General features: G+C 44.1%; 1 protein-coding gene across 1 annotated transcript; it reads right to left on the bottom strand.

Annotated features, from left to right (window-relative positions):
- Window positions 1-15,917: 15,917 nt before the first annotated feature.
- On the bottom strand, window positions 15,918-63,748 carry GABPB1 (GA binding protein transcription factor subunit beta 1). The gene is made up of 9 exons (XM_065411534.1): window positions 63,644-63,748; window positions 51,503-51,610; window positions 50,513-50,680; window positions 49,772-49,966; window positions 48,686-48,797; window positions 48,217-48,330; window positions 32,170-32,355; window positions 30,518-30,633; window positions 15,918-17,666 (listed from the first exon to the last, which is right to left on the bottom strand). The coding sequence occupies exons 2-9, from the start codon at window positions 51,608-51,610 to the stop codon at window positions 17,514-17,516; spliced, it is 1,152 nt and encodes a 383-aa protein (XP_065267606.1). The 5' UTR covers window positions 63,644-63,748; the 3' UTR covers window positions 15,918-17,513.
- Between the last annotated feature and the right edge of the window lie 352 nt (window positions 63,749-64,100).

Genomic DNA, 64,100 nt, shown 5'->3' with positions numbered 1-64,100 from the left:
GCCAGCAGCTTTGCTGGCAGACCCAGCACAGTGGCCAGGGATGGTGTGGTCCTTGGAGATCCAACTGCTCTTCCTACCTTCTCCTGCCTAGAGCTAGTCTCTCCAGAACAGGGCTGAGGCACATTGGCAGGGTGGAGTGGCAGGAAGCTCATACAGCTGCTGTCAGGTCTGCCATTTCTACAGACCAATAGAAGACTCTGGTCTCCAGGGCTATCAACCCTGCACTTTCCACCAACCCTGAAGATCACTCATAAAAGATATCAGAGAGTGGAAGCACAGAATAAAATAAGAAATCCACACATTGTCATGCGAATGGTTAAAGGATTTTGAAACCCTGACTTTATAGTGATAGACGCAAGGAGCGCAATCTATTTAATTTAACAAGGAGAAGATTAAGTGGTGACTTGCTTACAGTCTGTTAGAACCTACCAGGGGGAACAAATATTTAATAATGGGCTCTTCAGTCCAGCTGAGAAAGGTACAACATGATCTAATGGCTGGAAGTTGAAGCTAGCCAAAATCAGACAGGAACTAAGCTCTGTTTTGGACTGTGTTCCTGTCGTCTAATAAACCTTCTGTTTTCCTGGCTGGCTGAGAGTCACGGTGAATCGCAGGGAGTGGGGGGGTGCAGGGATGTGACTCCCCAACACTCTGTGACAACTGGTGGCACCTCCCGCTTCCTGCGATTTACCATGACTCTCAGCCAGCCAGTAAAACAGAAGGTTTATTAGACAACAGGAACACAGTCCAAAACAGAGCCTGTAGGTACAGAAACCAGGACCCCTCAGTCAGGTCCATCTTGGGGGGTAGGGAGCCCAGACCCCAGTTCTGGGCCTCCCTCCTTTTCCCCAGCCAGCTCCAAACTGAAAACCCCTCCAGCAGTCTCACCCAGCCACACACCCCAGCTCCTCCTCCAGCCTTTGTCCAGTTTCCTGCGCAGAAGGTGTCACCTGGCCCCAACCCCCTCCTGGGCTCAGGTTACGTGCTCAGGTATCATCCCTCAAGTGAAGTCACACCCTGATATCCCACCACCATCCAGCACCAATGCAGACAGTACCAGTAAAACTCCCACGCAACATTCCCAGGTCAAAACTCCCCACGCCCTACTCCATCACATAAGGCATAAAATTTTAACAGGGAGAATAATTAACCACTGGAACAGTTTACCAGGGGTCATGGTGGATGCTCCATTACTGACAATTTTTAAATGAAGAGCCAGACTGGATGATCACAGTGGTTCCTTCTGGCTTTGGAATCTATGAATCTGTGAAGCTTCTTGCTATTCCCTGCCATTGCACAGTTATAGCCTTAGCACAGTCTGACTCAGACTTGAACACTATTTTCTGAGACAACATTGGAAAGGATGAATAAGGATGGCGCTTACATGGATCTCACTTTGTCTACAGGGACTTTGATTCTGATACTCTATCCCCTGTGGAGATCCCTGCACTGAGCCCAGTCACTCTGGTTTAGGAGCAAATCTCACCCTATATGCAAGCAATCTGCCTTCTGCTGTTGCAGGGAAAGGAGATATAAGTGATTGTTTCAAATTCTACAGTTACATCGATGCTGTACAGTGATGATGCCCTTCCTGGATAATCTACTCTTCCAAATGATAGCTAGGTTGTATTTCATTCTCATGCCCATCCCATGGACCAGACAGTCCCTAGAGAGATGAGCTGGGACAGGGCATGTTGGGAGCATGCTGTATGTCTGTTCTTGCCTTCCCAGGTGTGATGTGCTTGAGCACTTTTGCTTGGCCTAGTGGCCCCAGCATCCCATCAAGCACACCTCTGCCTTAATTTGGCCCTCAACATGGAACCATAATCAGCCCATGAGATTGGTCTCAAAGGACTCACCCCTTCCCACTTTATGGCTCAAAACACTTCCTCGTCTGCCTTTGCCGCTAGTGCATTTCACATTATATTTTAATGTTGACTGCAAAGTCTTTTCTCTCCGTGAGTGCTTGCTGTTCCACACTATCACTAAGCAGTCCTGGACTGTACCTAGAATCTTACTTAAAATTGTATTTGTCAAAAGGGAATAGTCCCACGGTGAAAGACGAAAAAGGCTAAGGGCTGGGTTTCAAAGAAGCTTGCCTTACATGCCTGCATAGTGGATGTGCTATAAGGCAGGCTGGACACTTTGGAATAAAGAGACGTTTTAAGTTAGTTTCCCTTCAAGCAGCCTACAGCAGAGGCGATCCGTGGCCCGCCAGTGATCCACGAGCTCCATTCAGGTGGTCCGCGGATAGTTCCCTCCAAGGTGCATGCCTGGGTGGCCACATATGACAGGATGAAGGGCCACCCACCTAGTTAGTGGAGCTGCACAGGCATGGCTCCATTAATTAGGTGCCTGGACCCTGGAAAAGATGCACCTGTAAGGTGAGGTGGTGCCTTGGGGGGAATAGGGAGTAGGTGGGAGGGGGCAGTGGGGTGAGAAGAGGGGGTGGGGGGAATTTGGGACATGCAGGGTTGCGGTGGCCAGAGGAAGAGGTGACTTTCCCCAGCTCCAGGGCTGCGGCTGCCAGGGAAAGACAGCCCTCCTTCCCAGCCTCAGCTCTGTGGTTGCTGTGGCAGGGGAGAGACCCCCCGCCTGGGGGCTGCCATGGCAGGGGAGAGAGGGCACATCCGTTGAATTAGAAAGGTAAGACTACTGATATTAAATATGAGTTGTGTGCTTTTATTTGTAGAACAAAAAAAGTTTATTATAATAAAGTGGTTTTTTTTATATAGCACTTTTATCCAAAGTGCTTTACAATAGTTAGCTAATGGTACAAACAACATTTGGAAAGATCATTAAGTGGTCCGCCGAGACCCTCAGCAATTTTCAAGTGGTCCGCAAAAAAAAAAATTTGAGAACCACTGGCCTACAGTATAACAACTCTGGGTATCTCTCGGAGCCTCTGCTTCCAGTAGATATTTGATAAAGAACAGCAGTTCTGGAGATATGACAAAGTTGCTCTGAGAAATAATGATACAATCAAGGTATTGATATAGTGAAGGAAGGAACATTGATACAAAGGCATTCGCACCAGAAGCGTGAAAGCACTATATAAAAATATGCCAGAAATGTATTTATCTGCTATTAGCTCATGAAAGAGCCTTTAGCAAAAGAACAAACACAAACTCACACAACTAGAATTTGGGGAATGCTACAAAAACTTCATTTCTCTTTGCTCTGGCCAGCACAGCCTGAGTAGTAGGGAATTATAATGCAGATTAATCAGGCTCCGAGAATAGCCCAAGATTATTTGGATTGCATGCATGGGAATAACCCAGGTAATTGACAAGGAAACACATTGAGTTTCTTCTCACAGAGATTCCTCCAAATTGTCCCCTTGGAATATAGGCTGGGAACTTGCCCTTCAGCAGAATGAACAGAGGAGACAGCCCACAAAATCCACAGATCCTGTGGAACTGCTGGAGGAAAGGGTCACTCCAATTCTATGGAGTCTCTGTGACTTTGTACTGCCTCCTAGTGACCCCCTCTATGGTAGCACAGCTCCATTGATTCTGTGCTGCAAGGGCAACCACCACTTGCTGGCTGGCCCCAGAATTTCCCTCAGAGGATCCTGACTCAGTATTTACGTAAGGAATGTCCACATCTTTAATGGAATTCCCAGAGAATTCCCAGCCCACCACTTCTCTCGGCCCTAACCTAGCCTGTTTCACACCAGATCTAACCTGAGGTATTTCTGTGATAGCTACAACCTCTGCAACTGCTTTGCTGGTGAGCAGAGCAGATAATCCTGCTCTGACCCCACCTAGGCATGCCTCCTCTGGGGCACTAAGTGCTGCTGGTAGTGCTAGCAGGCACCCCAATGCACTCAGCATCTCCAATAGCTGCTTCCTCACCATGAATCTCGAGGAGAGCAAGGGGTTACCTGAGCCCATAACACACCCATGCTTAAAGCGTCTGGCTCTAAAAGGATTTATTCCTTATTTCCAGTATTTACTACTGAAAACTAATGACAAAGGGGTATATGTTTGTACAGTTCCTAGCACAAGGGGTCCCTGATCCCTGATTGGGGCCTCAGGAGTCTACTGTAACAAACGAATATTAGTCATTTCACTTACACAATTGAATTATGGGCCCATTTCCAAGTGTCTGTATGTATTCCTGTATTTGTAATACAGACAGCAAGATGGTCCAATAGTTGTGGCAATAATCTAAGACCTGGGAGATCCGGGTTCAATTCCTTGCTCTCCCACAGACTTCCTGTAGGCATGTCACTTAGCAGCCTCCCTGTGCCTCAGTTTCCCATCTGTAAAATGGGGAGACTAATATTTCCCCACCTCCCTGGGGTGTTGTGAGGCTAAAAACATTAAATAGCATGAGGTGCTTTGAGACCTACCAATGAAAAAACACTTTACAAGAGCTAGGTATTACTATAAGAACCTATTCAGAGCCACACACTTATAAAACCTTTTTAAAAGGTTTTAAAACCATGTAAAAGGCAGTGTGTTAATTTTATGTGATTCCAGATCTTATAAGCCTCCAACACGTTTCTTTAATAAAGTGGGCTGCTGATTACATTTATGATTTCAACGTGGAACAACAAACACAGAGCAATATTTTACTCCAACATGTTTTCAGACCTAAGCTACACGTAATAAATATTTCTCATGACATTTATCTTACGTCTCTCACTCCAAAATGACACAGTGTGAGCGAGCGTTTTTCATTCAGTGTAGGAAAGAACAAATAGTAGGGCTTGTTCAGGACGGGTATAAGTTAGATAGATGATAATGAAATGCACACATGGCAAATATTACCTGAAGTAAACAACAATTCTCTGTTATAGCTACCCTGCACTCAAACTGATTTGGTTATAGACCAAGCAGGATGGAATATTTGCTCACAGGAAGCAGTGTGAATAGAAAAGCTTTTTTTTTTGTTATTTGCTAAATAGGTCTGTGTTGCCAAAGCCTTGGGAAACCCTCCATATGGACACGAATGTTTCCACTATCACTTTACAGGCTAGAGCTGAATTTGTTATCATTTCTAGGCGTTTACAATGATTAAACTGTTGCAAGATGCAAGGACATGGACATTATTTTGATTGTGAAACAGTTCAATTGGAGCAGTGCCTAATCAACAGGTAACATTTCACTCTATTGCTGGGTTTCTATATTCTTTACTGATACTGTATCAGCTACAAATTCCAAAGAGACATGAAAATGTCACGTACTCTCCAATTTCATGTTACAAATAGATTTTACCCAGTGCACAAGCTCTACACACGATCCTATATGTCAATTAAGCACCAATTAAAGTTCAGTACTGCTCTCGAAAATAATTCTCGTAAAATAGCATCATGGTAATCCGTGTTTACTGTCTCCGGATGATTTCCAGGTCAAAGTTGCTGAGTTTACAACATTCTTTTTCTGACAGCTCTACAAACTCAAACAAGGATCTGAAGAGGAAGCTGGGTGCCTCTTTTTTATACAACATCATGAAGAACAAAGATTCCACAGTGTCATTTCCCTCCCTTTCTCATACTTGTGTAATCTTTCTGTTGAAGACCGTTAGAGTCACCAGACCCGGTCTGCACTGTTGCAACTAATTTGGCCTTAGTCTTCTCTCCCTTGCTCAGCTGAAATTCAGGACTAATTCCACCAAGGTCATGGAGTGGGTAAAATATTGGAATTTTTAAAAACAATATTTAAAAGGAAAATATAAGCTGTCCATCAGCACATAGAGCAGCTCTGACTGGCCAGTGAAACTGATGGTGGGATGGAACAAGATGAAGTCAGGCTCAGAAAAAGTGACAGTATGGCATATAAGCACATACAAGCTGTTTCTGAGTCCTGACCAGGAAGAGAGAAGACCAATATAACTAAAGTAATCTGTGCTGAAGCCAAGTCTATAATCAAATTGACAAAGGTCAAGTAGATCAGAGGAATCTAGATATTGAGCATTTTCTTCCACATCCATTTCAGCAATCTTACTCAAAAATAGAACATGCAATAAAGGGTGAGAAATAGAAGTTACTTGTAACTGGAGTTCTTCAAGGTGGACTCCGATACTCATGGGATGCGCTGGCCAGTGCAGTTTAGATTGTCGAACCGTCTTGTTAGAGTGCTCACATGCCCCTCCTATCCCTTTCTTCCAAGTTCTCAGTTATTTCCACTGCTTCCTCAGAGGATTTTAAAGACCTGCGAAGAAGAGGGAAAGGTAAGCAGGGAGTGTGTTTACGCAGAGTCCACTTTGAAGAACTGCGGTTCTTCTTTAATAGTCCTCAGCATATTCCTACTCAGGATAGTTTGGCAAGCAGTATTCCATGAACAGATGGTGGGACTTGGAGTCCTAATTTAATAGGGATGGGAGTCTTGGGAATAGTGTTTTGTAAAAGTATGAATAGAGCTCCATGTGGAAGTCTTACATCTCTCAACAATCAGAACATGTTTAAGGCACACAAAAGAAGTAGTCAATGCTCTAGTCGAGTGTGTTAGATGCAATCCTATATCCCTCTTCTATACATTGTCTAACCCACTTAGATCGTGACTGTGAAGAAATAGCATGACTTTTGTACTTGTCAGTGTACCAAAAAAAATTTTAAGGGACTTTCAAAATTCTTTAGTCTTATTAAGATAAGCTAAAGCGCTCTTTCAATGAGTCTTCAAGAAATCAATCATCTTGATATGAGTGAACAAAATTTCAATGTGGTCTAAAATACTCTGCTGTGGGCATTAGAAGGGAAACGATCTTGCCCCACTGTGACATTGCAAATATCTCTATGATACAATCTCATAGAAATATGCATCCTTTAGATTGAGAGCTGCAAACAAATCTAGGGTTGAAAGGCAGGCAATTACTAAATGCTAACATCAACGTATGGGAACAGAACTTTGTGATATAAGCTTGCTCTAATCCAATATTGTACAAAAACCTCAATCTTTCTTTGGTATCAGAAAATATCTGGAATAAAAGCTGTAATTCATGAACTCCCATAATACCTCTGCCATTGATCCTAACTGTAACAGAGACTGATGAATTTCTGATCTTAAAATGCTTTCATAACAGAGGTCCCGGAATAGGAGAGGGGTTGAGAGAAGGAAGGATTTTGAACTGAATGGGATTGCCTTTTTCTATCATTTCTAGAATCCATTAGTCCAATGCGATAAATTCCGTGGGCTGATGAAACAGGAAAGCCAGTTTCCAAAAGGTGGGGAGGAAAGTTCGTTGCCGATTAGTCTGAAGGTCTTGATCTTATTTCAAACTTGAGGCCTGACATTTAGAAGAGAAGCTGAAGCTGAATAATACTTTGCTTTCACTTGAGGCTGAGGTTGAAAGGAGGAAGGTGATTGCTGTTGTGGATGTTTTTTCTGGGGATAGTAAGACAATGAAGATGGAAGATAAAACTCGGTATGGTAGCTAAAAAATGATCCAGGGATTCCTCTTTCATAAGGTTGAAAGAGACCCAAAGATCTTGCTCTGGATCATGTTTAATCTTTCATCCACCTTCAATATTTCATCCACCTTCTTACTAAACAGCCCATTGACTTTCAACAGGAAGATTCTCTATTTTATATTTCATTTCAGGAGGAAGAGTAGAAGACTTCAGTGATGCATGTCTATAGAGTAGCATAACAGATGTGTTGCCCTCGCTGCCAAATCTGAAACAATGAAGGAAGCTCTGAGTGCACATTTTGACATTATCTGGCTTTCAGTTATTAAAGTGTTCACCAGCTTATGTTGGTCCTCTGAACAAGGTAAGCTTGTGAGATAAATCCCACTCCAAAACTTTAGTCTTTGGTTTAGGATTCATTAGTCTTTGCTCCTCTTCTGACAGATCCAAGGAGTCTCCCAATTATGATTTAATTTCGGCAATCAGAGCCATTTTGTCCTGTAATATGTTCTTCTTCAGAACTGAGAGAGTCAGACCCAATGACTTCTATCATGGTTTGGCTCTTACATCAGAGGCTGACACTGGCTTCGATGGTAAGTGCTTAAAAGTCTGATCCAATGACTTGGGAATGGATCCTGGAGCTGAGACTCATACCTTTTGCAATACATTCTTTTTCTTAGACCCAGAAGTGTCTGAAGCCAATACTGGCCTTTCTTCGTTAAGATCAGATCCTTTAGCGGTGCTGGACCCAGGAAGCTTTGCACACCAAGCTTCTAGAAGGAATAAAGATTGTAGCCTGTTCTGCTATTCCTTGTGTGCTTGCAAGGCGAAGGTGCTGCAGACAGAGCATCTCAAAGGAGAGTGGCTCTCACCAAGACAAACTAGGCATCCAGGATGAGCATTCAATGCCAGGAGGACCTCTGGACAAGGTGCACACCTTTTAAAACCAAGTCTCTTCAACTTTGGATCCACCATGGAACTGGTAAATGAAACTAATGATCTCTCAGTAACTTTTCTAAACTACTAAGCTAACATATCCTAAGGCTAAAATAAATTATAAACCGTAACTATACTAAGCTAAGATACTACTAAGCAAGGGATCCAGAGAGGTTTGGGTCCATCTGCTGCTATGGTTGGAAGGAACGGAACTGAGTCAGCAAAGAGCACCATGTCCCCTGTTCTAGCCTCGCCCTCAGAACATTTGAAACAGTGAAGAGAGGGGTAGGAAGGGCGTGTGAGCGCTCTAAAGGGGAATGCTATGAGAAAGTTCCACTGTCTAAGATGGTGCATCCCATGAGTGAGAATATGCAGAAGACATTCAAAGAAGAATTAGCCAGATTCTTCACGTCAAGTGATGATTTCTTGAGCAGAGGCTTTACTAAGACTTCCTTCAAAACAAAAGGGAATCCTGCCCTCTCTAAGAAAGATGTTGACAATCTCCACCAGCACAACACCAAGTTACTTCCCCACTAGCCTTCACAATACAGGAAGTAGGTGAGGAGCAAAAAATTGTCTCAACACCTCCAGTATTTCTATGAGCACCGCTAATTGAAATTCTAGCCGGGAAGATAAGGCCCTTATCTCCCCAAGACCTTGCTCTGGCACCACAGCAGCAGTCAACTCATTCTTAGTCTGATCAATTTTATCCACAAAAAATATAAGGAATTTCCTCACAACAGGAGTGGTTGAGCCTGGATTACCAGATTATCTACAACCCAGATAATGCCTTCTGTCTGAGTTTGTGGATACTATGTTGGAGAAAACAACTTTTTCTTCACCTCACACACCGCCACAACATATTTTTTTAAATCTACATGTTGCAACCTGTCAGCCTCAGCCCAGATCTCAGTGGTCTTCCCTCTTGCTTCATTTTAGATCACCCATAAACCAGGGTGAGCTGTGAGAATGAAGAAAGAAAAGAGGGTGCCTAGAAGCCACCTCATCAATGGTGGAGGGTAAAGACTATTATGAAGTCCTATCAAACCACCAAGAGAGTGGTCTGTCAGGGAACAACATTCTCCTGAGCTCTCTGGAACCTCCAGTGGTGGACCAAACAGGCTCCAAGCAATTACTCTGCTGATCGCCTTCTTGATTCATTATAAAGCAACAGAGGGTCCTGTGGCACCTTTAAGACTAACAGAAGTATTGGGAGCATAAGCTTTCGTGGGTAAGAACCTCACTTCTTCAGATGCCCTTGCATCTGAAGAAGTGAGGTTCTTACCCACGAAAGCTTATGCTCCCAATACTTCTGTTAGTCTTAAAGGTGCCACAGGACCCTCTGTTGCTTTTTACAGATTCAGACTAACACGGCTACCCCTCTGATACTTGATTCATTATGTACTGAATCTGATGACAACTGTGCTAAAACTGGCCCAGCAGCAGCCAACCAGATTTCAGTGATACATTCAAAGTTGGGAGTCTCATCCTTATTAAGTTACATAGCATACATAGAAGATTAATGAACAGTCTGGTCCCTTTAAAAGTCTACCTTTCCTGCAAGAAAGGAGAAGTGGTTTTGTTTTTGTTTTGTTATAGGCTGTTGTTTTTTTAATAGGAGCTCATTGGTATTTGATGGAATTCACCCAGGAGAATAAATGAGATTTGGAAGACCAGGATTGTGTTCTGACATAATCTGATAATCTTTATTTGTCTTTCCAACAAGAAATGGAAATGTATGTTAAAACACAGCAAATACATAGTACAAAAATGAATCTCCATATTGATAGAACAGTATTGAAATGGTGCTGTCATGGGGCCTACTGTACCCCCATTGGAATTGTGGGAGTTTAACCTCTCCTCCCACAATTCTCCTAGCCTGCTAGCGGTATCTACAATCCTGATCAACAAGTACAAAGACTGTAACATGACAGGGAACAGAGCCAGGAAGGAAAGGTAACTCACCTTGTGCAGTAACTGGAATTCTTTGAGGTGGGTGTCCCTATGGGTGCTCCACTTCAGAATTTTCACTTCAGGTGTGCTTACACTCCATGAGCCTTTGATCAGAGATTATTGGTAGTAGTGCCCCTTTGGCTCGTGCATGCACCCTACACATCCTTATGCCCAGCATTAAGGCACATATAGTTTCTTCTCCACTGCAAAGTCCCATAGAAGAAACTATAGAGCACCCATAGGGGGACACCTCTTGAAGGACTCCAGTTACTGTACAAGGTGAGCAAACTCTCCTTCTTCGAGTAGTGTTCCTATGTGTGCCTCACTTCAGGTGACTTCTGAACAATATCCTCAACAGGAGGAGGGAGCTTTAAGGTCGAGTCCAATACTGAAGATAAAACTGCTTTTCCAAGAACGGCATCTGTTCTAGAAGAATGAACCACCATGTAGTACTGGGAGAATGTATGCATCGAAGACCAAGTTGCAGCCTTGCAGACTTCAGCAATGGGAACATTTGAGTAAAGCTGTAGAGGAAGAGAGAGACACCATGGATTGTTCAGGCTGTGTTTGTTCACAGTATAAACCATCCTGAACCAGTCCTGGAAACATCAAAGACATAACTTGGCATGTTGCATCACAAAGGTACAAGCTGCAATGTGTCTGAGTAGCTGAAGGAAATTTCTTGTTGATGTCTGTGGACTGATCTGAATTTTTGAGATGAGGTTTGTTAATGTCATGAGGGCTGTGCATGGGAAGGTAAGCTCTGGTGGATACTGCATCTAAGCAGGCCCCTAGGAACTCTATCCTTTGCAGCGGGCTCAAAGTGGATTTCTTGATGTTGATCTGCAGACCTAGCCTGCAGAACAGAACCTTTGCTGAATTTATTGTGGAGAGAACATTGTTTTAAAACCAGCCCTTGAATAGCCAGTTGTCAAAGTAAAACAATTATCCCCAGATGTCAAAGATAAGCAGCAAACGCTGCTAGTACTTTGGAGAACACATGCATGGCAAAGAAAGGCCAAAAGGAAGCACCTGATACTGGAAGTGAACTTGACTGACTAGAAACCAAAGGAATCTCTTGTGCATAGGGCAATGGTTCCCAAACTGGGGTTCGTGAACCCCTGGGGGTTCGCAAAATGTTACAGGGGGTTCTCGGGGAAAAATTCCCTAATGGCGGACAGAGCTGTCCCTAGGGACCCCGGGCAGCACGGGGCCAGCAGCCCAGAGCTCCTGGACTTTCAAGAGCTAAGCAGATCAAAGCAAGCATCTCTATCACACTGAGGAGATTTAAACTTCAAGACTCCTTATAAGAAATGGAAAGGGAGGTGGATATTTTTTGCTGTTTTTAAAATTAAATAGGCAGCTAGTATTGTTTTTAAAATTATTATGAAGAACAAGTTTAAGCTTTGTTGTAATGTGCATTGTTTGCCTGGACTGCTCAAGACCTGAATGCTTGTGTAGGAGGAACGCTGAGTTGGCTTCTTAAATACCTTCCTGCTGTTTCACATCTGATACTCCTTGATGAAACCTAGGAGCCTTGTCTTATAACATGCCTATTCAAAGTGACACAAGCTACGAAAGTGAGAGCTTGGAATTGTGTTGCCGTTTTCATAATGTAATAAAAATAGTCACGATAAATGATAATTAATAATAAATAGTGTGTAATAAGCATGTCATAAAACAAATTTTATGTTTCCAAGATCACTGCTTTTATAATTTATACTCAGGTCAAGGAGAATATCCCTAGAAATATTAATTTTTAGGAGGGGGTTTGCGAGACTTGACATTTTAGTGAAAGGGATTCACAGGTTGTTAAAGTTTGGGAACCACTGGCATAGGGTGAACCATGACATGAAAATATGCATCCTGAAGGCTGAGAATCAATCCTTTGGTTCCAATGATGGAATTATAGCTACAAGAATCACCATCCTGAATTTTTGTGTTTACATGAAGTTGTTTAGTAGTCTTAGATCTAGAATCGGTCTCCACTCCCGCATTTTTGGAGGACCTGAAAATACTTGGAGTAAAAGCCCTGCCCCTGTGTTGAGATGAAACTGGTTTTGTGCCTCCTAAGTTTAAAAGGGAGTCCATTTCCTGTTTCAGCAAGTGCTTGTGAGAGGGTCCCTGAAAAGGGATGGGGAAGAGAGGCGGGTCGGGGGGGGGGCAGGGAGGTAAAATTGATGGAGCCATTCAATCGTATAACTACATTGGACAAATGAGTGTTGGAAAACTGCTATCATGCGGATTGAGAGCGGGAAAGAGGACCTCCAAAGATGTGGGGGGGGGGAAGGCACGTAGAATTGTATAGTGCAGCTCCGTGGTGTGGGGTTGTTCCAGACTCTTGACCTGTCCATCAAAACTGTTGTTTTGATTATGATGATGAAGGCTGAGTGATGTATGCAGAGGAAGAGGGTGTTCTATTTCTTTGAAACCTTGGCTTCTTTCTGGGCAGTGATGTGGGTCTCTGAAATACTGAAAATGGAGCAGGATGGGATCTCTGTGCCAGATGTGATCTGCTAAACTTTCATTTGCTTGCTTGTGGGGATCTCCAAGGGGCCCTGGAATTCCTGCAAGGATTTGTCGGTGCTTTCCACAAAAAGTTTTAGTCCATCAAAGGGGAGGACCTTGACCTTGTTTTGGACCTCTCTTGGGAACTCAGACAGCTGGAGTAAGGATGTTCTATGCATGACCACTGCTGTAGAAATGGAGTGAGACACAGTATCAACTGTGGCTAAAGGGCCCTTGGTGAGGTCCTAGTTAACAGTTGGCCCTTGTTAATAATAGACTGACGTTGCTCGTGATGTTCTGTCAGCAGATGCTCAATAAAGGTGGTAGAATAATGTGTATGGTTATGTTTTGCTCTAAAAGTCTGGTAATTTGTGATCCTAAACTGAAGTGTCAGACAAGTAGTTCTTACAGCCAAATAGGTCAAGATATTTTTGTTCCTTAGCATCAGGTGTAGATTTTACATGGTGCTGCTTGCCATGTTCATTCACTGCTTCCATAACCAGAAAGTTAGGTGCAGGATAGGAAAATAAAAGTTCAGAGTCCTTAGCCAGGCCATAATATTTTTTATTGGCACTCTTGCAGGTCGGTGGTATTGTTGCTGGGCTCTGCCAGATGATCTTGGCAGGGTCCAACAGGGCCTCATTAATTGGCAAGGCAACTCAAGCAGAGGAAGTCCACTGAAGAATGTTCAGGAGCTTATGCTACGACTCTCTAACCTCCTCTAAGGGGATCTGTAAAGAGTCTGCATACATTTCATTCAGTCCTGAAATTGTCTGAAATCATCAGCCAGAAAAGCTGGAGGAGGCATTACCATCTCATCCGGAGATGATGGGGAGATATTTGCAGAAAAGCTTCCTTATCTGCTTTGGCCTCTTGCTCTTCAAAGGATTCCTGCACTTGAGGTAATGGAGGAGGGATAGATGGGGTAGGAGAATGTCTCCTTATGTGGTTGCCACATGAAAGACAAGGGACTTGTGAAAATTGGTGTTGACATGCAGCCTAAGGATCCCAATATGGCCAGAGAGAGAGTTCATAAGGCATGGGAGTGGCACCCAATGATGATTGAACCAGTGCGAAAGGATGTGGGTTAGTCCTGGGTATAACTCCTCTCTTTCCCCAAAAGTGTCAGGAGGGAGGTCCTTTTGGTGAATATGGGAACCCTGCACTGAGATTTGGAAGTCAGAAGAGAACTCCTCATCTGAAGGAGGAACTCTACCACTCTCAGAGGGTTGGAGAATCGAATGGTACTGAGGAAAGGTCCAGTCTTGGTGACTGTGTCACTCACGTACCAATAGATATTCAGTAACCACTAGCAGGGGAGACTCCAGCTCATCTAATATGAGTAAGTCCCTGGAGTATCTGAATTCCTGTGGTACTGGGCTTGTTGGCACATGGCAAGTTTCCACAGTTGGTACCACAGGCATAGACTGCTCTGATAAGTCTCATACGATGGAAGTAGCTGGCTCTGACGAAGATGGCTTAGGAGGATTTGTGACAGTATGAGAAGTGTGACATATGCCCAGTACTGAGGATGTCTTGGTGGCTGGCTTAGTTATGGAGGCTACTGAGGGAGCTGTAGGTATCACCCTTTTAGAAGTAGAGGGCTTAAACTCCTTTGCTGCAGTGTCCTGCTTCTGCAATATGATGCAAGATATCGATACTGAGGCATGTTTGGTGCATTTAGCCTTAGAAAAGCTTGGAGCTCCATGCACAGGGTCAACACTGACAGAGCCTGGGGCCTCAGTAGTACCTAGAGCAGGACTTGAGGTCTCCAACATGGTCTTACTTTGAGAAGACTGAGGCTTTCTCAAAGCAGACTCTTTAAAAATGAGAATGAGTCCTCCCAAGGATCTCTCCTGAGTAAGTCTGGGTGAGTGCAGATGTTGACAGGGCACTATGGTCTCTCAGAGGCTGATGCCTGGATCCAAGGCCAGATGGAGATAAAACTACATCATTAAGAGCTTAAGTTTTACTTCTCAATTCTTCCTGGCTCTGCTTTTAAAAGCTGAACAGATAGTACACTTCTGAGGGATATAAGTTTCCCCCAAACTATAGATACACCAGGAGTGCCAGTCACTGATCAGGACAGCTTCCTGGCAAGTCAAGCAACAACTGAAACTCAGGACAGTGGATCTCAAAAGAAAAAGCCCCCCTAGAGGTGAAGGGATTATAGAACAAATCCCTCTACAAAATGAAATAAGCATAAAATTAAATTAAAGGAAAAGAAAGAAAATAATTAGACTAAGGACAAGCTTTGAATAGTAAAGTGGACACATTAGCACTCTCTCTCTGACTGTGAAGGTAGGTTTGCCCAGGCAACCCTATATGTCCTCAGTGCAGGGCATGAGGATGTGTAGGACACAATGGGCACTACCACCAAGTTTCCAATCAAGGCGTAAGCACACCTGAACTGGAGCACTCATAGGGACACTACTTGAAGAACAACTCTGGGACATGTATCAAGACAGCAATGCAGCACTAACAATCTATTGATATTACACAATAGACTTTTCTAACATGGACAGGGCCTTAGTACTTATATAGCACCAATCCTTGTCATATCTAGGTGCTGGTAGCCAAGCTCTGGGACAATGGAAGGTTTGGATGTGTTTACAGGTACAAGGAGTTATTCTTTTGCATACATTGCAAGACACAGGTTAAGTCGTGCAGTCCTTAATCACGAGTTGTCTAACTGAAGTCTGTAGGGCTGCTTTTTCTAGCTCTAGCCTCCATGCTGTGTACTTAGAAATATTGCACAACACATTTCTGTCAAGCCCCGTGCAGGAGTATATTGAAGGCACTTTTCTTAGTGAAATCTAAGTAACTATTATTCACAGTAGCCACTAAATACTTAAAGTGTTTCCAAAGAGCAGCTAAATTGCCTTATATATATTCTTCTTAAGCCCTTTTGCTATATTAAAACTCTTGCAAAATACCAGTTAGAGCTTTTTCTCATGATAAATGAATGGATTACAGAATTTACATTTTGCCAATTCAATTCTCTCCTCACTCTTCCCACACACCTCACCCCACCCCAAAGGACATTCTTAACACCTAGTGTGTAACAGAGTGTTTTCATATTGTTCAGAACCATGATAAAAATTCAGATCTTTTAATGTACATATAAAACAATTTAAATGTATTGGATTCTACACCGTGAATATGTGGAAAAGATATTTAATTGTAAAATAGAAAAAGTAGGCCAGAGTACAGTTTTAAGGGCAATGCCTTTGAATACAGTATAGGTAAACTAGACTTTAAGTTTATATAAACAATATCATAAAAGCAGTGAAACATGGAAAGACAAAGCAAAGCACAAATAAAAGACAAGTTATGTTTTACAAAAAAGGAATCCGCACAATAGTTCAAAGTTGAATGTAACACGGCATCGAACAGTCTTAAGGCAGCGTGACCTAAGGACGGGAGTAGGAGCCAGGAACTCCTGAGTTCTATTCCCGGGTCTGCCACTGACTTATGTGGCCTTGGGCAAATCACTTAACCTCTCTGTGTCACGCTTACATCAGTTGTAAAATGGGGACAATAATGTCCATACCATAGGGGACATAGTGATGATTAATTCTTTACTGATTATACAACACTTTGAAGATGTAAAGCACTATATAAATGCTAAGTATTCGTACAGATCACTGCACAGACAGACACATTTATCACAGTGAAGCACAATGATGGTAGATAACAAGAGCACCAAAACAACATCAAACTTTCAGGTCCAGGTGCATAATTTAAATGCAAAAGTCTGTTTATAAAATGTGTCCTTGAGATAATCTGAAGATTATTGGGGAAACAGCTTAATAAGAATATTTTAAAGGAATTGCTATGTGGGTTCCTGTGGAGACAGTCTTTCATACTTCTGTACTTTAAAAATGTTTACACATGAAATTTATAAGACACACAGAAAAGTGAAGTTTCAATGCCCCCCACTGTCAGCATTTTCAAATAATGTCTGTATTACGTAAATTAAGGTTTTTTTTATTTTTACAAATTACATTCTTCCAAGAAATATACCATTCACAATAAAACTGGCTGCTAGCTTACTTCAAATGACATTTAGGCTAAACATTTTTTCCTCTCAATTTCCCTCATCTTTGCTGAAAAATATCTATGCAAGATGTGAGTAGAAATTATAAAAACATGCAGCATATGTACAAACTGAAAAGTTTAAAAAATATTAGCTTCATATACATGTAAATCTACTTGGATATATTGGAAATTAAATATAAAATTTTCACTTTCTAAAACAAGGGTTTTCAGAAAATCTAAGACAACTACTTAAAGTTGTACAAAGATTTCCATCGGGTCTAAGTTGTTCCTTATAGGAATAACTATTAATTCATTTTGTCACATAATTCATTTTCAAACTGTCAATCTTAATCAGCAACATCACCCTTAAAACTGTTCTGTTTTTCAGAAATTAGATTTATACTAAAATCCAAAATTTCACAAAAACATTGGCTTCTTGTGTTTCTGGATCCCTTCAAAAAGATTTATCAACTCACTTTGGAACTGTAAAAAAAACAACTATTTACAGTATTTCATTTTAAATACTTTTCACAATTTCTAAATTCAGCTTTTATGTTACAAGAAATTCATCAGAGCTCATGGCTTAAGTCCAGTTATCAACCTGTAGCATCTTTGCTATTGTGTAATCCCATTTCTGTACCTATACAGTGTACAGTTCAAGATTGTACTGCAGTTTTCTTGACTGAAAGTAACAAACTTTGCAATATGTCCATTTCAATATTTAAACAGCTTCTTTATTAGTCTGGAGACGGGTCATTGCCTCTAATTTCTGCCGATAGGCCTCTGCTTCTTGCTCTTTCTTTAGAAGCTGCTGTCGATACTTTTGTGCTTCTCGATTTGCCTCATCCAGCTGTTTCTGTAGAGTTTCTCTCTCCTATTAAAAACAAAACAGCAATGTTTTGTCAAATGCATGTTAAGTGCAAGATAAAATGGCAGTTTTTGGACAGCCAAGGTATAAGGCATCATACACAGAATCAGAAGCTAGGAGGTCCAGTCCTGCAGTTTACTCAGGCAAAACTCTCACTTAAATACTTGTGTAAGTAAACAATGAAAGATTGGGCCAGACAATTGCTCACAAGATTTAAAGTGCAAATATACCAAAAAATACTCTCTCTTTAAGAGTATGCTCTTATGACATTTTCTCAGGGAAAAAAGCAATCTTTGGAAAATATGTTGAATATTTAGGCACAGTTGTCCAACTCAGTTTCCAGAATCTGAATTATTTTTTAAAAAGTTCAAACTTCTTTAAAAAAAATCAATACACAGTTCATATCCAAGCAAGTTTCCCACTACGAGCGTGTATAGAATTAGAAATGGACAAGTCAGCATAGAAATAGAACTTCCAGGGACCAATTCTCCTACATCATGATAAAAGTAACTTTTGCCATTAGACTGACAACCTATTCTTTCCCCCAGTGAGGTGAAATAGGGGGTTTCCACCTTACAATAGATACATCTCTAACTGGAGGGAGAAAAAGTTTGCTCATCAATGAAATTCTTAACTAAGGGCCCATCATGCATTTGCATCCATGCAGGCACAGGGGTTTGCCCACACAGATGCAGCTGTAGGACAGAGGCTAAGTTCCAGTTGCAGAATCTTTATTTCTGGCAACAATGCAGAAACCAGAAGGGACACAGCTTGACTTTCAGATCCACAGCTAATGGGAAAAACCTATTTTACTTGTAAAGTGAGCAATCTGATTTAGAAATTAATGAGATACAACAAACATGGAAATTCACAAGATTACTTCGAGTCATATTTCAGACTACAATAGGTGATCAAATAAAAGAGTGTGCTGGCTGTGTGTGTACACTGAACAACTAATGAACACTGCATTCTAATGAGGTAACTGTTTTTCATCCCATCAGAAGTACATTTTTAATCTACTAAATAATTTAAAAGGGACTCGGACACCTTAAATCTTGTTTGAATATTTTTTTAAACCTAGTATTGTTACAAGGAAATTTTGCCTAGAATTATCCCTTAAGATTACTGTAACTAAAAGGAATTAGAGAAAAATATTTTTTTCTTCCCTCCCCCCTGCCCTGCCAGCGTGTGCATTTGACAGCGCTTACTATATACAGTTAGTTTGATCAGAATTTAATGTCATCAGCTAACAGTAGCTTGCTGCTCCTCACTATAAATGACAACCAGGCTTTTATGGAAAATAAACTTGGGAGACAAAAGCAGAAGCATGCCAATCAAATACTATTATAATACAACAAAGCTCCATTACAATTACATTGAGTGTGATCTGCTTCCCATTGATGACAAAATTCTTACTGACTTCAATGGGAGTAAGACCATGCTCTTTATTTCTATTCAGCCAATTGGATAGTGTAATTTTAACATTTTAACTAATGGCTCTCCATGCTGTAAAGTGATGGCTGCTCACAATACAATTATCCAACTTCTATATTCTCATTCGTTTCAGTCACTGACTATAAGAATATTTTGGATTTTTTTCCAAAAGGACACTGTACTTTTATGAATTAACAAGTGTTTGGCTAGATTTATTTTTTAAAATTTGTGTAAAGTGAATTATAGTTGGCCATCCTACAAACCAATTGTCTGGCATACCTTGCATCTGCTATATTTAAATATGATGTCACAGAATGGTTTCAAGGCAAAGTGAGACACTTCATTTCAAAGCAGGAGACATTTCCTGTGTCCTAGGAAACATAGCTGAATGTATTTCTATTGTACTCAGCTATTAATGATGTAGACGCTGCCATGTTGTTTGATGCAGAAGAGCCACCGTGACAAACTGCATCCTATTGAAAAATGACTGCCTTGGAAAATAGCTTTGTTTTGATCTTCACTCAAGCAGAAGCCATCTTATTAAAATAAGTGCACCATACTTTTATGGATAAGCCAATTTCTGATTCAATCACTCTTTTCACTTTAATCACGAAGTAGTAGTTGTGGAAGCAAGACTCTCAGAAAATGAAGCTGCCAAGCTATCCCTCAGGAAAATTTTGGTCTATCAAATAAGACAAAGACATTATCACCATACTCCCTCATGCTTTCTCCTTCACTCTAGCAGCTCAAAACCGTATTACCATTTCAGACCTCAAGCAGGTCTGAAATACTTTTCTATAATACTTAATAATATACTTTTCTTTCTCAGCTCAGTAACCCTACTCCTCACCGGTTTGCATGATTAGTACCTAAAAATGTTAAATAAATATAATACACATAGTATGCCTTCCGCTTCCTCCTGTCCCCAATGCTAGAGCTACCTTAGCTGTCACATGTGGTGCTGAATATGTCAGAGTATAATGACAAAGGTAACTGATCAGTGCTAATGTTAGCATCTGTGTAGCAGAAACAATGGGTGGAGAGATTTTATTAAGTTTCATAAATGTTAGTCATCAAAATAGAGAAGAAAATAAACTACATATATTGTAGTTGCTTTATATGGGGCTTTACACAGTTTTGAACACTGGGCTGAAAGGGAAGCTAAAAATCAATAGGTTTCAGAGTGGTAGCCATGTTAGTCCGTATCAGCAAAAACAACGAGGAGTCCTTGTGGCACCTTAGAGACTAACACATTTATTTGGGCATAAGCTTTCGTGGGCTAGAACCCACTTCACCAGCATCTGATGAAGTGGGTTATAGCCCACGAAAGCTTATGCCCAAATAAATTCGTTAGTCTCTAAGGTACCATAAGGCCTCCTCGTTGTTAAAATCAATAGGTCTGTCTCAGTTGGAGTATGCACGAATAAAATGAGTGCTCCATCTTAAATGGTGATGATCTGGATCACTCACTTGACAAGATAATTTGGCATTCAACTTCTAAGTTTATCGTCTTCGGAATCAGAACGCTGCCTTGTAAGACACCATGTGAATGGTTTAATAGTAAATCAACCTATCCAACAATTGGACTGGCCAATTATAATTGCCTTTTGCAAAATAAATATTTAAATTCACGTCACAGGACATGCAAAGTGCAATTATACTCTAAAAAAGTATAAAGTGAAGTTAGCACTGTGGGGTACAAGTTTGTGCCTCAGGCACATCCAAGATCAAATTTTCTCAGTTTATTAGTGAAAAGATGACTTTTCTAACTGCCACAGCTGCAAACTCAACCTGAAGTCTGAAAATCAAATATGTTCTTTCTGGCTTGTAATTATCACCACTAAAAAGAGATTCCACAACTGGAACTTAGTGAGCTGATGATGCAAGATGAGAACTGAATTCACCTCTCTCCCACAGGTATATTTTTCTGCAGTGGAAATAGGGGAAGCATAAGCTTATTTAGGAGCTAAATTCTGCTCTTAGTTATACTGCTATAGATCTGGATTAACTAAAGCAAACACACTTGACTCTAAATAAAAGGAACAAATCTACTGAGTAAGAAATTGTCTTTTTAAAAAGTCTCCACATAAAGTGTGCTTATGTAGCTAATGGAGGGGAATGAGACATAAAATGCAGATACACCAATCTCTAAAGTAAATGGAAGATCTGATGGTGTGTACTATTTTAAATGCTTAAATTAAAAAAAAAAAACTATGTCAGTAATAAAGGAATAATACGAAAAAAATAATATAAAAGTAGAGTTAAACTTTTTGCTTTATGGTAGATTAGTCTTCTGGTACAAAGGAATGTCAAAACTGTGATGTTCAGGAATTTGATGGGGAAAAAGAACAAAATCTTCCTCTTATTTGGAAAGGATTTTTTTGCACAATAAATATCTACATACTGCTTAGAATTACATGTCTGAGAAATGCAAGATTATTTTACAAAAAGGAGTTAGATCTGGGTTCAGAAATAGGTAATTTTATCTTATTCAGAGCTTTGTACTATTTAAATTAAAACAGCAATTCTTTTAAGTGAAGATAAGAATTTTAAATATTTTACTGGTAGCTACTGTACACATACAAACCTTGAAAACATAAGATAGCATACCAAGCTTCCTCTAATATGAAACAATCCACATAAATGAAAATTCCTTGCTTTTAACTAAATCAGTTTTTTCTAACGTTGTCTGAGCCTAAAGTCAAGTCTGCTTATTAGAGAATACAATTTACTTACAACTTGGATTATTTCCAAAATTGAAAAATACAAGAACAATGACACAGAAAACGCCAATCTGCAGCTACTCCTGGGAAGCAGCAAGTAGAAGAAAACAGAAAGGGAGGGTACTGGAAAAGATAAATACTATATACACATGAAAAATATTTTTTAAGGAACATAAATAAACAGAGCAGACAGGTTGAAGAAAACCTATGGCATAAGAATGAAGCAAGCCCTAAAGGAGGATCTTCACAGATGTCTTCATCGGCAGATCTTTTCTTCCGTCATGAAGGTGCTAGAGATCTTGTAGAATGCACATGGATTCTTGATAGATGAGACTTAAACTTATGCAGGATTTATTATGGCAGCCTTGACTCCTCTGCAAATAGATGCTTTAAAACCTTTCCTGGTGCAGCCCTAAATCAAAAAGACAACATCATGCTTCTGCCACGGCTATACAGTACATAAAAGGAGAGAAGAATCACTTCTTTGAGAAGACTGGATTTCTTGATTAAGAGGAAATAGAGAATATATCTTGGATGTGAATTCCACTAGTCTTCTTTTAGAAGAAACAGAGAAAAAAAAATGGTTATCTACCTTTCGTAGCTGTTGTTCTTCGAGATGTGTTACTCATGTCCATTCCATTCTAGGTGTGCACATGCACCCACGTGCACAGTAATCGGAGATTTCTGCCTTAGCAGTATTGGTATGGTCTGCTGTGGTGCCCCCTTGAGTGCCGCGCTCTTGCGCTGGTATATTAGGCGCCACCAGCCCTACCCCTCTTGGATCCATCTTGCCGGACAGAGGGGTAGGCGGGCGGGTATTGGAATGGACATGAGCAACACATTTCGGAGAACAACAGTTACGAAAGGTAGATAACCGTGTTTTTTTCTTCCAGTGCCTGCTCATGTTGATTCCATTCTAGGTGACTCACAAGCAGTATCCTCAGACGTAGGCTTGGAATTCAGTCTAGCGGCTTGCAGTACTGCTTTACCGAAGCCAGCATCGTCCCAGGCCTGTTGGTTAAGTGCGTAATGGGACGTGAACGTGTGGATGGACGACCAGGTGGCCGCTCTACAGATGTCCTGGACAGGCACTTGGGCTAAGAAAGCTGCCGAAGAGGCTTGAGTGGGCGTTTACAATCGCTGGAGGTGGCACCTTTGCCTGATCGTAGCAGCAATGAATGCAGGCAGTGATCCAAGAAGAAATTCTTTGAGCAGACACTGGATGACCTTTCATCCTGTTGGCCACCACCACGAACAATTGCGTCGACTTGCAGAATGGCTTGGTCCTTTCAATATAGAAGGGTAGCGCCCTCCTGACATCTAGGGAATGCAACCTACGGTCCTCCTCCAACTTATGCGGCTTTGGAAAAAAAGACAGGTAAGTAAATGTCCTGGCCCATATGAAACTGTGAGACCACCTTGGGCAGGAAAGCCAGGTGTGGCCGCAGCTGGACCTTGTCTTTGTAAAAGACCCTATAGGGCGGTTTCAAGGTGAGCACCCGAATCTCAGAGACCGGCGGGCAGATGTTATTGCAACCAAGAATGCGACCTTCCAAGAAAGGAGAACAAAAGAGAAGGAAGCCAGAAGCTCGAAGGGGGATCCCGCGATCCGCAACAGCACAAGATTCAGGTCCCATGGAGGAACAGAGTCCCTGATGTGCGGGTACAGGCACTCGAGGCCCTTGAAGCACCTGGTAGTCACGTCCTGGGCAAAAACCAACCTACCCTTGAGTGGCGGATGGAAGGCCAAGTGGATCTTGATAGATGAAAGGGGGACAGAAGGTAGATGCAGAAGGTAGTCCAGTGTTAACTGCAACAAGGCCCGCTCAGGCCGAATGCCTTTATCAGAGGTCCAACAAGCAAACCACGTCCATTTGGCCAGATAGATCGCTCTGGTGGAGGGCTTTCTGCTGCCCAACAGGATCTGTTGGACACTGGCCAAGCACTCCTGATCCTCTAAATTTAATCATGCAGCAGCCAAGCTGTCAGGTGCAGTGCCACGAGGTTCAGATGCAGAAGACTGCAGTGGGTTTGGGACAGCAGGTCCGGCCTGAGCAGTAGCTGTAACGGAGCAGCCACTGAAAAGTACGGAAGTGTGCCAAACCAGTGCTAGCATGGCCAACCTGGCGCTATGAAGATCACCTTCACCCTGTCCGGCTTTATCTTCGCCCTGTGAATTAATGGCACTGGGTGGAAGGCGTACAACAGAGCCCCCGACCACTGGAGCAGAAAAGCATCCGACAGGGAGCCTCTGTCAATCCCCCGAATAGAGCAGAAAACGTGGCATTTCCTGTTCTGCCTGGATGCGAACAAGTTCACCTGGGGAGTCCCCCACCTCTGGATGATGATGCTGACCACTTCCAGATGGAAGGACCACTCGTGGTGAGACGAAAAGGTCCTGCTGAGGCGATCTGCCAAAGCATTCCTGGCCCTGTGGAGGTGTACGGCTACGAGATAGATGTCATATTGTACACAGAAGTCCCAGAGCCTGAAGGTTTCTTGGCAAAGGGCAGACGATCTGGCTCCGCCTTGCTTGTTGATATAGAACATAGCTGCTGTATTGTCTGCCAGGACCTGGACCACTGGGCTTTCTATGTGAGGTAGGAAGGCTTAGCAGGCCAGGTGAACCGCTCTGAGCTCCCTGACATTGTGTGTAAGGAGTGATCGTGACTTGACCAACGACCTTGCGTGCTAAGATCGCCCAAATAGGCTCCCCGCCCCAGGTCCGAGGCACCAGAGATGAGGGTCATCGAAGGGGATGGAGCCACGAAGGGAACTCCCTCCAACACCAATGCAGGATTCTGCCACCAGATGAGTGACGACAGTACGTGGTCTGGGACCCTGACCACACAATCCATGCTGTCTGTTGGGGACGTAGACCGACGCCAGCCACGCCTGCAGGGGCCTGAGGCGGAGCCGCATGTGCTGGACCATGTAAGTACAGGGTGCCATGTAGGCCCAACAATCGCAGGCACGTGTGAGCAGTGCCGAGAGGGTGGGCTTGCATTCACGAGATGAGGTCCACCGTGAGCTCAAAGAAGAGCCCAGCCCCCTCAAACGGCAGGCTCTGAATGGTGGCCTGCATCTCCTGGGACAGTGATTCTCAAAGCCGGTCCGCCGCTTGATAGGGAAAGCCCCTGGCGAGCCGGGCCGGTTTGTTTACCTGCCCTGTCCGCAGGTTCGGCTGATCGTGGCTCCCACTGGCCGCGGTTCGCCGCTCCAGGCCAATGGGGACTGCGGGAAGCAGCGCAGGCTGAGGGATGTACTGGCCGCCCTTCCCACAGCCCCCATTGGCCTCGCCTTTTCCGCCTTCTTAGAAGTAAACGGAATGGAAGAGGGGGTCTGCCACAGCCATTTGGCAATCTTAAAGGCCCCTGGGTAGATGGGCAGTGTGACCCGGGCCAGGGTGGAGGAGCATATAACATTAAAGAGGTCGTCGCACCCCTCTGCGAACTCCTTAAACTTTTAAGTTCAAATTGGTAGTCACCCTTTTAAGGAGGGCCTGGTGCTCCTTGAAGTCATCGGGGGGACTGCCCGTTTGGGAGGGACCCGCCACCACTTTGTCCAGAGATGACAACGACGAAGGCACTGCTGGGGAAGGGACGGGTTCCCCTTCCATCTCCGGGGACGGCTCCATAGATGTTGGAGCCTGCTGCACTGCCCCCACGTCGGATTCGGTGCTGTGTTCCAATTCTGGTGCCGGCAGTGGCTTGTCCAAGGCAGACAGGGAAGACTGGTGGGAATATGGGACCGGTATTATGGGCACGCCCGACAGGTTCCAGTATGGATATTGAGTGGGCTACTGTCACTGCTGCCACGCCACCGCTGCAGATGCTGCACCGGTCTTGTGGGTCGGCGGCGAATCACCCCCTTGGGCTGAACTCCCAGTCCAACTCGGACCATTGCACTTCCGGCGACCAGAGCAGAGCCATCGAGGCCTGAGTCTGCCAACTGACCCTGGTTGGCAACCGGTGAGACGAGGGAGAGGATCGGTGCCTGATCGACGAGCGGTACCAGGGAGTTGGAGACCGGTGCCATGATAGGGAGCGATCCCGTCCCGGTGGGGACTGACATCTGGGAGACTATCTAGGCGAAGGTAACCTGAGATCTTTGGTGGGAAGCTTGCTGGTACCAGGGGTATGGAGACCAGTGCTTCAACTCATCTCCCATGCCTCGTAGGCGGAGAGCGCGGCGTTGGGGACCTGGGCCTTCTGACCGGAGACCAAGGGTGTGATGCCGGAGTCCTAGGCTGCGGAGATGGGGACCGAGAGTGCTCCACTACCCTATGAGTACACCCATGAAGCCCCGGGGTGGGCACATGGCCTGACATAGGTCCTTTGCCCGAAGCCCCTTTACCTCTGGTGCCAGGGGGTTCTTCTTCTTTTGCGCTTCTTAGGCACTCGTAAGGGGGAAAGGTGCCAGGCGGAGCATGGTGCCAATGATGCGCTCCGCACAGATGCCGAGGTGCTTGGCGTGGGGTCCGAGCAAGAGGGCTCCAATGCAGGACGAAGCACAGCCTCCATCAGGAGGGCACTCAAGCGGATATCCCGCTCCTTTCGGGTGCTAGGGCAAAAGTTTTTACAGATTCTGCACTTGACCTTTCTATGGGACTCCCCCTAGCACTTCAAACAGCTGTCGTGGGGGTCACTAACAGGCATCAGCCTGTTGCGTGACAAGCATGGTTTGAAGCCAGGAGAACGGGGCATGCCCCACTCCGGGGCGAAGTCCCAGCCGGGACTCTAACTACCAAATAACCTAACACTTAATTTAATGGCTAACTAAGTACCTACACACTATATACACAAAGAAGATAAACAAAGAGGTGTAAAAAACTGCTAATGCTCTTGCAATGCTAGATGAGGCGCTCTGACCATCACGGGTGGTAAGATGGAACTGAGAGGGCGTAGGGTTGGCAGTGCCTGATATACCAGTGCATGAGCGTGGCACTCAAGGGGGCGCCATAGCTGACCCTACAGATACCGCTAAGGCAAAAATCTCCGACGACTATGCATGTGGGCGCATGGACACCGAGAATGGAATCAACATGAGCAAGCACTCAAAGAATAGCTCCTTGCAGGAAAGGACTCAGACCAACTCACACTTCTAACAGGATGATTTCCACAAGAAAGATAACTTTGATTGCTATGAAATATAAACAAGATTCACTCATGGGTTTAAAAAGAACTCTGGTATGAGCACAGAGGTTCAAAAGTAAAACACCAACAAGCCATCAGATACTTTCTGATACGTGATCTTAAACAGCTGACAGCTCTGTGGAAGTAGAAGACATGAGGATGTACAGGAAGGGTATATCAACCGTTAATCAGGTTTAGAGCTCCAACGGCTGACATTTGAAACTACAAATAATTGTAGCTAAGTAAGATCTCAAGGATGCTTTGAGTGGCTGGAATTTCTAAAACTTGCACCAAGTACAGTGGCTAAAGGACTGTAGCTTCAACCTTCTGGCTGTTAACTTTAACCTCGACAGATTCAGGTGAAGAACTAAATACAGATACAGCTGATCCCTGAAGAATGAGAGAGGCTATGGGCTGAAGATGGATTTTTGAAGCACACTGGAGAACCAAGACCTTCAGATTCAGAAGAGAGCACTTAGAATAATCTTTGCTTGAAACCTCTTGATATATTCCTGGCCATCTTGCTGTAAGTGGGGGGAATCCAATACCTACATCCAGGCCCCCAGATAGTTGAATGAGAGGGCATTCACCCTCCAAACATGGGGGTCCCAATACTTGGTACAACAGAGAAAGAATTGTTGATCTCTAATCCCAACAAACAAGTCCACCTGATGAAGAACCCAGTTTTAGAATACTTCCCTTAAGTGTAGATGGCTGAAGTGAACAGGAGAGCCTTTTCTAATTTGGATAGACTACAGGGGGACTTGCTCCTGAGTGAGGAACTCATATCACCACCCTGTATGCTGCATATATGCAATTGAAGCACAGTGGTTACATTCTTTCTGAGACAGAACACGGAGAAAGGGGGGGGGAAAGGAAAAATCTCACCAGAAAAAAAGAAGAGAAACTGCATAAAGCTGTCTACCAGAGACAGAATGACTGGGAACTGAAAGGAACCACATCAGTGCTAGGAATCGCTACAGAAGATATGGATGGTAGTGGTTTTGAGTAGGCAGATAGTTCATTCTCACAGTTTCCCTGAGATAAAGTGTTTTTCTTACTGTACAATATTTTATACAAGTATTCATCTGAAGTCTGGCTGTATTTTAAAGAGAGACTTAAATTTAAAAGAAAAAAAGTGAGTTAGAGGTAGTTTCACTAACTACAAATGCCCCATAATCCCCATTGCCAATTTTTGTATTTTTACAGAGAGTATTTTGTTCGGTTAGAGTTGTATTAGGTGTTATTATGGGCAGCACAGATAGTGCTGTGTATAATTAGAAATAATGGAAAATGTCAGGTAATATTTAACAATTGATAAAAAAAGAAGAAATGTGATCCTTTAAGATGAACTTATGACAAAATTCAATTAAAAAGACTTATGAAATGATAATTCCATTTGCTTGGTGTTTCTAATATATATGTCACACTTTTCCCAAGCTACTCTGGGAAAAGTGGAAGTCAAACTCAATGGAGAATATGAATCATTGTAAATTAATATATTACGGTAAGTTATGGATGGAAGTCAATATTTAACTCGAGCATTCAAAAAATAAAAGTTTATGTAAGTTAAATTTTGCCACTTATTAAGTATTTTTAAAAATGTTTGGACATTCTTCACAAAACTATAGTTAAGTGAGCTGTATTCCTAGCAATTCAAACTTTGATTAATACACTCTTATGAGAGCTCAGAAGTCAAACTGAAAAAATTAACCAAAGTCCTCATCCTGCAACCACTAAACAGGAAAGTTTCTCATTGAAGTCAAAGGGAGTTTGGTTTACATAAAGATTTCAGAAATAAAGCCCATAGTATATAGATGTGCTAAGAACTTAAAATGGTGAAGAAAGCGGTTATTAGCCTTAAATAATGTTACCCCCTTTTATTTAAAAATCTATCAAATAACTGAAGGCAATGATAAGGACGTTTGCAACATTAAATTCACGAAAAGATGAAAGTTATCTTCAGATATTAGGTTCTTTTCTTTTCTTGTTTCAAGCATTTATCAGCTTCTGCTCTCAAGCTTTGACAACAGCATGAAGTAGCTTAAAGGGACCCTGAACACTAATTCCCAATCCTGCAATAAAATGGATGCAATCAAACCCCTGTGGTCCTGTCCCCCAAAGTCAGAGTTCTGTGCAGGTGCAGAGATCTGCCTGTACACCTCATTTCATAATCAAGGCCTAAATTTACCTTGATACTTAAATTTTTTGAAAACATAAGTGAAACACTTAAAAAAAAATCTATTAAGTATTTTTAGTAACATTGTTAAAAAGGCGTGTTTAAAATATATGACTTAAGCTAACAGTGTCACTTTAAAAAAGTATTTATATTACCATGCCGACCTACTGTATTTAGAAATGAATTGATTCATTTTTAATCAATCAATCTGTTTTTTGTCTCTAACTAATAAATCTATTAAGTTATTGAGATCAAGGAATTATAATTTTCTTTACTAAGAAAAATTCAGGCAGATTTTTAAAAGAATGTGAACAGAAGTTTTGTTTTTATTATAAATCATACATTAAAAAAAGTGCAGCAAGAAAATCTCAGCTCTATTGATAGTCTGTAATGATCGCACAACTAAAGACAGAATGCACTTCATGTGATATATTATGGAAAGAAAAAGTCATTGAGGAAATATGCTAATTATAGCTATTAGTCATGCATGAGGTATCCTTCCACACACTGTACAATAATGAGGCACAAAACAGTATTCAATATAACAAAACTAGAAGAAATACATTTGTGAAACAAAATACTGTAAGGTTCACAGAAACAAAATAATTTGGCATTTACAGTCTAATCAGGGTAGGTAGCAGTTTTCATAGACTTTCAATCAAAGTAAGTTGCAGGGATAGAGCAAGTAGTAAAGAGGTTGCCAATGCACAATTGTGGATTGCAGAAAAATGTTTTGGTATTAAATAAATAAATTTATATAAGAAAAGGATAGATCTCACTTTTATTTTAAGTTAGGACTTTCGTACCAAAATTTCAGTATACCAGATAGTGCCATTAGATGCTTTATTCATATTTCTGCGCACACAGTCAAAAAAAAAATGGTAAAAATTTGACGCTTTTTATAACAGCAAGATAGAATCTTATTGTTTTGTGCTTTCACTCATTAAATATCTTACCTAGATGTCATTAATGGTAAAATCATGATATATTTTCAGTAATCAAGACAAATGTGTTTTTTAAGAGAGAGATGAAAGGACATTATTCTCATTCATGGTTATGAAAAGTCATATCAGATGATGATATATCAGTATCTAGTTTTAGGAATTTACCGGTGACATTAAAAGAAAAAAATTAACCAAGTGCAAAAATAAGTGACATCTATATGCACAAATGGGCACCCTGAGGATTGAACATAGATATGCTATCCACTTCCTATAGCAATTTTGTAAAACACAAGTTCTGATATAAACTAACAAAGGATATGGGAATACAAACAAGTTATCTTCATTCTGTGGCTGCACAGAAACTCAGCTATAAAACAAGAAACAACAAAACATTCAGTTTTGAAAATTCTAGTTAAAACACATCAGGTAATAGACTCCTTACTTCTATTTCTGCAGATTCCACACGATTTTCAACAATCTCAATGCACTGCCTCTTGATTGGTGGTTCTTCACTGATCACAGTTTCTTCAGCAATGTCTGTTGCTGGTACTGTTAATACTTCAATAAAAACATATGTATATAGATAAATATGAATACAAGGGCCAGTATTTACATTACATAAAACTAATATGTAAAATTCTACTTCCAAGAGTAAATGGAAAAGCCAGCTTTTCCAACAGAAAAACCACAGCTCAATGAAATACTCATTAAGTTCAAAATGTTATACTACAACTTTTACTGCATCTTCTATTAGAGATTTCAAAGTTCTTTTTTAAATTTAGGTTCACAACACAGCAGGGATGATGATTAGGTATCATCAACCCCATTGTACTCATGGGTTAACAAGTCACATACATTAAGTGACCAGTCACAAGGTCACAGAGAAAATCTGTGTGGCAGGGCTGGGAACAGAAACTAGATCTCCCTACTCACAATTCTGTGCTTCAGCTACAAGACTATCTCCTTTTAAATAATTTGTGAAAAGTAAGATGGCTTCTATTTTTGAGGTCAATCATTTAGGCAATTTGAAAAAAAATCTAGCAGTTCCCTACCCCTGAGAAAATTATCGTCATATTTATACTACATCATTGTGTACACATTTCCTAAATATTCATTTGGTTGGCTATGTGCTCTTCTAAAGGTCAGTTCAATTAGTAACTGTATAGATTCATGTTTCGTGATAAATGGCTATATCTGCCCAGACTGTGGACCAAATCCTGGACCACAGTGCATGGCTTTAAGAAGCCAAGCTCTGCATTGGGAATCCCAAGGGATGATCTGATGATGGGAAACCAAGAAAGCAATCATTTCCATCAGGAGTAGCTGTTACAGGAAATATTTACACAAAACTCCACAACCATAATTGCAGCATCAGGGCAGCAATAGCTCCCCACAGTAAATGTACTCTTGCTCCAGTGGGTACAATGTGTATTCATGATTCCGCCAGCTGTGCCCCTGCTCCTCTCCCAGACCACCCTCAAAAGTCCTGGGTATCCTGGAGTCCAAAGAGGATCCTCATAGAGCAAATCGCCACGGTATGCAAACGCTACTCCTGGCATTGGGTCCTCAAATTCTGCATCCCACTTTTCTGCCTGAGTTCCTCTGAAGAAGGGTCCTAACTACTGAAATGCTGTTTTATTGTTGGTGTTCTAGATTTTCTATTTTTGATACTGAGTTTCTAACAACCCGGGTTGATAGAGATAAGTCAGACAATCATCATCTTTCCCTTCAACATCTTATCTCTCTCCTCCTTATACCTTAGAAATTTTTCTTCCTCCCCCACTCTTTTCTTAATATATTTACATACTCAAATCTCACTGATTAAATTAATTTCTTAAATTTTATTTTCCCCCCATAGTCTATTTTTGATCCATTTTAGTCAACTTGCACATCTACAGAAAAATGCAATTCAAATGGCATCTCACTCAACCGCAGCATATCTAGAGAAATAATTCACTGCATACAGCAAATGTCAATTCTATCTGCTGTACACAGAAACAGATCATGTAAAAAGTCCCACATTTTCCTGAACTATCAATATTTTAAACTAAAATTATTCTTGAAGTTCACATTGAGCATCTTGTTTCCACTCACCTTGCTGTCCATCTGGCATGGTCACAATGATTGGCTGACCTATTCCACTGGTTGGAATTGAATGGAGATTACTAAGCTGAATGCCATCTGTAACTATAGTAATAACTTGTTGACCTCCAGAACTGACAACTTGCTGAATTGCACCATCCACAGATTCTGCAGTCACGACTTCTTCTGTTGCTACAACTGTTGATAAAGTGTAAAGAAGGTCAGGATATTTATAATTTACAAATTGGGACTCAGAATTTAGTAACTATTAGAAGCCTTTTACATGCCACTTCAAATTCAAAGTTTCTTCTGCAGCTATAAATCTAATGCATTATTAACATATAAACTATGCTTATATGATCTAATCCAAAGTTCACTGAAGTCAATGGTAATCTTTCATCAGTGCAAGAAACGTGAAGTTTCAAAAATATATGTACTGGTACAAATTCTGCCCTGACTGCAATCAATGGGATTGAACAGGGCAGAATTCAGCCCAAAAGAATATAATCTGATTTTAGTTAGCATTTTTCATACTTTGTAAAATAATTTTGGGATATCTTAAGTACTGAGTTAGGTATTAGTACTGCAGTAAGAGTGAGATAATTTTTTTGAAGAGCCCAATAGCTGTTGTGTTGTCTGCACACAGCTTTGTACATTAGAATTCTGAGAAGATTAGTAATGAAACAAATGTTTTGTTCAGAGTCTGCTGAAAAGTGCCCTGAGATTTTTAAAAGGTCAATCTGAATTTTTTTTAATTCACTAATTCTTTAAAAAAAGAAGGGTGGCATGGTATGGTATTGCCACCCTTACTTCTGCGCTGCTGCAGGTGGGGCGTTACCTTGAGAGCTGGGCGCCCAGCCAATAGCCGCCACTCTCCAGCTGTCCAGCTCTGAAGGCAGCGCAGAAGTAAGGGTGACAATACCGTGACCCCCCCCCCAAATAATCTTGTGACCCCCCCCCCCAATTCCCTTTTGGGTCAGGACCCCCAATTTGAGAAACGCCGGTCTCCACTGTGAAATCTGCGTAGTATAGGGTAAAAGCACACAAAAGATCAGATTTCACGGTCCGTGACGCGTTTTTCATGGCTGTGAATTTGGTAGGGCCCTAACTATATGTTGTCAAATTCCTGTCACATGTATAAAGTAAAGAAACTGGAAAAAATATTTTGTTCTTTAATATTTTCAGTTATAGTAATCTCAGGGTGACTTGTAACAAAAGTTTTGGATAGAAATGTGGGTCTAGATCCTCATGTGGTATAAATTCATGTAGACCCAATGAAGTCAGTGGAGGTATGGCATTTTACACCAGCTGAGAATCTGGCCCGTGACCTACAAGTTATGATATCTTCTTCCTAGGCAGTAATAGGTAAACAGACCTCTGTGGGATCTTAAAGTTGTATTGTATGGGTGTTCCACACACAGAAAGCCAAACAATACCTAAATGGTCTTGGTAGAGGGTATATCAAGCAGGGCTAAGTGAACAGTATTGGGTAATCTTGTCTGTTTTCCACAGAAATAAAAACTTGGAAGTCAAATAAAATATTTACTTTGGGAAAGTAATAAGAAGCAAGTGAACTTTAAAAAGGTAAATTAAATGTTGTATAGCACTTTTACAAGATCAAAAATAATAAAAACAAACCTTTGCATTTCAAACCCATGATTCCAGAATGTATATACGCACTGACCCACTCAAATTCTTCTATATTACATTTATGAATCAAGCTAAAAACCAGCAAAGATGTTATTCAGAGCATTGATAAACTATGTGTTATCCATCTCAGGTTGTTTTTATTTGCCCTTTAAATTATAGGCCCTGTCACAGTGTCCCTTATTTTTGAAAATGTCAGGAGGAAAAACCCTATCCAAAAAAATCAAAAAAACCCACTAAGGCACAAAGAGCAATGTAAGCACTAGACAATCATGAACATTTTCAAGCACATTAAACCTATGTTTACGTTCAGCCTATGTTATGTTAAAATCAGAAGCTTTGATTTAAACAGTAGACACTAGAAGGCTTTCTATCAGAGTAAAATTTAAAACTATAGCCTATGCCATCTCAGAAATGTCAGAGATCAGATAGATACAACTAAGAAGCTTTCATCTTTGCAATTAATGACAGCACAATTTAAAATGACTGTGCCATTCAAATAATGATTGCAATCATTGCCTTCTGAAGTGCTGTCCATAGAGATCCCTATTCTAAGGAATTACTAATAAAAACACTCTTCAGGAAGTGTTTATGCAAGAAAGCAAAGTAGTATTAACAATATTAAACAATGAGGATATGCAAGGAAATAATTTAAAATAAACCAAGTTTATTTTAAAGAAATGTATAACTTTAAAAATAAAAACACATTCTACCATAAACTTACTGCTCAATAATAGCCAAAAATGATGACTCTACTGCCACACAGTCTCTGTTGGGGCTGCAAAGTGAAAATGTCTGTTACTCCAGCAAACTGCTCTGACCTTTCAAGGAGCTGGGACTAAAGTTAAAGCTTGTGCTTTTGGATGTAAACATCACTGGGGAGCCTGCAGCAGGGATACCCCTTATTAGGGGATGGGAAATTATTTTCCAAGTTGTTATTCTATTTAAAGAGGAAAAAACCCAGCCCTTCCCTTGCTCTCCATGTATGTACATATTTATAATGAGACTATAATATAGTCTCACCATACTACCTTAGACACTAGCAGGTACATTAGTGTCAAGGGAAACAGCAGTTTCATTATCCTCAGAGATGCAGAAGTAATCAAAAGGTACCATTTCTTTTTGAAGTGCAGGTTAGCAATCCTGTGCACACACTTGGGTTCAACCTCAGACATGAACAGACCTATAGTTACACTCCAAGTATGCATTTGGAACCATGTGCTTCTCTGATGTTTTTCCCTCCAGGCAGAGCACTCCATGCTCCACCACACACTTGGAAGCAAGACCCCTCTTCACATGGGGTATTCACTGGAATAGCAATTAAAATAAACAACACTAGACAGGTCCAGTGAGAAGCATTTTTCTCTCTGCTGCTTTGTAAAATAGATTATTTTTAATTGCTAAACTATACATGGCTAGCAGAAAGGGACTGGGGGAAAGCCAACCTGGAAAAGAGGGAAAGCAGTGAAAGGTTTGAAATCCACACACAAGATATGCACCAAACTTAACTCTTCCTCCTTATCTATTCACAGTTGTATATTTTCGAAGCTACAGCGAAGATAAGAGCCAAAAATGAATGCCCAACTCTAAAGGTTTGCTAAATTATTTTACATATAAATTATGACTCTCTTGCTAATTTTACTAAGGACACAAAAAGAGTAGCCTTTTGCTTGAATATACTGGTGTTGATACACAGGTAATTAATGACTTATTTTTCCTGCTATACATTTTAAAACCATTAGAGACTTCAGGTTAGTTTATTTATAAAGCTTATTTTTTTCCAGGGCTTTGCACCTTTAATGGATTTCTGACATTTGGCTTGGGTTCTACTGCATCATAGTGAAGGTGGGGCTATGAGAGCTCTCAGCCAGTTATCAAAGAACATCTACCACTGAATCCTAAATACACTGCTAATCTTGTAGATCTTCTCCAGCATTTAAACTCTGAAGTATTCTAAGAATGTAGTCTGATTTATTTGAAAGAGAGAGATTACCCAGCTCAAATCTCTCTCCCTAGTTACTTCTTTCAAAGTGTCAGACTACCAACTTTTGTTGGATGGGGTTGGATTGCCTGATGGATCCATTAGGTGAAATACACTCGGCCGACGCAACAAACAGTTGCGAGGATTTCCTGAACGGCCTGGTCCTGTCGAGGTAAAAGGCCAGTGCCCTACGTACGTCTAACGTGTGTAGGCGGCATTCCTCGTTGGAGGAATGGGGCTTAGGACAGAGTACAGGTAGGAAAATGTCCTGATCCATTTGGAAAGCAGAGACCACCTTGGGGAGAAACGCAGGGTGTGAGCGAAGCTGGACCTTATCCTTATGGAAGACCGTATACGGGGGTTCCAAGGCCAAGGCTCTAAGCGCCGAGACCCTACGGGCTGAGGTGATAGCCACCAGGAATGCCACCTTCCAGCATAGGTGGGCCCAGGAACACGGGGCCAAGGGCTCAAAGGGAGGGCCCGTGAGGCGAGACAGCACTAGGTTTAGATCCCATTGCGGGACCGGGGCTCTAGCATACGGGAATGTACGGTCTAGTCCTCTTAAAAAACGGAAGGTCATCTCATGGGAAAAAACAGAGTGACCTTGCACCAGAGGATGAAAGGCTGAAATGGCCGCTAAATGTACCCTGACCGAGGCCGGAGCTAGGGCTTGGGTCCTAAGGGACAGGAGGTAATCTAGAATAAGCTGGAGGGGTGCGGATGACGGGGAGGCGCCCCACTCTCCCGCCCACCTAGAGAACCTAAACCATTTGGCTAAGTAGGTCCGCCGTGTAGACGACTTTCTGCTCTCTAGCAGAACCCTTCTGACCTCCTCCAAACACCTTCCCTCCTCCTCGTTCAACTATGGAGCAACCACGCTGTCAAGTGAAGTGCGGCCAGGTTGGGGTGAAGAAGGCATCCCCTCTCCTGGGAGAGGAGATCCAGGCGGAGTGGCAGCCTCCGTGGGGGGGCCGCCAACAGCTGCAGAAGGGTCCCGTACCAATGCTGTCGGGGCCAATCTGGGGCTATGAGAATAACTCTCGACCCGTCCATCTTTACTTTCTGCAGGACCCTGCCTATCAGTGGGAACGGTGGAAAGGCATAGAACATTTGGCCAGACCACCGGAGGAGGAATGCATCCGAGATCGCTCCCCTTTCCGCCCCTGCCCTGGAGCAGAACTGGGGGCAGAGATGATTCTGGGCGGTAGCGAAGAGATCTACCCAGGGAGCTCCCTACTCTCGGAAGAGTTGCCGGGCGACCTCCCAGTGGAGTGACCACTCGTATTGGTGGGAGAAAACCCTGCTGAGGTGATAGGCTCACGTATTGCGCGTACTGGGTAGGTGAAAGGCCCTCAGAGAGATATCGTGGGCTATACAAAATTCCCATAGGTCGAGGGCTTCCTGGCACAATGCCGAGGAGCCGCGTGCCTCCTTGCCTGTTGATGTAATAGATCGCGGCTGTATTGTCCTTGAGGACTCTGACCATCTTCCCCCGTAGGTGTGGGCAGAAGGCTATGCATGCCAGGTGCACCGCCCTGAGCTCCCTGACGTGTATGTGTAGGGACAATTCCGAGGTCGACCATCTGCCCTGGGTTTGGAAGCTCCCCGCATGGGCTTCCCACCCCAGGTCCGAGGCATCCGACACCAGATCTAGTGAGGAAGCAGTCTCTCGGAAGGGGATCTCTGGTAACATGATGGTCAGGAGGGACCACCATTGCAGGTCAGCCACTACGTTGGGAGGTAACGTGACAACCTTGTCCAGGCCGTCCCTGGCCGGGAATATTGGGAGGCCAGCCAGAGTTGGAAGGGCCTCATTCTGAGCCTGGCATGTCGCACCATGGAGGTGCATGCTGCCATGTGGCCTAAGGTTTGAAGGCACACCCTTGCCGTCGTTACGGGGAAGGCCGTGACTGAAGCTATGAGACTTTTGAGTGTCTCGAACCTGTCTCGGGGGAGAGAGGCCATGGTCACCACCGAGTCTAACAGTGCTCCTATGGAGTGTATGCGCTGAACCGGCACGAACGTGGATTTGTCCTCGTTCACCACTAGGCCTAGACTCTCGCAAGTGGTCAGCAGGAATTTCAGCTGGGCCTGCACCTGGGACTGAGACTTGCCCTTGAGCAGCCAGTCATCGAGGCAGGGGAAAATTTGCAGCCCATTCGTCTGGAGGTGGGCTGCCACTACCGCCATGCATTGGTAAAAACCCTGGGGGCTGTGGAGAGGCCAAAGGGAAGGACCGTAAACTGGTAGTGATCCCGCCCCACCAGGAAGCGGAGGAAGCGCCTGTGACCCTTGAAAATATGTATGTGGAAATACGCATCCTGGAGGTCCAGGGCTGCGAACCAATTCCCTGGGTCTAGGGATGGAATAATAGAGGCCAGGGAAACCATACGGAACTTGTAATGGACCATAAACTGGTTGAGGTTCCGCAGGTCGAGGGTGGGCCTGAGCCCACCTTTTGCCTTCGGGATCAGGAAATACCGGGAGTAAAAACCTCTGCCCTGAAATTCCCGAGATACCTTCTCCACCGCACCTAGGGTGAGGAGGCGCGTCATCTCCTGGTCTAGGAGGACGACGTGCTCCGGGTCCCTGGGGGCCTCCGGGGGCAGGGAGTGGTGGAGGGGGGGCGAAGCGAACAGCAACATGTAGCTCTTGGAAATGGTGCTGAGGACCCACTGGTCCAACGTTATACGGGACCATTGCACTTGGAAGGCAGATAAACAGTTGCAGAACACAAACGTTATTAACTGGGGGGGTTTCCCTGGCAACGGGCCGTGTGGCCCCCCTCAAAGAGTCAAAAGCGCCTCTTCCCCTGCCTCTTGCCCTTGGCAGGCCCAGGTTGCGGGGCTGAGCGGGACTGACGCTGGGACCTGCGTCTCTGCTCCCTCGGCATCTTAGGCGGGGGCTCACATCTGCCTCTAGCCGGAAGAACCAAGGTCTGTGGCCTGGGTTTGTCCTTAGCTGGTGGGACATATAGGCCCAGAGTTTGCAGGGTGGTGCGGGAGTCCTTCATCCCGTGCAGACGGGTGTCTGTCTGATCCGCAAACAGGGCCTTCCTGTTGAAAGGCAAGTCCTGCATGAGGGACTGGGACTCCGCGGACAGCCCTGACAGCGAGAGCCACGATGCCCTGCGCATGGCAACAGCCGAGGCCATCGAACGGGCTGTTGTAACTGACGCGTCCGAAGCCGCTTGGATGGCCGCTTTCGCCGCTGCCGCGCCTTCGTCAACCAAAGCCCTGAACTCCTTCTTGTCCTTTTCCTAAAGAAGAGGTTCGAACTTTGGCAGAGACCCCCACAAGTTAAAATCATACCGGCTCAGGAGGGCTTGGTGATTTGCCATCCTGAGTTGGAAGCTCGCCGATGAATAAACCTTCCTGCCGAAGGTATCCAGTCTCCTGGCGTCTTTATCCTTGGCGGTGGGCGGGGGTTGGCCATGCCTCTCTCGGTAGTTTACTGACTCCACCACCAGAGAGTTGGGTGCGGGGTGAGAGTACAAATATTCGTGCCCCTTTGCTGGCACAAAGTTACTTTCTCTCTGCCTTTTTAGAAATAGGCGCCAAGGACGCCAGGGTTTGCCAAAGCAAAGTCGAGATATTAGCCACCCCCTGGTGGAGAGGTAGGGCCACACGGCCCGGTGCCGAGGAGGACAACACGTTGAACAAAGTGTCCGATGGCTCCTCCATCTCCTCAGCCTGGAGCTGGAGATTCGAGGCAACCCGCCTAAGGAGTTCCTGATAAGCCTTAAAATCTTCCTGCAAGGCGGGTGGTGGCACCGCAATGGATTGCTCCGGTGCCATTGCCGGGACCGGATCTGCCCCCAGGGCATCGGGCGGTACCAGTGGTTCAACCCCCAAGTCCGAGCCCGGGTGCGGTGCCGCTGTCTCGGTGCCGGTTGACTTTTCCCGATGCCGAGGTGGGGACGTCAAATGTACCTGTGATGCCCCGGCCACCGAACGGGGTCTCGCCGGTGCCGGTAGTTGGGGCCAAGGTGCCCACTGACACCACTGCCCTTGCCAGGGTGCCCCTTGCCAGGGTGCCCCTTGCCAGTGCCCCACTTGGGGACCTAGCAGAGCCACTTGATCGTGCGGGACGGTGCGGCCCGGGGGTGGGTGGCTGGGTGCCGAAGCCGAAGTCGCTGAAGAGCGCACGGTGCCGTACGAGCAACGGGAGCGTCCACGGCCGTGTCGCTGCCAGCCTCGAGATTTAGATCTCGATGAAGAAGACCTGTACCCGTCAGAAGTACTGCTTCCAGATTCCCCCCGGTGACCATGGCTACGACGCCTCGGTGATGGCTGAGGGGTGCTTCGCGAACGACGCCTGTCGGAGCGAACACTCGAATCTGAGCGTCAGTGCCGACGGCGTTGAGACCTGCTCCTATAACTCCGGTAGGAAGAGGAGCGTCGACGCCTCTTGTCTCGGTGCCTGCAACCCCTCCGGGTAGTGGAGGACCCTCGGGACTCCCTCCCAGGCGAATCGGCCAACGGAGTGGAAGTCTGACGCGGGCTATGAGATGGCCTCGCAGAACGGGTAGGCACCTCATCCTCGGAGCGGGGGCTATCAGGACCGGAGAGGGTTGATGAGCTCCCAGTGCCGGCTTCCCTCGGGAGCGAGGGCCCGTCTCGGGTGGTGCGCCCAGCACCGGAAGGGCAAGGATGTCACGCGCTTCCTGTGCTGCCTCCAGCGTCGACAATATTCTCACCACAGGAGAGGCACGCACGGACGGGACCGGACTACTCCGCTCAGCGCAAGTCGGAGGTCTGGGTCCCGAGGGGGATCGTGGGCTGCCCAACTTGGGTGCCGCCTCACCCCTGTCCTCTCGGCGCCGCTGAGTCTTCCCTTGCTTCTTAGCAGGGGAGCGTTGCCGACTGGTTGATGGGGCGTCGCTCCGCACCAACAATGCGCCCGGCGCCGAGTCGGGTCGGCGTGCCGGTGCCAATGCCAACTCCATTAGTAGGGCCCGGAGACCGATATCCCTTTCACGTTTCGTTCTTGGTTTGAACGATCTGCAAATTTTACAACGGTCACTTACATGAGTCTCGCCCAGACAGCGAAGGCACTGAGAGTGTGGGTCGCTTCTGGGCATAGAACTGTGACAGGAGTCGCACGACTTGAAGCCTGGGGCACAGGGCATGCCCCGAGCCAGGCAACTAACTAGAGAATCAGACTACTAAGAAGAGTTGTACTACTAAGGCTAGAAGCGCTACAGCAGAGCTGGAGCACAAAGTTCCGACTACCTTCACTGGCAGCAAGAAGGAACAGAGGGTGGGGGGAGTGCACAGCTCCCCTTATAGCGCGATATAGATGCGCCACTCCAGGGGTCACAGCCGTGCTCCCCCACTACGAGAACTGCTAAGGGAAAAATTTCTGGCACCGGTGCACGTGACGAGCACGCACACCTACTGTGGAATACACAGGAGCAATCACTCGAAGAATAATAATTTTTTTCTATATGATATATAAATATCTGCTGCCATCTTCACAAGGTCTAATAATCATAGTCTTTGAAGTCACTTCGGTTGCACCAGATTCATGACTGCCCTCTCTTTCCTAACTTTCTGCATCATAAATGGACAGAAGTAGGAATGGGGGAAGGCAGCAGACTGGGGCCTGGTCTACACTACGAGTTTAGGTTGACTTTAGCCGCGTTAAATCGAATTAAGCCTGGACACGTTCACACGACGAAGCCCTTTCTTTCGACTTAAAGGGCCCTTTAAACCGGTTTCTTTACTCCACCTCCGACGAGGGGATTAGCGATAAAATCGGCCTTAGGGGGTCGGAATTGGGGTAGTGTGGACGGAATTCGACGTTATTGACCTCCGGGAGCTATCCCACAGTGCTTCATTGTGACCGCTCTGGACAGCACTCTCAACTCAGATGCACTGGCCAGGTAGACAGGAAAAGCCCCGCGAACGTTTGAATTTCATTTCCTGTTTGCTCAGCGTGGAGAGCACAGGTGACCACGCAGAGCTCATCAGCACAGGTAACCATGATGGAGTCCCAGGATCGCAAAAGAGCTCCAGCATGGACAGAACGGGAGGTACGGGATCTGCTCGCCATATGGGGAGACGAATGAGTGCTAGCTGAACTCCGAAGCAGTAAACGAAATGGCAAAATATTAGAAAAGGTCTCCAAGGCCATGAAGGACAGAGGCCATAACAGGGACGCACAGCAGTGCCGCGTGAAAATTAAGGAGCTAAGGCAAGCCTACCACAAAGCCAGAGAAGCAAACGGAAGGACCGGGGCAGAGCCGCAAACATGCCGCTTCTACGCGGAGCTGCATGCCATTCTAGGGGGTGCAGCCACCACTACCCCAACCGTGTGCTATGACTCCCTCACTGGAGAAACACACAGGGAAGCGGGTTCGGGGTACGAGGAAGATGAGGATGGAGAAAATGTAGATAGCTCCCAGCCGCAAGGAAGCGGAGAAACTGGTTTCCCCAACAGCCAGGATATGTTTATCACCCTGGACCTGGAACCAGTAACCCCCGAACTCACCCAAGGCGTGCTCCCAGACCCTGAGGGCACACAGGGGACCTCTGGTGAGTGTACCTTTGTAAATATTACACATGGTTTAAAAGCAAGCATGTTTAATGATTAATGATTAATTTGCCCTGGCAATCGCGGCCAGTACAGCTACTGGAAAAGTCTGTTAATGTGTATGGGGATGGAGCGGAAATCCTCCAGGGACATCTCCAGAAAACTCTCCTGGATGAACTCCCAAAGCCTTTGCAAAAGGTTTCTGGGGAGGGCTGTCTTATCCCGTCCGCCATGGTAGGACACTTTACCACGCCAGGCCAGTAGCACGTAGTCTGGAATCATTGCATAACAAAGCATGGCAGCGTATGGTCCCGGTGTTTGCTGGCATGCAGACAACATCCATTCCTTATCGCTCTTTGTTATCCTCAGGAGAGTGATATCATTCACGGTCACCTGGTTGAAATGGGGCAATTTTATTAAGGGGACATTCAGAGGTGCCCGTTCCTGCTCTGCTGAACAGAAATATTCCCCGCTGTTAGCCACGTGGTGGGGGGGAGGGGTGAAGTGATCATCCCAGAGAATTGGGTGTGTGGGGGAGGGGAGTTAGTTGGGTTTGTGCTGCATGTTAACCCTGAAACCGCAGCCCCTCCTTTTACATTGCAAACCCATTTTAAATGGCCAACCCAACGGGTGCTTGGTATGGGAAATGAGAGCACTACTGTTTGAAACCATTCCCACATGTTAAGAAGGTTAAAAAAGCCAAAAGACTGTGTCTTACCATGGCTGCCTGAAAGCTGAAATCTGTGGCCTGGCACTGCGTGAGTGATCTCTCACACCAAACCGGCAGGCCCTCAATATAAGAGGAAAAATGCAACCTTGTAACGAAAGCACATGTGCTGTGTAATGTGAACAGCAAAATTTAACGTGAAAGAGTGTACCCATTGTTCTCTAAAATGTGTCTTTTTTAACCACCTCTCCCTTCTCCTCCACCAGCTGCAAATGTTTCTCCTTCACAGAGGCTAGTGAAGATTAGAAAGAGAAAACGTAGGACGCGGGATGACATGTTCACAGAGCTCCAGATGTCCTCCCACGCTGACAGAGCACAGCAGAATGCGTGGAGGCAGTCAATGACTGATTACAGAAAAGCACAATATGAACGAGAGGAGAGGTGGCGTGCTGAATCGCGGGCTGAAAATGATAGGTGGCGTCAGCTTGCAGACAGAAGGCAAGAGTCGATGCTCCGGCTGCTGGAGCATCAAACTGATATGCTCCAGCGTATGGTTGAGCTGCAGAAAAGGCAGCAGGAGCAGAGACCGCCGCTACAGCCCCTGTGTAACCAACAGCCCTCCTCCCCAAGTTCCATAGCCTCCTCACCCAGACGCCCAAGAACACGGTGGGGGGGCCTCCGGCCACCCAGTCACTCCACCCCAGATGATTGCCCTAGCATCAGAAGGCTGGCCTTCAATAAGAGTTAAAGTTTTAAACTGCAGTGTGTCCTTTTCCTTCCCTCCTCCCCCACCCATCCCGGGCTACCTTTGCAATTATCCCCCTAGTTGTGTGATGAATTAATAAAGAATGCATGAATGTGAAGTAACAATGACTTTATTGCCTCTGCAAGCGGTGCTCAAAGGGGGAAGGGGAAGGTGGGGTGGTTGGCTTACAGGGAAGTAGAGTGAACCGGGTGGGGGGGTGGAGGGTTCATCAAGGAGAAACAAACAGAAGTTTCACACCGTAGCCTGGCCAGTCACAAAACTCGTTTTCAAAGCTTCTCTGATGCGCACTGCGCCATGCTGTGCTCCTCTAACCGCCCTGGTGTCTGGCTGCGCGTAATCAGTGGCCAGGCGATTTGCCTCAACCTCCCACCCCGCTATAAATGTCTCCCCCTTACTCTCACAGATATTGTGGAGCGCACAGCAAGCAGCAATAACAATGGGGATATTCTTTTCGCTAAGGTCTGAGCGAGTCAGTAAGCTGCGCCAGCGCGCTTTTAAACGTCCAAATGCACATTCCACCACCATTCGGCACTTGCTCAGCCTGTAGTTGAACAGGTCCTGACTCCTGTCCAGGCTGCCTGTGTACGGCTTCATGAGCCATGGCATTAAGGGGTAGGCTGGGTCCCCAAGGATCACGATAGGCATTTCAACATCCCCAACAGTTATTTTCTGGTCCGGGAAGAAAGTCCCTTCCTCCAGCTTTCGAAACAGACCAGAGTGCCTGAAGACGCGAGCATCATGTACCTTTCCCGGCCATCCCACGTTGATGTTGGTGAAACGTCCCTTGTGATCCACCAGGGCTTGCAGCAGCATTGAAAAGTACCCCTTGCGGTTTATGTACTCGGTGGCTTGGTGCTCCGGTGACAAGATAGGGATATGGGTTCCGTCTATGGCCCCACCACAGTTTGGGAATCCCATTGCAGCAAAGCCATCCACTATGGCCTGCACGTTTCCCAGAGTCACTACCCTTGATATCACCGGGTCTTTCATTGCCCTGGCAACTTGGATCACAGCAGCCCCCACAGTAGATTTGCCCACTCCAAATTGATTCCCGACTGACCGGTAGCTGTCTGGCGTTGCAAGCTTCCACAGGGCTATCGCCACTCGCTTCTCAACTGTGAGGGCTGCTCTCATCCTGGTATTCTGGCGCTTCAGGGCAGGGGAAAGCAAGTCACAAAGTTCCATGAAAGTGCCCTTACGCATGCGAAAGTTTCGCAGCCACTGGGAATCGTCCCACATCTGCAGCACGATGCGGTCCCACCAGTCTGTGCTTGTTTCCCGGGCCCAGAATCGGCGTTCCACGGCATGAACCTGCCCCAGTAACACCATGATTTCCACGTTGCTGGGGCCTGTGCCTTGTGAGAGGTCTATGTCCATGTCCATTTCCTCATCACTCTCGTCGCCGCGCTGCAATCGCCTCCTCGGCTGGTCCTGGTTTTGCTTTGGCATGTTCTGGCTCTGCATATACTCCAGGACAATGCGCGTGCTGTTCATAGTGCTCATAATTGCCGCGGTGATCTGAGCGGGCTCCATGATCCCAGTGCTAGCTATGGCGTCTGGTCTGAAAAAAGGCGCGAAACTAGTATCTGACGGACCAGGGGAGGGAGGGAGGGAGAGGCGAGTGACGACATGGCTTACAGGTACAGGGAATTAAAATCAACAAAGGTGGCTGTGCATCAGGGAGAAACACAAACAACTGTCACACAGAATGGCCCCCCCCAAAGATTGAACTCAAAAGCCTGGGTTTAGCAGGCCGTTGATTTGACGGAGGGAGGGGGAAGCAAATGAATACAGAACAAATCTATTTTTTACATCTTAAGACGACGGTGCAGCATGACTGATAGCCCTCGGCATCTTCTGGGTGCTTGGCAGCAAATACTGGGCGCTTGGCAGTTAGTGTACTAAGACTGATAGCCACATTTTTCCTGTATGATGACGATGGCCTTCAGGCCTATTGCACGATCTGCTGCTCAGGGAAGACTCTGCTAATGTGCAATGATCCAACTTGTAATAGGAAAAGACTACGGTTACCAGTCGTAATACACCATCTACTGCCAAAAGGCAAAAGGCTGGTGCAATGCAGCCCCACGGCTGCCAGCCCCCAGATCGCCGATGAAGGCTACCAGTCATGCTGCACTGTCTACCGCCAAAAGGCAGTTAGCTGCTGCTGCTGTGTAGCAATGCAGTCCCACGTCTGCCGGCACCCAGATGACATATGGTGACGGTGAGCTGAGCTGAGCGGGCTCCATGCTTACCGTGGTATGTTGTCAGCACAGGTAACCCAGGTAAAAAGGCGCGAATCTATTGTCTGCCGTTGCTCTGACGGAGGGGGAGGGGCCTGACGACATGTACCCAGAACCCCCCGCGACACTGTTTTGCATCATTCGGGCATTGGGATCTCAACCCAGAATTCCAATGGGCGGCGGAGACTGCGGGAACTGTAGGATAGCTACCCATAGTGCAATGCTCCGGAAGTCGACGCTAACCTCGGTACTGTGGACGTGGTCCGCCGACTAGAGCACTTAGAGCATTTTATGTGGGGACACACACAATCGGCTGTATACAACCGATTTCTATAAAACCGGCTTCTATTAATTCGACCTAATTTCGTAGTGTAGACATACCCTGGGAAAGCATGTTCACGGCAATAGGGTTGGCAATTTCCTGGGAAAATCTAGTTGAGGACAGGGTGCTGGTAAATACCAGCTTAAACTTGATTTAAACCAGGACACTGGGAAAAATAACTGCATCAGTGTCCAGCAAGTTCTGCAAACATAGAACAAATCTTTTCAAACTTCAGATACATCCATTCAAGACTGAGGAATAGGCTCAGCCTACTCACTACATCAAAGTTGGTCTTCTGCTACAGAATGCTGCACAGCCAAATTAACTTGGATTGGTAGTCTGCAACTCTGCATGCTTCTGATCGCTTAATGCTTCAAGCCTACAACTTTGCATTATTGTCATTTTCATATAATCAAATGTTTTCGACTATAATATTGAAAACTGAAATATGAGTCATGACACACATAACTTACTCGAGAAAATACCAAACCAAAATGTATACAGACATTCCAATGTTCGTATTATAATTACAAGTATTACATCCACTGCAGTTTTACTTTTTATTTGTACAACCCTAAATTAATCTATTAATCTACTGCCTTATGTAGCCACAATTTGAATATGTAACTAAAACTAAGTGTAATGTGGCGTGCATTAACGAAACAGTTTTTAAAAATAGAAAATGCCTTAAACTGGGATGAAGTAGTTTATCCCAGAGTGCTAAAAACCATGATTTTACCTGGTAAAAACCACCTCTGGACAATATCAGGCCATCCCAAGCCTCGTTAAGAGTTCCCGAAACAGAGGAGCTGGCTACGCCCCTCTTTAATTTTTTTTTTTTTTTAAAGGGAATAAAAGATGTAGGCTGTTGTATGTTGAGAGTAATTGGGGCTAATGACACTTTATACTATCTTGGCAGTCAACTGATTCTCTGTCCTCCCACAGCCTTGCAGAGTGAAATATGCTACAGATGGCTGCAGATACTAGCTGAAGATGTATGTTGCTCCTTTTCAGTGCAGCAGCAATGTGTGCCCAGAAGAGTGTTCCCCAGTCCTATCCCCACTGGCAGGATTCCTAGAACACTGAATACATTTTCCAGCATCCTTGGTCACACTAGTAGTGCTATCCAGGCAGGATTTAGCTCTACATACATGTGTTACATTTGCAGGCAGGATGCTTCAGTGTTTTGGGAGAGGACCCACATGTCATTTTATGGGCTGCACTTAAGTTAGTTAACGATTTAATCCAATATATTTAAGATTATTTAGTGGTCTTCACATGATAAGTGTGTTTTGTTTGAATGTTGTATTTTATGGCCATCTTTTCCTAGTTTAAAAAAATATGAACTTAAACAAAATACAACACGGAGTCTGGTGGCACCATGAATCTGAAGAAGTGGGTTTTTTACCCATGAAAGCTTATGCCCAAATAAATCTGTTAGTTTTTAAGGTGCCACCGGACTCCTCGTTGTTTTTGTGGATACAGACTAACACGGCTACCCCTCTGATACTTTAAACAAAATGTCTAGTGTTCGGATATTAAAAGTTTTTCTCCCAACTAGTAATACTGCAGGTCAGAAACCAGTTTTTGATCTGACTATGGGCTCCTGAATGTTACGTTTCACGAAAATGAGTGCTGCCTCCAGGAGATTCAGAAATACCAACTGTAAATAAAAAAAGTCTTACTCTGAAATAGTTATGTCTTATATGTGGTAAGTATTTTACACGATATGATCCTCATACATTGCTGATTTGAGCAAAATGGGTATTAATTTCTTTTCAGTATTTTTAAAATGAATTTCAATCCATTGTCAGACAAATTGTACTGCCGAAAGCTTTATCTCCACATTCTTTGTGTTCGTTTACTCAATGCAAATAAATTACTTTGCTTTCTAACCTGGTGTTTCCGAAGAGTTGGACAGAGGAGCAGACGCTTCTGCTAAAGCTGCTAATGTAGCTAATACTGATGTTGATGAATTTCCAAATTGTACAGCAGATACTCCCGTCTCGTCTAGAAGGAGAAAAAATAAAGTCAGTTCACAAACTTTATTAGAATGTCACACAAGTCCCTATTTTTTTTATTTTTTTTTTTACAGTGAAGACATATATTGGTCTTGTTATAAACCAAAAGTGCTATTCTGAAGACAAGTTTTTTAGGCTAATGCAGTTTCTGATGCGTTACCTCAATTTACATTATTATTCTAAGTACTTGGATATTTATAATATACAAAAGACAACAAAGATGAATAAGGCACCTGCTGCAATCTTATCACTGTTCTTAATAGCCTTTGCATAAAATGACAATAGCTATCCTAAATGCATGTGAATAGCTGTTGCATTTGAAATATTTGCAGAAGATACCAGACCTGTTAGGTTCACCACCCCTCCAGGTCCAATGATAAACTGTGGTGTGGCTGCATGTATTGTCACAGTGTCAGGACTCTCTGGATTTGTATTGATTTGGTTCTGCATTGCAATCTAGGAGTCAAAAGACAACAGTACTATTCAGTCTGCAAATAAACATTCAAAACAAACATAGTATACTTCTATAAAAATGTTTTTTTAAGTGACAGCTTCCTCCACAGGAGAAGGTATATAAGACTGGAACAAAATGTAAATCTACAGTCAACCCGCACCCAAGTAATAATCTAGGAGCTATTTCAGGTAGATTGGAAAGAGCAAGGACCGATGAGGACTCACACCAAATTATGTAAATTGTGACCAAGAGGCTGCAACTTTAGACTTTATCTTATTTGCTTCATAAAGGCAACATAATCTGAGTGAAGTAAAACAGTAGACTGCCACCAACACCTGTTTCCCTAGCATTTCAATACTGAATACTCAATACCCTCACTTATTCTAGGCCAAAGCGGCCCACTTAACCATGAAGCTTATATAAAACTACATAATCTCAGCGTCTGAAAAGGTCTGAAGCTACCATGCAAGCAACTGTACTGGTAAGCCAAAAAGCCTGGCTGTGTGAATCTGGGCATTCCAATGGATCCCATCCTCACTAGTATAGAAAGTTGGACTGGTGCCTAGTCAACGAAAAGAGGGCATCTCCTCCCTCTCCCATCCCCACCAACTAATTTAGCCCCCCATGTGAAGCTAATCTACCACTGAAGCTAGGACATATTGCCAGAGATGCCAGTAGCTTAAAGTTTAGTTGCCATACCCCATCTGCAAACTATCCCAGCTATTCTGTAAGTCGGAATGAGCAAGTTAAGAAGACTAAAGGCCCTCACTTCTTCAATTGGCAGGGGCTAAAAGCATTCTTCAGCCAATTTTTACACAAATAATATGTATTCGTATCATCTCACTTCTATGCTATGGACCGAAGAGGAGAAAATCTATGTTCATCACCATGCAACCTCCAACAACTACTAAATTAACAATTTAGCTGATCAGCATCTTTCTGTAAGTTTCATCTGCATCATAAATCAAAACGTTACCTGTAATATTTCTGCTACATCTTCATTCCCATTGTCTATTGCAATATCTAATGCAGTTTTGCAAAATTTACTTTGCGTGTGGACATCTGCTCCATATTTTATTAAGAGCTCCACCACCTCCTGGTGATTGTGTTCTGTAGCCCAGTGAAGAGCAGTCATCTTTAGCATGTCCTTTGCATTAACATCAGCACCATGCTGCAAACAAAAACATTACATAAATCAAATAAGCACAGGCTGTTTGAACTGCAAAATGCTGCAAATGTAATGATGTCCAAGATGATGAAAGTACTCTCTTTCACTTGCTTGCTGCAAGGAACTTCCTGCTGTCTTATAATTACTATTTCATTAAAAGTACTTTATAGTAATTACCACACACATTAACACAAAGGATTAAATAATTCCTAGGACCACAGGTGTAGGTTTTAGAAGATTTTTATTTATATAGTACTGCATTATGAAGAAGTCTTATTTTTGGATGCCAATAAACAATTTGCCTGAAAGCACACTGATGGTAACAAATATTTAAAAATAAAATACAAAACAGAATGGGAAAAAGAATGTATCACCTGTACCTTTAGTACAGATGTTAAATTTTTTAAAAGCCCTTAAAATTATTTAAAAAGTCATTTTCAGCCAATTGAGGGATTAAAGAAAGTTACACCTATGCAGATTTATGATTAACTAGTCTTCTAGATTCAGTTTCAGTTTCAAATGGCAGATAACATAAAAAGAAGTTTCTACCTTAAGTAAGACTTCTACTATGTTTGCATGGCCTTCAGATGCTGCCATATGTAATGGAGTTCTGTCCACTTTTGTTCTCGCATCCCGACTTACACCAGCTCGAAGTAACACTTCTGTTGTTGAATAGTGCCCATACTGTGCTGCTAGATGAAGTGGTGATGTTCCCAACTGTAATGTGGTACAAAAGTGGACTATTAAACAAACAAACAAACAAAACAAACAGCATGAAGTACTCACTTCCAACCCTCTCGTTTTGTCTCTTCTATCCTGGAGGTACAGAACCCAGGCATCTGTCAACCAATTCTAACTCTATTTCTCTTAATAATCCTATCTTTTTCCCTTTTAAATTTCAGGGAAAGAAGGAGCAGCAGATTGAAAGAACGAAATATAAAAAGAAAGATTTCCAAGTTGAGATTTTCTGCTAACAAGTTCCCATCATCCAGAGAAGAGACCACTGTCTATGGCTTACCTCTTCAAGGTCGCATACATGTTCCAACTCTACCAACTTCCAGCTTAGGTGTTTGTCATTGACCCTACTTCTGCTGATCATCAGCAATTAGAATAAAGGTATTAATTGGGCCCTCTTCCTAAACTAACACATGGTCACGTAATCAGGATGAGCTTTCGTTCTGAATGATGTACACATTTTATTATATTTTCCAAAGTTCAGTTGGACTGCCATTAAAAGATTAACTCATTCAGAGTTCACTATCATCAATTACTTACCCAATTACTTGCCCAGTGCCCAAAATAGTCCTGGGTACCTAATTCCTAGGTCAGACAATACAATTAACTATCCAGTTTCAATTTGCAATGCCATAGTCCAGTCTCCAACCTCAGATTCAATACGGAAATATATATAAACCTCAAATGTAGGTTTATATGATTGTATAGATTTCTGATAATTTAGTTACACTTTTCCAGGGAAGATATCACAGAGAAACAAAAATAATGTAAAAACATTTCAAACAAATGAAAAATTTTTATTACCCAGTCTGTGGTAAAAGGTGCTCCATTTGCCATCAAAATGCGAACTTCATCATCTTGACCTGCTCGAGCAGCTTCTAAAAGCTTCTTTCCCAAATCTACCAAGGACATCTGGTGAAATAATGTAGGGGGAAAATGATGAAAAGTTTAACATTAAATTGACACCACTTCTTAAGTGTACAAATGCTACCAGAGTTTTTAAAAAATACCATTTTTCTTCTCCATAATTTTTTTTTTGGGGGGGCAAGACTTTTAAAAATTAGATTATGCTTTAGGCATTATAACAAGTTTCCTCACCTGCTTAATACACAGCCAACCTGTTCATGCAACTTTTTTTGGACATTCAAATAGAGTTGAAGTTGGGTGAAGAGTTTAATACTTAATATTCCTTCTTGCATTATTATCCACAGCTGTGGAAGGTTTTTCTTTTTTAAAAGTTACTCCAGCCTCAAATTAGACTGAACTGGCTATATATTCTCTAAATAAACAATGATGTATACTCTCTTACTTGGTATTGATTGCAACCTAGGGCAACATTGGTACCAAGGGGATCAAACGGGACCAAAGATTTCTGGCTACTTATGTCCCCTGTTCGTATTTCCCACTGGCACTGCATACATTTAGAAAAGCTATTTACTTTGATTAATTAAGGATCTGCCATGTTAAAAATACACTATGATAGACAGGAAGCACAATGCTTTTGATAACTTTTCTACGGAATTCCCTCTAGTGGACTATTACTGTATGGTGACACTAATATGTCAAAAAAGTTGATTTGCTCTGCCAAGAAAGGGAAGACAAGGAATTTGGGGGCAGTTGGGGCTTCACCTTGTAAATACATCAAAGCCAGATCAATTGTCAAAATTAAAAAAAAAAAAAAGTACAACTTGCAAGGGAAATCCATAGCCAGGCACTGGAAACAGTGGACATGCTCACTATAAGTGACTCAAAATGACTGAACTGAAATACAAAATAAAAACCAAAAATCCAGAATTCATCATTTCAGAAAAATAGCTAAGGATGAAAGAGAGTTCCCATCTAATCTGGCAAATGCTCATATAAACACACACAAAACCCCATACTTTCTAAAATGTATGAAATTCGTATTCAATATATCTAGTTGCTTCACCACTTTCAAGTACACACGCTAACTTATCTGGACATTCTCTTTCAAGCTGGAAAGGGTTTGTTTGTTTGTTTGTTTGGCAACAGACTTAATTACTGGAACATTTCTTCAGAGGGGTATTTAAACATTTTTCTATTATCTGTATTAATATATTTTCCATATAAAGATGATCTATTAAGAAGTATTTTTGAAGTAGAAATATGTGAATAGTATTTGATTTTTTAGTGTATACAATTTTTGGTGATGTCAATAGATAGTACTGATATCAATTTTATAGTGCTTGTTCAGCATATTATTTTATTGTAAATATGCACAATTGGTAGAAATAGTAATTTTAGGACTTATGGATAAAATTATGTTTTCCATTTTAGACATTCTGTTTTTAATAGTATACATGGCTATATTTCTATGCATGTTTTAGGAGCCTCAATAAGGTTGTGGACTTCACAAGGCAAGGAATATATAGATAGATTATGGGGGGGGAGGGAAAGAGTAAACCTATGTGGCAAAACATCCCTAAACATATGTTTTATCTACACGAACTCCCCGGAACAACATCTTAGCAAAACCACTGACTCTGACCTTAGACCCAATATTAAAAATTAAATAATTAGAGAGTGTCCAGAATTTAAAACACAGTTTAAACTACCAGCCAAAACATATAATGAACTTTTCATTCTTTTATCTATGCTTTAATCTGCAAAGATACTAAGAATGAGAATGGGTTTTACCAATTTACTTTCCAGTCATGCACGACAAAGGGGTCAGACTGTATTATATTAGTCGTAGTTTATGAGAAGCGTGATGTATGTTTCTTGATGGAGTAATTTACCAATACTCATAGTTACAGGTCTAGCTGCTCCTCTTTTTTGGTCTCTTCGAGTGCACTTCGTCATGCCTTTATCTGTCCTGGGGTGGAATTCCACAATTCTCCCACACTTAAATCAGGGCCTGGGCTACAGTACCCTGCATGTTAACTGTTCTCACCCTGCAGGTCCAACTGAGTTTGGACACCTGAAGTTCTTCCCTTTGGAAGTCCATGACTAGTGATGTCCAGTGTGCAGACAGACTTCTTAAAAACAAAGTATTATTTATTCATGAATAGGAACAAAGCTTTTAGAGTGAAGGGCACATCATTGCCTGATGGTAACTTAGGCAGGCCTTAACTTCTTCAGACACTCAGTCTAATGGGAGCCTGCGTCAGCCTGGTTGCTCTGAACAACTGCCCCCTCACACCTTCGCCCAAGAGACCCTTATTAAATCTTCCATAGTTCTTTTGATCTTCTGTGTTCCCAGCATTTTCCTGTCCTGAAATTGCCTCTTAACTCTCAAATGTTTGCTCACAAGTGGCTTATCTTGAGCCATTCTTTCCTTTCCTGCTTGTTTTCCCCTATAGTCCCCTATTAAACAAAATCAATATATTCATACAGTAAAAATCCCAAGAACCAGGTCAATATACAGTATTTATAAATTATTACAGAACAGCTCCAATTCCATCACACAAATGATAGGGCAGTTCAGAAAGAAATACCATTAAACTATTATTTTCACTTTTTTTAAATGGAGTCAAAATCAGTCACAAAACCAGTGAATTTGTAAAGTTTTCTTTGTGACTTCTTTAATTATGGTAGTTCCTGACTGAGAAATGGAGGAGTGAGGACAAGATGACTAGCACTGTAAACATCTATATTACTGCTAGTATCAGGAACCAATCTGTCTTTTAGCATAAGGAAGTAAAACCAGCCCATTAAGAGAGGGGACAGTGTCTTTTTACTTTTGTCAGGAAGAATCTTTGCAATGGAAAACATCAAGCTAATAAGTTATGAATGGCTGTTCCTCAATAAAGTCATGAACAGGATAAAAGTTTCAGAGTAGCAGCCGTGTTAGTCTGTATTCGCAAAAAGAACAGGAGTACTTGTGGCACCTTAGAGATGAACAAATTTATTTGAGCATAAGCTTTCGTGGGCTACAGCCCACTTCATCAGATGCATAGAATGGAACATATAGTAAGAAGATATATATACATACAGAGAACATGAAAAAGTGGAAGTAGCCATACCAACTGTAAGAGGCTAATTAATTAAGATGAGCTATTATCAGCAGGAGAAAAAAACTTCTGTAGTGATAATCAAGATGGCCCATTTTAGACAGTTGACAAGAAGGTGTGAGGATACTTAACATGGGGAAATAGATTCAATATGTGTAATGACCCAGCCACTCCCAGTCTCTAGTCAAACCAAAGTTAATGGTCTCTAGTTTGCATATTAATTCAAGCTCAGCAGTTTCTCGTTGGAGTGTGTTTTTGAAGCTTTTCTGTTGCAAAATTGCCACCTTTAAGTCTGTTACTGAGTGACCAGAGAGGTTGAAGTGTTCTCCTACTGGTTTTTGAATGTTATGATTCCTGATGTCAGATTTGTGTCCATTTATTCCTTTGCGTAGACACTGTCTGGTTTGGCCAATGTACATGGCAGAGGGGCACTGAAGAGTATATTAATGAAAGGCTACAGTTTAATTGTGAAAACAGTTTTATGGGGGGAAAACGAACCTATTAATGCAGTGTTTCCCAAATTTGGGATGCTGCTTGTGTAGGGAAAGCCCCTGGAGGGCCGGGCCGGTTTGTTTACCCGCCGTGTCCGCAGGTTCGGCCGATCGCGGCTCCCACTGGCCGCGGTTCGCTGCTCCAGGCCAATGGGGGCTGAGGGAAGCGGCGCGGGCCGAGGGACGTACTGGCCGCCGCTTCCAGCAGCTCCCATTGGCCTGGAGCAGTGAACCGCGGCCAGTGGGAGCCGCGATCGGCCGAACCTGCGGACACGGCGGGTAAACAAACCGGCCCGGCCCGCCAGGGGCTTTCCCTACACAAGCAGCATCCCAAATTTGGGAAACACTGCATTAATGGATAAAGCTGGAACAAAGCGCTTTAACCTTTGATAAGGTCATTTCAATAATTCCAAAACAAATTTGTTCAGATATTTTGTTTCACAGTGAATTTCAACTTTTCGTTCCAATATGGGGCAAAAAGAATTTTTGAAATGTCAGAATTCAAATTCCAAATTAGACTGAGAATTGTTAAATTCCAAATTTTGACCAGCTCTCAACATAATTCATGAACATCACAGTCTTATTTCTCTCCTTTGATTTTGTGGTTGTATTTTTAAAGGAGGAGGAACCAAGCTGTATATAAAAAAACTTCATCAGTCTTGCCATGGGGTGTCTGAACTCTGATGCAACCTTCTATTAAGAATTTCCAAGACCACCCCTCGAAGGAGCAAGTAAATAAACTCTCGTTATTTTGTTATAGCCCTGTGGGGTTGCTCTCACTAGATGTTTCAGTCCACACACTCAAAGATATTTGAAGACAGTGACCTACAAGTACAGTTAATTTTATTTCTCATGGGATACCCAAAGAAATGTTCATGGAGCCATCTTGTGGAGACAAGAGTAAAAATAACCCTAACAAAAATTACATTGTCAGCCAGTTACAAAATAAAATCAAATACTATAACTTACAGCAGTGAGCAGCAGTGATACTCTAGTTGTTGAGAACCAACTAGTTCTATTAGTAGAAGACTTTCTATGCACTTAGAAACTTTCCACAGACAAAAAATGTATCACTAATTATATTTCTCATGACTACTCAGCTAAAGTTGATTTTTTTTTTAATTAAAAATGACCTGTGAAAACACTGTTCTAACATTGCTTTTGGAGTGCTGTTTGTTTGTTGCACTTACATAAACTCAAAATGGGTTATTTTTTAAAATAAACTTTTAACATGTAGTTGATTTGCTTATCAATGGGAACAAATGCAGTCTATACCATAGAGTAAGAACCCTCACATTTAGCATGTAAAATATGGCCTGAACAGAAAAATATGTTTGTACAAATAAACTTGTGCACAACCACATTGGACCTTAAGTTATACGATTTTGCAGCTTCTCTGGATGGTACTTCCCAGAAGCTACTGTAGATTTCTCAGCATATTGGTGGCTTTTGGAATTCAGGGCTGTCCTTAGGAGCTGAAAAATGTGTGTGCAATTCTCAGCAGCATCAAGCCCATGCCTGATACAACTGTGCACGGTCTTATACTGGGGTAGATACTGGCAAGGGTGGCTCTTCACCATCTTTTATGAACTTTCCTGCTTCTGAGCCAGCCCTGACATAAAAGTTATGAGGGCTAGAACAGCCCCCTACAGACTGTTGCACTGGTCCGAAATCTGTTGAGCACAACACTCCACCCCAGAACAATTCCCCACCACTCCTCTGCCAGCATGAGAGCATCTCAGGAGGGGTTTTATACCAGCAGTCTAGGATTTTTCCCCTGCCAGAGAAATCTTCAGCTGCCCCTTTAAGACAGCTTTAAGGTCACTTTGTGACTCTCCAGCTGCTTGAAGTGACACAAGCAAGACCAAGAATCTAGCCCTATAATATGCAGTACAGTAAAATATTATAGTCAATGTTGAGTTTTGCACTTAAAATTGGAATCCATTATAAATTAAGTACTGCTACTGGACTTCCGTAGAATTGGGACTGAGCATTATAGAGAGTAGGGGAAGATGGTCCTTTTCAAATACTGTATACATCCTTTTCATCTGACCAGTATAGTATGGTCTTTGGGCTCTCCAGCTGCATTCCTGAAATTGGAACTTGGAAAAATGAATCAACAGGCTTGTTCCAGACATGACAAACAAGATGTCAGTAGGTTGAGGATAATATCTTGAGCCTATAACATGAGTAGTTGCTACACCAATTGTTTGTTTGCAAAGCCTTTTCTACGCTAGAAAGGGTATACTGGTATAGCTATACCAGCACACGCTAGCTCCTGAGGTGGACACACTGGCAAGGCACGTAGAGTGCCCTGACTCCGCAGCTTGAGCGCCTCTGATAATCCACCTCCACGAGAAGCATAACGCTTGCTGCACCACGGCTGGAGTGCCACGGCACCAGTGTGGACACCCTGGTCTATTAATGCGCTCTGATCGGCCTCCAGAAGTGTCCCACAATGCTTGTTCTAGCCACTCTGGTCATCACTTTGAACTCTACAGCCCTGCCCTCAGGTGACCAACCATCAGACCCGCCCACTAAATTCTCTGGGAATTTTGAAAATCCCCTTCCTGTTTCCTCAGCAAGGCGTGGAGTGCTCTCAGCGCATCTTACCAGTTGACCATGCCTCCATGCGCCAGGCGATCCCCAGTATGGAGCAATGGCGAGGTGCTGGACCTCATCAGTGTTTGGGGGAAGGAAGCTGTCCAGTCCCAGCTGCGCTCCAGCCATAGGAATTACGATACCTACGGGCAGATATCAAGGGCCATGATGGAAAGGAGCCATGACCGGGACGCAGTGCAGTGCAGGGTGAAAGTGAAGGAGCTGCGGAATGCCTACCATAAAGTGTGGGAGGCAAACCACTGCTTCAGTGATGCCCCCACAACCTGCCGTTTCCACAAAGAGCTGGATGCGATACTTGGGGGTGACCACACCTCCACTCCGAAGACCACCATGGACACTTCAGAGACCGTAATAGCACAGAAGTCAACAAGGCAGGAGGAGGAGAGCGGCAGCGAGGGTGTTGAGGAGGAGGGGGGCCAAGAGCCAGAGGACGGCCTGGCATCCCTAGATGCATGCAGCCAGGAGCTGTTTTCAAGCCAGGAGGAAGGTAACCAGTCACAGCGGACGGTGCTTGGGGAAAAACAAACACCAGAGGAGGTGCCCGGCAAGTGGCTTTTATTTTGGGAAGGTAGTTGTTCGGTGCAGGCTCTTGGGGTGAGGAGGGTTGCAGAAAGAAGGGTTAAGGTTATGTGTATGCCTAGATGTGGAATAGGGCGTTGATGTGCTCTCTCACATCGCGGTAATCGGCCTCAGTGATCTCTTCAAAGGTCTCATGCAGAAAATGGGCGATCCGCTTGCACAGGTTCCTGGCAGAGCTGTGCTCCTTGCCCCAGTTAGGATAACATGTCCGCACCACTGTGCCGTGAGGGGCAGGGGACCATTACTGCACACAGGCAAGCGGCATAAGGGCCATGGCGGAAGCCGCATTGTAGTAGAAGACCCTCCCTTGCTTCCCAGGTCACCCTCAGCAGCGAGATATCTTCCAGGAAATATCTTTCCACTCATCCTGTGGAAAATGTGGGGACAGTGTTCAGTATAGGGGCCCCCTGCAGCTGTTGGCTCTCCCCAAGGCACAGAACCAACCCCAGAGGACACTACGGCCCTGAAACAATCAGTCCCCCTTGTCCCTGTGCTTACTCGCCATTTTGGGGCTCCTGTGGGTAATGTGCGCTCGTTTTGGGACCAGCACTTTCTGCTACTGTGTACACTGTACTTGTCTTTAAGTACAGTCGAATCATTGCTCTGTCTAGCGTGAACAATGCTGCCTCTGGAAGCATATGCGAAGAACCAAAGAGGACCTGCTGCACGAAGCCATGTAGCAAAAATCAAAAAGTACAGGAGTGGCGGGAGACTGAAAGGAGGCTCCACCAGCAGAATGCGGATTGCCGGCACCAAAGCACGGAGCGGCTCACAAGCATTATGGATCACCAAGCGGACTCAATACAGGCGCTCATAGCACTGCAGATGGAGCAGATCCGCACCCGCCTCGCGCCTCTCCCCCCAGCCCTTGTCCCAAAACTCTTTTCCTTGTGCCCCCATGTCACCTCCAAACCACTTCCCCAACAACCGGTTTCTTACTGCCACCAGCTGCCTCCAATACCTGTAGCTTCACCACCCAGCCCTGCAAAATAAGACCCTTACCCACTGCACTCAACTCCCATCACCATGCGTTTTAGCCAGCCTGAAGTGCAGCACTCATTGTGCGGCACTCCAGACAGAAAGGCTGAATATGATAACAGGACACAAATCTGTGATAGTCCTGTTCCCAACCTGCCCCCTTCCCTCCTCCCACAGCACAGATGTGTCATGCCCTTTCTGTTTCCCCAGCAGTTGTGGGGGTTTTTTTGGTTTGTTTTTTCCCCCCCAATAAATGAATTTTTTGGCTTTGAAAACATTCTTTATTGCATTAAGTACAAGATACCGTAGCCCAGGAAAGCAACAAGCACTGCAAGTCAGTGCATCATACGTAGCAAACACAGATGCCTACTAGCACTGGAACCACTGCACTTCACTCCCATGCAGGGCACCAAGCATTATTGGTGGCTTTCAGCATCGAATTGCTCCCTCAAGGCATCCCTAATCCTTACAGCCCCGCGCTGGGCGCCTCTAATAGCCCTGGTCTCTGGCTGTTCAAATTCAGCCTCCAGGTGTTGAACCTCCAAGGTCCATGCCTGAGTGAAGCTTTCACCCTTCCCTTCACAAATGTTATGGAGAGTACACCACGCGGGTATAACCACGGGGATGTCATCGGCCAGGTCCAGCTTCCCATATAGACAGCGCCAGCGGCCTTTTAAACGGCCAAAAGCACGCTCCGCTGTCATCCTGCACCGACTCAGCCTGTTGTTGAACCATTCCTTGCTGCTGTCAAGGCTCCCTGTGTAGGGTTTCATGAGCCACAGCATTAAAGGGTCAGTGGGGACTCCAAGAATCACAATGGGCATTTCGACCTCCACTACGGTGATCTTCTGGTCTAGGAAGAAAGTCCCAGCTTGCAGCTTCCTGAACAGGCCTTTCCATGCAACTTTCCAGACCAGCCTGCATTAATGTCCATGAAACGCCCACGGTGATCCACAAGCGCCTGGAGAACCATAGAGAAATACCCCTTCCAATTTATGTACTCGGAGTCTAAGTGGTCTGGTGCCAGAATTGGAATATGCGTCCAATCTATCGCCCCTCTGCAGTTAGGGCAAAGCCAGCCACAATGTCACGCACATTGCCCAGAGTCATGGTTCTTCTAAGCAGGATGCGATTAATGGCCCTGCACACTTGCATCAACACGAGTCTAACAGTTGACTTTCCCACTACCTGCAAGTGTAGCCATGCCCCTAGTGAACACACAGCTTATATCACAAGTGTTCTTTTTCTGGTATAGCTTATACCAGCCCCCATCACCACCAATAAAAGAAAACCCCTCTTTCATTTAACTAAAAATGGTTTTACTAGTACCTGCATAGAAGCTAAACTACTTGTTTCCATACGGTAATGCTTCTTAAGACCACTTCTGATGCATTCATTTTATTTTCACATGTATATATCATCTAACAGGCTGAATCCAATAATTTCTAAGGAAATAAATCCATCAAATTGAGTCATTTCCTTGTAAATCGTCATAACTCACTGATTATTCTATAATTCCCAGACATCATCCTTGGATCAACATAAGTATGCAGGCTGGTATTAAAGATCTGAGCTAGAGTACAAAATTAAAATTTTATTTTGATATACAGTTTGTCAGAAGTAAACTGTTTTAATGCATAATGTTTTATCATGCCAGCCTTTTATTCTAACAGTGCAGCAATTCTGCTCCTACTGGTAGCTAACCACTGTTTCTAGATAGTTAACCAAAAATTCAACATGATATATGCTTCAGAAAAAGTTTACTCTCTCAGAGAACAGGTGATATGAATAGTAAACACTTGCTGTCATGTGGCGGGTCAAAGTATTTAATTTTGTCAGTTTTGTTCTCTCACCCTTTTAATTTTAAATATGCCCATGTATCAATAAGACTCCATTGTACAATTCAGAAGGATAGAAAATAATTTTTTCCTTGAGCCAGAAAGCATACACTGTTATTCCCAGATAGCATACACTAATAAATGCTATCTTGTATTGACAGCCAAGATCTAGTTATGTTTTAACTATGCCCCTGAACTGTACTACAGCTTTGAAGAGAACAGGTCTGCAGTACAAATTGAGGATACATGTGTTGTCCCCACTTCAGTTTAAAACACAGTTTCTTAACGTAGACATCTATAATGAGGACCCTTGATACAGTTACTAGTCTGTGGATAGGCCCAAATCCTGGAAGGCAAACTGTTTTCAGGAAGAGCATACTTGGCTTATTTGAATGATGGGTGGCCAGGTGCTACTAATTGAGAACTGATTCTGACTCCTTACTTTTGGACTTGTGCTTATTACTGTGCATAAGGGAAACTGGATAGGGAGCAAGAGTTAGATTTGGAGTATATTGGGTATTGAACTTGTGTTGTATATATCCCTAACACTCTAAAGGAAAGAAGGTGATTTCAGTTTACATGGATTTTATTTTAAATTGCACATTTTATTCAAACCAGCTTTTATCCTAATTCAGATCCCTAATACATACATTGAATTTTAAATACAAGTGAAAACAGATAACTATTTCAAAGTTCATTTTACATAGCTATCCATGTAAATTTAAGACTAATCTCTACTGTTTGCTCCAGATTACACCCAACTAGATCAAGCAAAAAAACACTTTAGTAGAAGGCATAAGAGATCATTTAAAACTGATTTAAGAGGTAAATTCTTATAATTCTAGTCTGGGTTTAACGTTAACAGCCCTAGATTTGAAATGGGGTTGTCGTCAGGGGTCTGGTAGCATGTAAACCAATTCGATTCCTAGAGGTGACAGGCAACACAACTGTTCAAACAAATGCACCTTATGAGAATAACTTCACATGTATATTATACCTTTTATCCCAAAAGATTCCAAGCATTTTAAAATGATACACTACAAAATGGGGTAATTTTATCCTCAGTAAAATGTAAGCACTTCTGGGCCTGAAATACTTCCAAACAAGCTACAATAGATACAAACGACGGTAACCTGCACGCCAGCCCAAAGCAAGGCAGGAAACGCACAGATTGCCAAAGTGGGGGCAAAAGAATGGAGTGATGCTGCAACCCTGGAGACAAAATCCCTTTTAAAAAGTCCACTGTTGACCTACTGGAGAAGTCCTGTCACCTGCCCACTAGCCTGCTTCTCGCTATAACATTGTACAGGACAAGTAGATGGGGCCACAGCAACATACACACAACTGGGCTTTAGAGACAACTATTACATGCACTACACTCACCGGGGCCACAGGTAACAAATATTAACCGAGCCAACGTGCTCGGCACTGGGGCCCACCCATCCGTTGGATACACATCCAACATGCATCTCTGCCACACAGACCCTTACCCACCCGCGCACCCACCCACAGTGCTAAGCAAGCCCCTTCATCCCCTCACAGACCACAGCCTCCCAATTCCCTTGGCACACATCCAGTCTGCATCCCACCACTGCTCAGGGAGCCTCCCCCCATCCCCTCACACACCACAGCCTACCCACTCTCATGGCACACATCCAACATGCACCCCACCACACACACCCCTTATCGCCCCACCACACAGTTATCAGCAAGCCCCTTCATCCCCTCATATACCACAGCCTCCCAACTGCCACACAGCCAACCTAGACCCCACCACACACACCCCTTATCTCCCCACCACACAGTTATCAGCAAGCCCCTCCATTCCCTCTCACACCAGAGCCTCCCCACAGCACACATCCAACACGCACCCCATCACAGACCCTTTACCTCCCCCCTGCTCAGAAAGCTCCCCATCCTTTCACACACCACAGCCTCCCCACCCCCACATCCAACACGCACCTCACCACGGACCTTTTACCTCCCCCACGGTGCTCAGCAACCCCTCATCCCTTCACACACTGCAGCCTCCCCACCCCCACAACACACATCCAACAGACACCCCGTCACACAGACCCCCTCCCCCCCCAGCTCAGAGAGTCCCCATCCCTTCACACATCGCAGCCTCCCCACCCCCACGCCCCTCATACGTACACCCACCCCCGCCCAGCCACCCCGCGGAGCCCTGCCCGCGCCCAGCCCTCCGGGCGCCCCCCGTGCGGCGGGGTCCCCGGAAGGCCGGCCGGCCCGCCCGCTCTCCCCAACAGGAAATCCTGGCTGGGCTGGGCGCTGCGGAGGGAGCCGCGGCGCCGGGTTCCGGGGGAAGTGGAATTATTTTTTACCAGCGAAGAGATCAACTTCCACATCCGGTAACAGGGCCCTACAAAGGCACAGACTGACCTGGAAAAGCTTGGCCGGCCCGGGGGGGTGGGGGAGAGACGGGGCACGGCGATGGGGCCTTACCGTGCTGCCTGCCCGGCCGTCGCCGCCGTCCACAACAACAACCACGGGCGCCAAAGGCCGCCTCTCAACGGCGCCCAAAAGCCCCACACAAAAGTCCCCGCTGCTGCGCCTGGCGGAGGGACACAGCGGGCGGGAGGGGAGAGGCGGCTCAGGTCAGCACAGTGCGCCCCCTCTGCGCTGAAACAGGGGGACCCTGGGCCGGCGAGGCGGCAGCGCTTTGAGGGGCACATGGCACTTACCATTGGGGTGCAGGGATTATCTTATTACACAAATATCCCCGACAAAAGGGGGCTTGGCGGAGGGATACGGCCTCTGTGCAGCCTACAGCGCATGCGCAGAGATCGGGAGCAAGGGGGGGAGTTGGGACTTGAGCGCCCGCCATGTTCCGTGCCTGCGCTGCTTCCCGCCGGCAGGGGGGGGAGGGGAAGCCGCCTCGCCTCGCCTCGCCTCGCCTCGC

This window comes from Emys orbicularis, chromosome 10 (genome assembly GCF_028017835.1).
Source record: "Emys orbicularis isolate rEmyOrb1 chromosome 10, rEmyOrb1.hap1, whole genome shotgun sequence".
NCBI classification, from domain to species: Eukaryota; Metazoa; Chordata; order Testudines; family Emydidae; genus Emys; species Emys orbicularis.
Note: the sequence above shows the minus strand (reverse complement) of the source record. Positions and strands in the feature narration are given on the sequence as shown.

Coding starts and splice junctions, on each gene's coding strand:
- GABPB1 (XM_065411534.1), bottom strand. CDS start 51,610: ATGTCCTTGGTAGATTTGGGAAAGAAGCTTTTAGAAGCTGCTCGAGCA. Junction 48,798..49,771: donor ATGTAGCAGAAATATTACAG/GTAACGTTTTGA, acceptor TTTGACTCCTAG/ATTGCAATGCAGAACCAAAT. Junction 48,331..48,685: donor AGGGGTGGTGAACCTAACAG/GTCTGGTATCTT, acceptor TTCTCCTTCTAG/ACGAGACGGGAGTATCTGCT.